At 44.5% G+C, this 70,777-nt stretch overlaps 3 protein-coding genes across 3 annotated transcripts; 1 reads left to right on the top strand and 2 right to left on the bottom strand.

Moving 5' to 3' along the window:
• Nucleotides 1-13,824: 13,824 nt before the first annotated feature.
• On the bottom strand, nt 13,825-28,729 carry LOC127224514 (charged multivesicular body protein 5). The gene is made up of 8 exons (XM_051187544.1): nt 28,565-28,729; nt 27,687-27,791; nt 26,665-26,711; nt 24,154-24,247; nt 23,526-23,597; nt 19,433-19,541; nt 17,690-17,802; nt 13,825-14,527 (listed from the first exon to the last, which is right to left on the bottom strand). Exons 1-8 carry the CDS (start codon nt 28,631-28,633, stop codon nt 14,477-14,479), a joined length of 660 nt encoding a protein of 219 aa, XP_051043501.1. The 5' UTR covers nt 28,634-28,729; the 3' UTR covers nt 13,825-14,476.
• On the top strand, nt 28,720-41,752 carry LOC127224513 (BAG family molecular chaperone regulator 1). Its single transcript, XM_051187543.1, has 8 exons — nt 28,720-28,961; nt 29,019-29,521; nt 30,766-30,894; nt 33,911-33,993; nt 36,062-36,175; nt 39,117-39,224; nt 40,964-41,026; nt 41,494-41,752. The coding sequence occupies exons 1-8, from the start codon at nt 28,720-28,722 to the stop codon at nt 41,581-41,583; spliced, it is 1,332 nt and encodes a 443-aa protein (XP_051043500.1). The 3' UTR covers nt 41,584-41,752.
• Nucleotides 41,753-47,703: 5,951 nt separating this feature from the next.
• Nucleotides 47,704-55,599, bottom strand: Spink4 (serine peptidase inhibitor Kazal type 4). The gene is made up of 4 exons (XM_051187542.1): nt 55,527-55,599; nt 50,666-50,706; nt 48,898-49,010; nt 47,704-47,838 (listed from the first exon to the last, which is right to left on the bottom strand). The coding sequence occupies exons 1-4, from the start codon at nt 55,585-55,587 to the stop codon at nt 47,793-47,795; spliced, it is 261 nt and encodes an 86-aa protein (XP_051043499.1). The 5' UTR covers nt 55,588-55,599; the 3' UTR covers nt 47,704-47,792.
• Nucleotides 55,600-70,777: the final 15,178 nt, after the last annotated feature.

Below are 70,777 nucleotides of genomic sequence, written 5' to 3'. Positions count from 1 at the left end.
AAAACCAGTCAGTGACAGTCAGTTACAGTAGCAATCAACAGTCTGTAAAGCATGAATTTAAAGTCATAAAACACCATTTATTGTTGTTTGAAATCATCTGTCTTCTGTCATTTGAGAAAAGGCCTCACTATGTAGTCCAGGCTACCTTCACATTCACTACACAGCTCAGGCTGGCTTAAAACTTCCAATCCCTCTTGCCTCAACCTTCTAAGTAATGCAATTACAGGCATGCACTATCGTGCCCTGCTTTGTCATGCTTTAATGTGTTTCTTAGCCCCCAGTTTCTTATATGTCAATGGGGAAATCATAATCCCTATATCAGAGTTGCCAGGGATTCTAAGTAAGTTAGTAAAGCAATAACATGCCTACAGTGGTTAAATCAATACTTTATTATTGCTAACTAAACACAGACTCCAATGGCTATAATGGAGAACTTACAAATTTCAAGTTTAATAATATGGCCTGGTACTTATTAGGTGCTTAGTATGTGCTACACATTCTTTTAAGCACTTTTTTTTTTTTTTTTTTTTTTTGGAGACAGGGTTTCTCTGTATTGCTTTGGAGCCTGTCCTGGAACTCACTCTGTAGATCAGGCTGGCCTGGAACTCACAGCAAATTTGCCTGTCTTTGGGACTAAATTTGTGCGTCACCACTGGGCTTCTAAGCCCTTACCATGTGTTAATCCTTTCTTTATTCCATTTTAATTGTGTACGTGTAGGTATCTGTGTGTGTGTGTGTGTACACCATGAACATGTGGGTGTCCTGAGGCAAGATAAGCCATCAGATTCCCTGGAGCTGCAGGTACAGGCAGTTCTGAGTCACCCTGATGTGTAGGAGCTAAGAAACAAACTTGGTCTTCTGGGGAGGAGCATAAAGTGCTCTTACCAGCTGAGACATCTCTCCAGCCCCATTAACTTGTTTAATCTTCACATTCCAGATGAGAGAAAACTAGAGCACAGTAACTTGCCCAAGGCCACAGGCACTCCAAGGCAGCTCAGAATTCTGACTTAGGACACGTAGCATTCATGACTTTGTGCTTATTCTTACACTGCACATTGACAGGGTCAAGGCAGCAGATACCACAGAAACATAGTGAAGAATTGAGCGAGATCATAAAGGCCATAGAGAAACCTCTCATTCAATCCAGGGATCTGTCCCCCAAACACTTCCCACACAGATAGTGTCCTGAGGATGGAGGACCTCACAAAATGGCAGTATCGGAAGGTTTAGACAAACTCAGAGAGTGGCAGAGGGTAATCTGGAAGCGTGATAAATTTAAACCAGGAATGAGTAAACTATACCAAGGTGTTATACATTTCTTTCCTTCTTTGAAGAAGCAAGGATGGAGGGGCTTGAAAAAAAAAAAAAAAAGGTCAGTAAAGCTGTCCAATAGCCTGGTAAAGGTAAAGTGAACAGATCCAGACAATGCTGGACCTAGCCATATATAGTTGTGCTTTCACTAGCCCTAAGCTGAAGCCCTCAGAAAGACAGACACAAGGAAGGGAAAAGGGGCACATGAATCAGGAAATTGTACCAGAGCTCAGGTCAGATACTTGTTTCACTATTTTAAGTGGAAGATCTTCTGTAAGGGAGCTGAGCTGTCTTCTCACCAAGGCATCATTATAACACAAGTAAGGGACACCAGAGATCCAACAACACACAGCAATATGTAGAGTTGTTCACAAAGTTGGTGTTAGAAAGTCTGATCATAGGCTGGTCAGCACTGGGGAAGCAGAGGCAGGTGGATCTCTGAGTTCGAGGCCAGCTTGGTCTACAAAGCAGGTTCCAGGGCTGTTACACAGAGAAGCCTCTATTTCAGGGGAGTGTAGGAGGAGAAAGAAGGAAAATCTGATCATGGGAAGAAAGATTCTTCAGTTCTGTATTAGTCTGTAGCAGTTCTCAACCTGTAGGCCTGACCCCTTTGAAATCAATGACTCTTTCACATGGGCCACCCAGTGCCATCTGGAAAATAAGTGTTTATATCCATTCGTAACAGGAGTGAAATTAGTTACAAAGTAGCAACAAAAATAATTATGGCTGGGGAACTACATGAGGAATATAGTAAATGATCACAGTATCAGGAAGGTTGAGATCCACTGCCTTAGGGAGTGTGTGAACCCCAGAGGATGTGACAGTAAGAAAGGACAAAGGCTAAAGAAATAAGGAAGTAGCTGGGCGTTAGTGGCGCATGCCTTTGATCCCAGCACTCGGGAGGCAGAGGCAGGCAGATCTCTGTGAGTTTGAGACTAGCCTGGTCTACAAGAGCTAGTTCCAGGACAGGCTCCAAAAACAATACAGAGAAAACCCTGTCTCAAAAAACAAAAAGAAAGGAAGAAAGAAAGAAGTAGAATTTCCTGAACAAGGGGCTCGCCAGATGCTTTAGGAGTGGAAGTAGTAACCTAGAGCACAGTCCTAAAGGCTAAAGTCATGAGTCACAACTAGCCCTCACTGAGCTCCTTCCAAATATCTAAGTCAGAAGTGAATGTGAGGCTGAGATGATGAACAGATTCAGTTTAGGAGGGCCAGTGAAGACCTAGAGAGAGAGATAATAACATATCTGCCTAAAGTTTTCCACCCTTTAAGCCGAGACAGGAATGTACATCTTGCCTGTCGCTCAGTACCCAACAAATACATGCACAGCCTTAGTAGTGCCAGTCAATTTGTCAGAAGCACAGCTATAATTGGACACTGCTGTGCTGATTTTCAGGAAGAGCAGCCATGAAGACAAATCTACAGAGTGGGTTGTGACAAGTAGTCTTTTAAATCTGAACATGAGTTGTTGATAGTAAGTAAACTACTGCTTCTCCCCCCTCGACCCTCATCCCACCCTTCCAAGATATATAAGGGCTCACTATATAACCTAGGCTGACCTGGAACTGGCTATGTAGACTAGGGCTGGTTTTGAACTCAAAGGATTCTCCTGCTTCAGCCTCCCCAGTGCTGGGAATAAAGCTGTGTGCCACTATGCCTGATAACAATGAAACATTTGGTTCACTAAAAAACATTTTTTTTTTTTTTTTTTTTTAAGTGTGTGTGTGTCTGTTAGCAGGGAAAGGGAACGGGATATATGCCACGTGTATGCTGATACCCTCGGTGGCCAGCAGAGGGGCGTCAGATCTCCTGAGATGAAGTGACAGGAGGATGTGCAAACCCAACGTGATTCTTGAGGATGGAGTTAAGAGTTCTTAAATATGATATCAACTATCCTGTTTAGTGGTTCACTTTTACGTTTTGGTTAAGTGTTTACTAACATCCTAGTGCAAAAATGTTTCTTTTTGATTGCTGTCCACAATTTGAAACCCCGATCTATAAATACACGTGAAGAAAATGAAATAACTTGCATGAACAGTCAAATGAGGTTGTCTCTACTACAGAGAGCTCCAGGAAGGAAAGTGAGCCAACAATTAGGGACAAAACTGGTAGGGGCCCGGGAATTAGCTACGGGCTCCAAACTGACAGATGAAACTGAGACAGGATCACACACGTCACGGCAAAATGGATTTCACACCACTTGGAGGCTGGACCTGCTCGCAACCGCGCGGGACGCCACCGCCGCTCCGAGAGGTGGCTAACACACCCTAGCACTGCGCGCAAACTAGCCGGACTCAGGCCCACTGCGGAGCCTCGCCTACGCCCGCCCGCCCGCCGGACTCCGTGCCGCGCTGCCTCGGGAGGGCCGAAGGAGCCGCGGGGGGCGCGGGACGCCCATGTCCGCTCGGGGGGGCACCGGCACCCTTCGTTCACCGCTGAAACCCAAGGGCCGAGCTTCACCACCCTGTGGAAGATGGTGGAGGGCTCCGTATGGGCAGCGCGCGTGGCTTGGCCCTCGCGAGCCACTGTCCCCGCGCAGCACGCGCCCCTCGCGGCACCTCAGTGGCCCGAACCCTTCCGATCCCGTTGCTGACGAAACCGCCGCACCCTAGAGGTCCCGCGCGGGGAAACAGACGGTACCTGAGACCGGAGGCGCCTCCGCCATCCCGTGCTGTGCCGCAGCACCTCAAGCGAGCCCCGCCACCGAGAGAGGGCTGTCACCTGGTCACGTGCCCCGGATTTCCGGCGCCGAGTAGTCTCTCTTGCGCGCGTAGATGGTCTCGGGGGTGGTGCCGCTCAATACAGTGGAATGGCGCATTTGGGACGTCAGACAGATGCGTCGGGCCTGGGCGGAAGCGCGGGCACGGGTTGCAGAAGGGGACCCAAATCGTCGGAGATGGGCAGGACTCGCGTAATCGTTGTTTTTCGTTTTCAGACGTGCTATGTTCTCAGGCTGCAGAGCCTTTTGTCATGCCCTGCCGTCCGGCTCAACTTTAAATGGCCTTCGGATACAGTTTGCCTGGAGTGACTAACCCAGGCGGCGAGTAACCCAGGTGGGGTACTGTAGTAACTCAAAAGGCAGTGTGTGTGTGTGTGTGTGTGTGTGTGTGTGTGTGTGTGTGTGTGTGTGTGTGGTACTGTAGTAATCAAAAGGCAGTGTGTGTGTGTGTGTGTGTGTGTGTGTGTGTGTGTGTGTGTGTGTAATGTGAGGGTGTGATGGGGGGCGGGTGTCACGATGGAGCCCCAGGTTGGCCTTGAAGTAGGATCTTTCTTGTCTCAGCCTCCTTTATAGGCTGAGACATCAGCCCTCCTAGCATCAGCACTCCTAGCTAGAAATACAAATTTATAAAGTTTTAGTTTCCTTTGGGTTCTATTTCTCAAGGCAAGGTGTGGTGAGCCAGGTCTCTAATCCTAGTACTCTGGGGGCACATGCCAGCTTGAGTTACAAAGTGAGTTCCAGGCTAGCCAGGGTGACAGTAAGACCCCGTCTCAAACATTTTCCACGATGTCTGTGACCACTCTGGCCACAGGACTTTGCACTTCTGTAGACTAACTCCTATAGACTAAGAAACCCTTTCTACTGGGTAGCTTAGCCTGTCCAGAGCCCTGTAAATCTGGGAATCCTTTAGGTTATGATGTTGTTTATCTGTCTTTAAGTGTTGCAGCTCCAAGGGGAAAGGCTTCCCAGTGCAAGTGTTGCAGCTCTGAAGGGCAAGATATCTATCCCTATAGTGAGAGGTGAAGGAATGTCACAAAGTCACACTGAACAACAAACCTCACACAAGAGATATTAGGAAAGACACAGGAGGGAGGGTGGCTGCCTCTGTTCCTGTGAAAAGCAGCAAAGAACTGAGCAGAAGACAGGCTTTGATAGGGTTTCTTGGGGATGGTGTTCCCAGGTGGCCTGGGATTGAAGGGGTTTTGTTAGTAATCCAGTCCTCACCAATTTTGTAGCCCTATGGTGATCACTGAGTCTATTAGGCCCTGGAAGATGAGGATGGTCTGAAGCACCCATTGGAGATCCTGGATGAACTGAGAGGAAAACCAGTGGAAAATAGCTGGGGAAGTAGTCCAGCCACCCCAGTAGTGATCATGCCCAGACTGTTAGAGAGGTGTGACCTGAACTGCCCCTTTGTCATGCCATGCCACTATAAACCTTGTGATGGGAACTGGCAAGGATTCTTTACCAGGTACCATCCCTAGTTTTGGAAAAAGGAACACCAGGGCACAACTCCCAAACCACCAAGCAGGTAGGCAGCTGTAAACTTGAGTGTTGAAGAGAGTTGAGGCATTGTGAATGGGCATGGGGCTGGGTGGGGAGTACTAAGGATCAAGGTATTAATTACAATTTGTGGGATCCAGGGTGCCCACAAAGTGTATCCCTGAGGAATAAAAGCAGTCTGTGATATTGAAGAGAGAGATGTGGGGAGATAAGGGGTGGTAGTTCTGTGTAGCTTACAGCAAATGAAAGGCTGTAAACCCCTTGAGGTACTAATGGCTAGGCCCTGCCCCCAGACTTCTCTAATAGTCATTTCCAGAAAAAAGCTCAACATGTGGCCACAAATCCAACCGGTCCTTGAGCTTGCCCTGAGGTCAGGCCACCCTGGATAGCTACCAAAAAACTCTAAAACCTGCCTGTTGCTCAGTTCCTTGTGCTTCTTGCCCAAGCAGAGGCAGCCATCCCTGCTCCTGTGTCTTTCTCAATAAATCCCGTGTGAGGCTTGTTGTTGGGCGTGGCTTTGTGATATTCCTTGGCTTCTGACTGCCAGGACACCTTTCCCCCTCAGAGCTGTAACAGTTAAACATAAGGTGAAACAGTCTCAGTCCAGTAGGCAAGGCCACAAATGGTGGTGTGGAGCTTCACCCAGGATGGACACAAAACTCACATTCTCCAAAGATGTCTGGCTGATATGTAGAGGTTGTGGTCTGAAACATGAGATGGTGTGACAAGGAGATGTGATCAGTGTTGTCTAAGAGAGGTCTTTTGGGGGAGCATTGGCACATTTTATCCTGTCTATACCTAGGAATTGAGAGAGAGTGGGGTGTACTCTCTGTATTGTGATCATGCCTGATGGGATGCCATGACTCCTTCATTAGTATATAAAAGATGCCCCATTCTGCACAAAAGGTAGAATGCCATGTCTCCTACAGTACTGTTAAAGGTGTCCTCCATTAGCTTCTGGCCAACTTCAACGGTAATATCTAGTCTGATCATAGAGAAAGCAAGCATGGGAGACAGGTGTTTTTGAAGTCTATTTAGGCATTACAGGGACAAGTGTCTCCTTTTGGCAACCTGCTGGTGAGTCGTCTCCAGCCCTCACCCCTCGAGTGTTCTGGCTGAACTGCTGAGAATAGTTTTGAAATCCTAATGTAACAATAACATGGGGGAGGGGTGGAGAAATCTGGAAACACTTTTCATTACCTTAAATCACTTAGACCCTCAGAACTTTAGCTTTCATATGCTCAGACCTTTATAACACTTCCTTGAACCCTCAGAACTTACTTTTACCAGAGACATAAGTAGTTATTGCTGAGAGCAGTCATTGCAAAGCAAGTTCCCTTTAGATCCTTTCGGTTCCTCTTTCTCTGTCACAGTCAGGTGGTCCACCTGACACAGGACAAAGATTTGGGAGGAAACCTTTACACAAACATGCTTGGGTCTAGAGGAAGAGAGCCAGTTTTCCAATAAAGTAGGACAACTTTAATATTATCCATATTTTAAAAGACATTTGAATCCCTTTGAAACTGAATCCAGTGACTAGAAAGCTCAGAGGTAAATTCTGAGCCCTGACAATCAAAACAGCCATGGCAAGCAGCACTAGCAGTGGTGGCTGGCCAAGCAGAGAAAGCAGAAACATACTCAAAGTAGACCAGTTAGAAACAAAACATGTGGTCACCATACATTCAGCTGAGCCTGGCCCATTTCTATCTCTGTTCCCATGTTTGCCACAAGACTTATGGACACAACAGAAAACACAGATCCATCTGTGCATATAGACAGACAGCTAAACTTTCCAAACCACCAGGACCAGGTGGGCTAGCGACATCTGCTTTTGCCCTGGATGGGAGTGAGAGGGTTTTGTAGTTGGGTGATGAAAGAAGGATTATGTTTGGCTATAGAAGGCTTTTGGGTGTCCCATAGTCAGGGATGTACCTGGGAGGTTGGCAAGGGAAAAGGTGACTGAAAAGACAAGATGTCTCTGTCATTTCTAGAGTTTATTACCCTTCTGTGGTCTTTGATGGAGTTGAAGACAGTTATGGTTATAGTTTTCCTTAGTTAGGATTAAAGATAAGTTCCATATAGGACTTTAGACTCAAAAATGTAGGCTAGATGATAAAATAGTTTCTTTTAACCTTACTAAATGTCAATGAACTAAATATTGCTAACTGTTATTTTTACTTGATAACTGTTGTGATATATATTTTGCTGTTAAGGTTAAAACCCTTCATTTTATTTAGACAGAATAGAGGAGATGATGGGAGATGTCATTATGTATATATGTTTCTCATACTGGTTAATGAATAAAGCACTGTTGGCCAATAGGAAAGCAAGATAGGTGGGACTAGGAGACAAGGAGGAAAGAGGAAGTAGGAAGGAGGAGACAAGATGGAGAGTCTGGAGAGAATAGGAACCGCCAGCCGCCTCTCGCTGGTAAGACCATGTGGAAATACATAGAAATGGGTTAATACTTACGGCCAGAGCTAGCCTATAAGAAACAAGTAACTGGCCAACAACATAATATCAAATACAGAGTCTCTGTACATTATTTGGGGCTGGCGCGGCGGTGGGACGAGGCCAGGCAGTGGGAGGAAAAACCCAACTCCTTACATTGTGTGATTTAGAGGAGAGAGAGGAAGGGTCGGTAAGCCTGGGGTCAAGTGGATTGGGGGGCAGATGAAAATAGAGGGTCCCACTTTGGCTAAGAGATCCCTTCTCAGCAAGAGGGTTGGCACCACTAGAAAGGAATGGCTAAGGTGAATACCCCTAAAGATACAACTAAGTGGTGTGGTTTGGTGAGGATAGTAAGGCTGTCCCCTTACCCCAACAATAGGTGAACAAGGAGAGGTAGGTCCCTAAAACTGTCAAGACCGAGTAGGTGGCTCTGTGTCCAAAAGGAAGGAGATGGGTCACCCTGATACTGTGATGACTATCCCACTTACCTGATATCCTCACCATTATACTTGACCAAAGCATTCACTTATGACTTCTTCCATTCTACATCTATAGCAGTTCCCATAACCTTTCTTCTATAGAATATGTCAGGGTAATCTTAATCCATGTTCTCAGATCATGGTCACTCATAATTGGTCCTGAATATAGAATATAATTTACACCTACAGGCAAAAGCTGTGTTTTGACTCAACAACCTACAGACTAGAAGAAATTCTTTCCTACTTCCCTGAAATGACTGGTAAGGGAGCATCCAATTCCATCCACAATATAGATGATGACTTAAACAAAATAATCAGTAATCTACATGCTATTCCCAAGAGTGGGATATTCAAAATTAGTTCATGAAGTACTATATCAATTTCTGTCCAGTTGATATTTTATAGGTCGCAAATCTCAGATCAGGCTGTATATGCCCTCTTCTGTCATTCAGCATTCTAATCTTTGAGAAAATGCTTATGGCTCAACATATACAAATCTTGGAGAATGAATAACTTTCAGAGATAAGGTAGTTTAGGAAGCAAATACAAGGCAAAAATCCAATTTTTGTAAAACCTAATTTCCCTGAACTATACCACCAGTGATCACAACTGGTTAAAATGTAAAGAATAAGTGGACATGGGGTGCCCAGTCCCAGTGGGTATATCTACATAACACAATCTCTACAACTTCAGCTCAGGAACACTCTGTTGAGGGAGCATAAAGATTTTAAGTCAGAGGACCAGGATGGATGTTTGCTATGAGTTAGTGTCTTTTAGATGTTGTGCTCATGAAATCTTCCTGTGGTTACCTAAACAAGACCTGCATAATGTCAACTCCAGTTGATATACCAATGTGAATGGAGGAAGTTTCTAGACAGTCAGTGGCTACTGAGGAAGGGAGAATCAGTTGTCTCCAAGGATGAGCCCCTGAAAAAATATCCAGTTTCAAGTGTTCAGCCCTAAACACATGTACATGTGAGCAACACCAAGTAGACTCAGTAAGTTCTACATATTTATGCAGGTAATCTTACAGAAGATGTCATGAGTTCAAGAGAGTGGGGAATATGGGAGGAGCTGAAGCAGGGAGCTGGGGGTGTATCATCTATAAAATTCTCAAAAAGTTTAAAAACATGTAGGAAATTCAGGAGGAAGACTAGAGCTAGAAGCATAGGTTTGAAGGTCAGTAGTAGCCACAATGATAGCTGAGGCTTCACTAAATAACAATTGAGGCGAAGGGAGTATGGAGGATGAAAACTGGAACCCTGAGGAACACTAACACGCCAGGGGTACAGAGAGGGGAGTTTCGTGGGGCTGTAGAGGGAACAGGAGAAATGAAGACTATGACACAGCCAACAGTGAAGAGTTAAGTAAAATGCTTGCTGCTTAGTGGACTAACATGGTATATGTGATTAGCCAATTGTGACTCATCAAAGATTAAAATTAAAGACCTTTGAGGTGAGTGCAGTATGGCTACTGTGGGCTGGTAAAGAGAAAGCTGTTTCAGGGAAAGCCAGAAAGTTTGTAGCCCAGCTTTGATAAAAGGCAACTTCCTGTTCACTTAAGAAACTCACCTTTCGTGCTTGCTTCGGCAGCATATACTAAAATTGGAACAATACAGAGAAGAAGAAAAAAAAAACTCACCTTTCTAAAAGAAATGAAATAGTATCACAAAGGTTAAAGAATACATGGAGATCAATACACAGAAAAAGGTTTTTTGTTTGTTTGTTTTTGTTTTTTGAGGTAGGGTTTCTCTTGTAGCTTTGGAGGCTGTCCTAGAACTCACTCAGTAGATTCAGGGCTGGCCTCAAACTCAAAGATCCGCCTGCCTCTGCCTCCTGAGTGCTGGGATTAAAGGTGTGCACCACCATGGCCAGGCTAGCAGAGGCACTTTTTAAAAGTAGCCTTTGTCTTCTGCAGACATAGAGGCTGTAAAGGCTATATGCCTTTAAAGCCCAGGCTTACCCACAGCTACAGCCTGGGGAGCTTTCTCGTGAGACTCCAGCTGGAACAGAAGAACATGTTCCCAAAAGGGGGCAGTTTCTTTTAGGAAGAACACTGCATCTGATTGGTGGCGAAACCAAAATGAAGCAGAAAACAGCATTCAAGATGAAGCATATGCTACTTCAAAATCATCTAAGTCATGCAGGAGCTTTGGGGGACGGGTGCACTTTGTACTGTGTCATTGCTTCCTCAGTGACAATGTCTCCATGAGAATCCACTGAGAAGCCTCAGGTCAGACTACTGCAGGTCAGAAATTTGCTTTTTACTAAAGAACAAAAGTGTTTAAGGCTAAAAATGGAGTGTTTATTAAAGATGTTATTAAATAAAACATTATAACTGGCAATACATAGATACAAATATACCTCCAACTCAATGTTGAAATTTAATTTGCCATTTTAACAGTATTAAAAGGTAGGACCTTTCAAGAAGTGATCAGGTCACAGGGGCTCAACAAGAATAGATTAAGGCCATTATGCTAGGAGTGGGTTGATTATGACTAACAGGGGTGGAGATTTTTGTTTTCAAACTGTCTCTCATGGTGACTCCATGTGATGCTTTCCTTGGTGTTATGATGTAGCCAAAAGGTCTGTCACCAAATACAACCCCTTGGTCTTGGACTTCCCAGCTTCCAGAACTATGAGTCAAATAAACATACTGCTTCTAATCTACCCAGTCTGTGGTATTTTGTTATACCTTCAGAAAACACACCAAGACAACCAGTGATGCCAAAAAATAACAATGAATATCTGTGTGGACTGCATGGTGACCGCTGCTGCTTGCCAAAGTTCAGCATTTCACCACTGCAGACCACAATTCCCCAGCACCTTTTTACTTTCATTCTCAATGCCTTTCCCTTTGGGAAATTTTGTATGGGCTTTGGTATGTATAATGGTAACTTCACTAAACAAAATAATTCTTTGGAGAAAAGTTCCTGTCACTGTGGAACCAGGAATTCCAATGTATACTCCTAATTACACCAAGAACAGGAATATTAGAGATTTAAAAGAATTATTTATTACGTATACTGTTCTGCTTGTATGTATGCTGATAGGCCAGAAGAAGGCACCAGATCTCATTACAGATGATTGTGAGTCACCATGTGGTTGCTGGGAATTGAACTCAGGACCTCTAGAAGAGCAGCCAGTGCTCTCAACTGCTGAGCCATCTCTCCAACCCTGAATACTCTCAAACCCTGAATACCCAGGATGAAATGCCTACAATTCAGATCCATAGCCTGAGGCTATTAAGGTCAAGAGTTCAGTTAATAAATAGAGAACTCAATGGTTCGGTGTAATGGGAAGAGTAAGATATCAGGACCTTTTCTTTCCAGCATTATGAGGCCCATATAGTAAAACTAAGAAACTGAGTCAGGTGTCAGTAGTGCATGCCTTTAATCCCAGCATTCAGGAAGCAGAGGCAGGCAGATCTCTGTGGGTTTGAGGGCACCTGGTCTACAGAGCAAGTTTTAGGACAGCCACAGCTACACAGAGAAACACAGTCTGCCCCCCCCCCCAAAAGGAGTACATATTGTTTCGGGGCCAGCCTTGTCTACATAGAGAGTTCCAGGACAGCCAGAGCTACATAATGAGATACTGTCTAGGAAAAAAAAAAAAAAAAAAAAAAAAAAAAATCAAAACCAAACAAAAAAAGTATGCCTTGTAACTACAATAGAAAAAACATTTCAGGGGCTGAGTGAAGAAGGGTCCATGGAAGAGACCAAGTGACCAGATAAGTAGAAAAATTCAGACAAGGCAGGAAAATCAGGAGAGGCTTCAAGGAAGTTATAGCATTGAAGGTTTGCTCATGGAAGACTTTTTGAGAAAGTGAGGCTTGTGGGCACAGGAGAGGGTTTATTTGGTATGCCTTATCCCACTTGTAACTAGATAGTGAACTTTTGAAGGGAGGGGCTATTGCTCTTAATAGTCCCTGGGCTGTTACAGAGTTAAAACAACTAGGATTCAGTATTGTTACTATTCAGGTATCTGTACTGGCTTGTCCTTGGGGTTCTGACAGGATAGGTCCTCAGCTGCAGCCACTAAGAGCACCGTGTGTACATATTCAATACATTCCCTTTTAAAAGGGCCCTGCCCACCTCCCATCTTTTTCTGCCTGTCCCTTTCTCTCTCTCTGCTCCCCTGCCTTCTCTTCTGCTGCTCCTGTCCCCAGAGACCGGTCTCCCCCATTCTCCTAATATAAAAACCCCTCCACATCAGGTCTGTCACATGTCATCTTTTTCTCTTGTGCTGCTTTTTAAAAAAAATTACAGCAAATATGTTTATTGGTCTCATCTGCAGAAACATGAAAAGCTAGTGTACATGACAACATGAGTTGCCAAGCTAGGTTGGGGAGGAGTAGATTGATTAAAAGTGAATGAGAAAAGAATGAAAATATATTAGCTACTTGCTAGTTGTTGAACAAAATACTTGACAACCTACTAAAAAAAAAAAAAAAGGGTTTATTTTGGCTCACAGTTTGGGGTACAGTCCATCATGGTGGGCAGTCACAGTGGCATTAGCTTGGGGCAGCTGGTCACACTGCATCAGGGTTCAGGAAGCAGAGTGGTGAAGCCTTGTGCTCAGCTGCTTTCTCCTTTTTCTTTAACAGCCCAGCGCTCTATCCCGTAGAATTATGCCACCAACTGGCAGGCCACCTCAACTAGCCTAATCTAGATAATCTCTCACAGGCATACAGAGGCTTGTCTCCTAGGTGAGTCTAAATCCCATCAGGCTGACAAGATTAACCACATAGAGAGATAGTAAAGACCCTGAAATTAGGGGATGGAGAAATGGCTCAGAGTTAAGAGCACTGACTGCTCTTGCAGAGGACCCAGGTTCAATTCCCAGCACCCATATCAGGCAGCTCACAACTGTCTGTAACTCTGTGAGGCACTGCACACACATGATGAACAGACATACATGCAGGCAGAACACCCATAAACAGAAATTTAAAAATAATTAAGTAAAGAGACTGAAATCAGGCAGCAGCTGAACTTACTGTATGTATCAGCAGTTTAGGCAACTCACAAGGAAAGGATGATGTTTTCTTTTTTATTGTTAGTCCTTTTTGGGAGAATAGCACATCAAAGTTAACCGAGTACTTAGGACTAGTTCCTCACTTACTCTAAAGGACAGCCTTGAGGCAAGTACAATTGTACAATTAAGAAATGGTAGTTAGGCCTGGAGAGATGGCTTAGCCATTAAAGGCTAGGCTCACAACCAAAAATATAAGAAATGGTAGTTCATAAAAGATACACCCCAACCCGAGCTGAGACTGCTCTCTGCCCTTTCCTTTCTAAGTCAATGCTAACTGGTGAAGCTTGGTTTCTGTAGTGGAGGATTTTAGGCTAAAGTGATGTTACAATTATATCCTTTTGAAAAATATTTATTGAGTATAAATAAATGTCCTATACATTAAATATCAAGAAATATCCATTATTCATTACAAGTCAGGCTATAATACCGAGGGAACCTGGAATAACAACTCATGATACAGCAGTGACAGTTCATTCCAACATTAGACAGAGTAATGATTTGCTCACATGACACAGCAAAACCTATCAAAGAAACACCACTTAAACCCACCTATTACACCACAATAGACAATGGTTTTGAAGCATACTATCAACAGTCTCAATCTCATTATTAATTTCTATCTTATCACACTGAGACTGCACTTCTACTACATAAAATTTAGAGTCTCATCTGCTTGGTTTTATTTCAAATTATTGTTAACGAGTGAAAACAAGTCATACAAAGTCAAAGAGACTTTTCAGTTAGTCTTTCTGAAGAGGGAAAAAAAAAGTTTAGTAATAGAAAGCTTTCCCCAAGCAATGAATTTCTTAACGGATAAAATTAAAATACAGGAGCAGTGTAATTAGCTTTTCCTTCAAAGAAAGGAAAGAAACCTAAATCTGTTTGGCAAATTGGGAACTATTTTCTAGTCCCAGAATACATATCTTTTTTTTTTTTTTTTTTTTTTTTTTTTACACTGTGTATGCTGGAATGCTGAAAGTCTAGGAAGCTGGAATCTGTGGGAGTCCAAATTCATCCACCAGCACTCCATCCTGTGAGAAGAAAGTGAGGGTCAGTGCTGCTCTTAGTAACCAGAAGTCATGTCCAAGTGTTTAACCAATCAGAATGAAAATCCCACTCAGAAGGTGAAAAGGAGCGTTTTCATGAAAGGCAAAGGGGCTTGATGAGTCAGGCAGAGAAGTAAAAGGGTTAATGGAGGCGGTTCTCTGCAGGGTGGAAACAGAGAGGAGAGAACATAGAAGAGGGCCAAGGGGGAGAGTGAAGGAGCTCTTGCCTCTAAATACATTATTTGCACTCTCATCTTTCAATGGGTCAGTATCTTTACAGACTGGCGAATCCTTGAGGGGAGTATCTCAGGTGGACAGTAGCTCCTATGCCATGCATTGCTACTCATCAGCCCATGTCAGTTAAGGGTTTCCTCTTCACAGTGTCTACAAATGGGAAGAGCTGGAGACAAAGCACAGTGGAAGAATGTGCGCCCCCACTGTGTGAGGGCCTGTGTTCAAATACCACAGATGCTTCAGGGACTTGTTACCAGGAAACGGAAAAGGCAAGCTATACTAGTGCTCACAAAAATAGCTTCAGCATAATTACTAAATAGCAGATACTTAAATAATTATTTAAAGCAACTTGTGCACCTGGGACTTTGAAGAAGCCAGAGAGGCACTCTGAACTCCAGGAAGGAGGCAGGGTACAAGGAGAAGCACATTCACAAGGACCTACAAAATTATCTGCCCCCATCTGTTGCCCCTCACATTTTACAGCCAGGGGAAGGAATGTTCAGAGCTGTGCTGGCTAGTTGGTCAACTTGACATGATGAACCTCAATTAAGAAAAAGAATCCCTCCATAAAATGGGGCTGTAGGCAAGTATGTTGGGCATTTCTTATTAGTGATTGAGCTGGGAGGGGCCAGCCCATTATGGGCAGTGTCATCCCTGGGCTGGGGGTCCTGGGTGCCACAAGAAAGCAGGTTGAGCAAACCATGGGGTGCAAGCCAGTAAGCAGCACTGTGTGTCAGCTCTTCCCTTCAGGTTCCTACCCCGTTAAGAATTCTTGCCCTAACTTCCTTCAGTGAAGTCAAATAACACTTTCTTCCCCACCTTGCTTTTGGTCATGGTGTTTCATTATTGCAATAGTAACCTTAAGACAAGGGAGAATAAATTAATTTCTAATTTGCTCAGAATTACATAATGAATAGAGGCAGATTAGAACTGGACCCCACTCAAACATTCAGTCATCTGTACTGTGAGTACTCAGTATGTTTACGGGGAGATCAGATAAAACCAGGGCTATAAATATCCATGGCAAATAGCACATTACCCTAGAACATCACCTAAGAGGGAGTGAAATTTTACAAACAGTGAAGTACTCTGTTTACAATGACAATTATATGTTAAGATAGGGTTTTATCACGTAAAAGACCAAGATTGCTCTAAACAACAATCATTATCACATAAGATACTCCACATATGCAAAGAATAGAAAAACTCAAAATAGCTAAGTGATCTATCACAGTGTCAGAAATCCTGATTCTCTTCCTTTGTTGGACTAGGATCTTTCTAATATTAAGGTTTTCCTCCCACCCCAAAACACGGTCATCATATATCTCAGGTTGGCTTCCAACTCACTCTGTAGCCAATGGTGGCCTTGAACTTCTAATATTCCTTCTCTATCTCCCCAGTGCTGGGTTACAGGCCTGTGGCTGCATACCTGGGGATCATATCCAGGGCTTTGTACATGCTAGGTAAGCACTCTGTCAATTGAACTACATTCCTAGCCTTATTTATTAATAAAGTTTATACTTAATTTTACTTCATGGTTTAAATAACCCAATAATTAACTAGTGTGTCTGAAGTGGGACTCTTTCCCCCCCCCTCTCAATATTTATTTATTTGATGTGTATGAGTTTTGCCCATATGTATATCTATGCACAATGTCTTGTGTCTGTAAAGGTCAGAAGAGGGCACTGGATGACCTGGAACTGAAGTTATAAATGGTTGTGAGTCACCACGAAGATGCTGGGAATTGAACCCAGCTGGGAAGGGCCAGCCCATTATGGGCTCTCTAATTTAAACAAAACAAAAACACAACAGCGGCCAGGAATATGACTCCGTATAATGTCCTTGCCTAACATGTGTGAGGCCCTAAGACAAATTCACAGAAACACACATACACACACCAATACTTCCACTAAGCAAGGCTCATGCCTTCATCAACAATGCATTCTAAGTAAGTGGTAACCCTGTAAATAGCACCTAATGCTAGTTTTATAGGGTGATTACATTTATTATATAAAATGACACTGTATAAAGACTGTTGGCCTAATGGCAGGGGCCTGACAGTTCAATGCCAGCCTGTACAAGCTAATGAGACCCTGTCTCAAAAGAAGATATAGCTCTAGTAGAAGAGTGTTTATTCAGCAGGTATAAGACCCCCAATTACAGGAAAACCAAACCAAACCAAATCACTGGTCAGCCGCAGTGCCTTTTTGTTTGTTTTTTCAAGACAGGGTTTCTCTGTGTAGCCCCGGCTCTTGTGGAAACTGCCAATAGCCTTTGGGGTACCAGCCCATTAAGGCATGATCTCAGGTGCTACCTATGAACTGATAAGGGAGAGAAGAGACATGCTCTGTTTTTGGGTGGTGGTGGGAGATCTGATTGCAGCTTCCTGCACCCCCAGGGCAGAAGACCTCATCTGCTCTCCTTGTGAGTGTTCCCAATAAATATTTGATATTCTTTTATTTGTGATTTCGTGGACTCCCTTATTCATGCCTACAGGCTGTCCTAGAACTCACTTTGTAGATCAGGCTGGCCTCAAATTCAGAAATCTGCTTGCTTCTACCTGAGTGCTGGTATTAAAGGAGTACATCACTACCACCTAGCTCCTCATTGACATTATTTATGCAGCTTATTAGTTACCGAATGTGGGAAAACCAGACCTTTAAACGTTATTAAAATAATGATCAGGGCTGTTAAACTTAAGACTATATTTTAGATTTCCAGATTGGTGAATATAAAGAATACCTTTAATATGTTGCTTGGAAATACAAAGTATATATTCATACATGCAGGCAAAACTCAGAAAATAAGTAAATCTTAAAAAGAGAGTCCTACTCTGTGGACACAATAGTTATTGGTGGGATTGTTTAAAATATAGGCAGTAACCTAAACATACACCTTAAGGGAAAACAATACCTTGTTTTTTGTGTCAGTGGGAACACCTTCTGGAATTGCAGGTGCAGATGCTGCTTCGTCTAAGTAGGAACTATCTTCATCAGCCAGAAGCTCATCGCCCAGTGCATCCAACTCTGAAATTAAACAGGCTACATTATAGAAAAACGTGAAGAGAAGCCAGACATGGTGGTGCACACCTTTAATTACATTCTCTGGGCGGCAAAGGCAGGCAGATCTCAGTAAATTCGAGGCTAGTCTTGTCTAAGGTACCAGGACATCCAGAGCTGTTACACAGACAAACCATGACTTGAAAAACAACAACAACAACAAAAAACCAAAACAACAAATGTGAAGAGAAAACTGGCCTTTCGTCAAAAAGTTAGCTCAGTGATTTGTAATGAGCAACTACTATGCAAAGGGAAAGGAGGGGAAAAATAAAGATCAAGAACTAGAAATGAACAAGGAGGGAAGGAAGGAGAAAGGCAAAGTGCTCCAGAGTGGCACAGAAAATCCAGCATGGGTTGGTTCGACCATGCTAGGAACTGACAACCATCTTGACAGGCCCCTCTTCTTCCACATCCCATAAATGGTCCATTTCACTCTGGATCTGCTAGCAGCCCTCATCACTTATGTGACTAGAGCAATGGGTTTTATTTTTGTCTCCAAGCCCACTCACTGACCTTTGCATTTTCTCATGGCAGTCCCCTCCTCACCCTACAGGTCTCCTGATTGTCCTCTACCATTATTAGGTTAGTCTCTGCTCTGTCTGTGCTTTCAATGGCATCTCACACTTCTTCCCAATCATGTGTGTGCTTACAATTAAGGATCCTAGCAGTGGTAGCACACACCTTTAATCCCAGCATTCATTAGGGAGGCAGAGGCAGGCGGATCTCTGTGAGTTCAAGGCCAGACTGGTCTACAGAGCGAGTTCCAGGACAGCCAAGGGTATACAGAGAAACCCTTTCTCAAAAACCAAAAAAACAAAACAAAAAGAATCCAAGCAGGCAGTTTATATTTCTCTCACTGGCGGTGGGGTTTTATAAATGCAGGAACCAGGCTGGTGAAAGAGCTGAATGGATAAAGGAACCTGCTGTGTAGTCCAATGACCTGACTTTAATCCCTGGGACCCACATGGTAGAAAACCTGACTCCTACAGGTCATAAGCACAGCCAGGACACCTATGTGTACTCTCTCAATAAATAATGTAATAAAATTAAAAAAAAAAAGATGCAGGACTCACATTTGTTTTCTTAATGCTGAATCTATACACAGACTGAGCACACTGAGCCTTTGCTCAGCCTCTCCTTAGCAGTTACTCCACTGCTGCCTCACAGGCTGACAGAAGACTGTGCCATAAGCCAACTCCCAGGGCATCCTGATAGGAACTGTTTATTTTTTGTTGTTTGTTTGAGGCAAGGGCTCTCTCCATAGCCCAGAGTGTCCTGGAACTCTGTCTCTCTTTTTTTGGTTTTGTGAGACAGGGTTTCTTTTGTGTAACAGCTCTGGCTGTCCTGGAACTCACTCTGTAAACCAGGTTGTCTTCAAACTCACAGGGATCTTCTTGTAAATGCCTCTGTGGTGCTGGGATTAAAGGTGTGTGCCACTATGTGGTCTGCATCCTGATAGAATTTTAACTAGCACTTGGCTAAAGGTCCAGGTAGCTGCTCCTTACAGACTGTGCAGTCATTTGAGCATTACACAGCACTCACCTGCCTCCAGGTCACAGACTGACTGTGCAGTCACTGAGCATCACACAGCACTCACCTGCCTCCAGGTCATCCTCATCTAACTCTGGAGTGCCGTAGCTTCGACTCAGTGCTTCCTGGATTTCATTTGCATCTTCCATCATATCTTCCAGCTGGTCTTGTAAATCCTATAGAAATACATATGACGGGTTTTCTTTCTTCTTTTAGCCTTTTAAATTGGTTGGTTTAATTCAAGGTGACATAGAATTCAGAATACAACAAAGGTGGGACAGCAGGCTCTGGTGGGACTTCAGACTCGGTTCCCTTTAATGGCTGGGTATAGCTGAATGACAGCTAGAGATAATGAGCCACTGTATGATTTTGTTTTCATTTCATTCTAGGTATAGGTGGCAAAGACGTCACAGCAGGGAAACCAGGTGTTTAAACAGGAAGGACTGGAGAAGGGTCACCATCATCTTAGATACAAGGAACAGCCCACTTTTTGCCAGATTTCTGAATTCCTCTTGGCCTTGGCTTCTCTCTCCTGAGTTTCTTCTGCCCTTCTTTTTGTTTCTGCCTGAAAGCCTTCCTTGCCCATCTCCTTGGCCTGGTTCTTGGCTGTTTTAGGGGCTTTTGTTTAACCTTCTCAGCTGACATGACACCTGTGGCCCCATTTCTAGACTCTTCTTTCTGCTAATCCCCATTTTTTTTTTTTTTTTTTTTTTTTTTAAGTTCAAGGAAGCAAGTTTTATTGAGAAGTAAACAATAGATCTCTGCAGCAGATCAGGTAATGCCCCCCAAATGGGTTTCTGTGACAAGGTTTTTACTTAGACGTGAGAACTAAAATTTAATTTTTAACTTATATCTACTTATTCATATACATGTGTGTTTGTGTGTATATGCATGTATATTGGCACATGTATCATTAGTGCGCAAGTAGAAGTCAGGGCAACTTGTGGGAGTTGGTTCTCTCCTTTCATCATGTGGGTCTCAAGGATTGAACTCAGGCCATCTCACCTGCTGAGCCATCTCGCTGGCCCAAAATGAGAAATTTAAAAAATGCTGACTATATAATCAGTTCTCCATAACTAGAAACTGGCTTCAGTCAACCGAGCAGATGCTCCAAAGGACTCCTGAAGGTCTTTTTTATTTCTTTTTTCTTTTGAGACAGAATCTCATGTGGCCCAGTTTGACCTTAAATACACTTTGTAACTAAGGATGACCTTAAATTCCTCATTCTCCGGACCCTATCTACTTCCCCAGTTCTGTGGTTAGGTATATGCTACCCAGCCCAACTTCTGGCTTTCACTTTTCTTTTTTTCCTAGTACTTAGAAATGGATTTTATTTGATGATGGTGGTACTGGAGTGAACGGGACCTGTGTACCCTGAGCAAACACTCTAACACAAATCTTGTACTGCTTGGTGAGAATATCTAAGCCTTTCTGGGGCTGGAGACAGCTCAGTGGTTAACAGCACTAGTGGGTTGCTTTCCTAAATGACCAGCATTTGATTCCCAGTACACACATCATGGCTCATAACAGTTTGTAATTCCAGTACCAAGGGATCTGAAGTCCTCTTCTGGCCCCTGTGGGCAGATGGTAAACAGAGATACATGCAGGCAAACATTAGTGCACATAAAATAAAATTTTTAAAAATCTTAAAAAAAAAAAAAATTAAGTTTTCCTTCACCCTCCCAATACTGGGGGATGGAACCCAGAGTCTTGATCATGATTGGCAAGTGCTTTCTACTACTTAGCTCTACCCTCAGCCCTGTTTTCCTCATTTAAAAATGGGTTATTGGGCTACAGAGATGACTCACGGTTAAGACTACATACTGTTCTTCCAAGGACCTGAGCTTGGTTCCCAGCACCCAAGTGGGAGGCAATAACTCTTAACTCCAGGGATCATGATGTCTTCTTCTGGCCTCTAAGGACAACTGCACTTACTTGCATAAACCCCTCCTCAGACACATATGCATACACATAATTTAAGTCTTTATAAAAAGAAGGAAAGCTGGAGAAATGTTTCAGCAGTTAAGAGCACTTGCTACTCTTCCAGAGGACCTGGGTCCCACTCCCACAACCCGCCTGACAGCTCACAACCATCTGTAACTCTAGTTCCAGATCTGATGCCTCTTCTGGCCTGCAAAGGTACCAGGCATGCACACAGGGAACATACAAACATGCAGACAAAACATTCATAACACAGTAAATAAAAGTAAATCTTTTTTTAAAAAAAAAATGGGATCAGTAAGAACCATATTTTTATGGCCACTGTAAGATTTATTGCAATGATGTATGTAAAACACTTAGTACTTAGATAAGGCCAGCCTGGGCAACTAGTGACACTCCGTCTAAAAACTAAATAAATTTTAGGAAGTGGAAAAAAAGAGGTAAAGTATGCACATGGCTCCATGTTTAATCTGCAATAACACCACCACCAAAAAAGGGGAAAAAAGGAGGCCAAATATCAGTATATCTTCATATGCAGAGGGGACAGAGGCCACTGTTTAGCAGGTATCACTCAGCACCAGAATTTCCTGTAGGAGGCACTTAGGTCCTTGTACTCTCAGATAGGCACTAGGGAAACCAGGAGTGTTAAACGTGCAGGGTTGTCTCTTCATAAGGAGAGCTGTATAACATGTTTTCAGCCCAGAAGGCTGGGGGCAGAGGTGGGTAATAGCCTGTTGACCTCTGCACTACCACAGGCCGGACCACAAGGCTCTCCTAGACTCCTATCTTGAGCTTGTTTATCTCAGTCAACACACAGAACTATCCTCCTTGACCCTTATCACGGGCTTGTTTACCTTGAGGTGGCTTCCTTAGTTAATCTAGAGAACCTATCTATATGGAAGATGCCACTTGTATTTTCACAAGTGTTTTGATGTAGTCGTCAAACTACAGGCCTGCAACCACTATAGAGTCTATGAACAGGGTTTCTATTTATACAGTCTAGGATAGACACAGAAAGAAAAAAGAAAAGTCACCACAAATAGATTAATCTACCTTTAAATTCAATACTGCATAAACAAAAGTAACATAAACAGAAGCACTAATCTAAAAAGCAAAGGTGCCCAATGTTCTGGGAAACAAAAAGACAAAAAGACTTAAGGGAGCTGGGGTAGGTAGGAGAGACACAGATGGCAGCTATACCTCCAGCTCCTGGGATCTGTTGCCCTCTTCTGGCCTCCATAGGAATTGCACCCATGTGCACAAAAACTACCCATCCACCCACACACCCTTAAAAATACAGCCAGCTGGTGATGGCCTCCTCCTTGGATCCCCCCAGCACTGGGGAGGCAGAGGTAGGAAGATCTCTGTGAGTTGAGACCAGTCTGGTCTTCAAGAGCTAGTCCCAGGACAGCCTCCAAAGCCACAGAGAAACAGTCTCAGAAAACCAAAATAAATAAATAAATAAATAAATAAATAAATAGAACAAAAATACGTTTTTTGTTTTGAGACAGAGCCTCTCTATGTAGCCCCAGCTGTCCTGGAACTCCCTGTGTAGACCAGGCTGGCCTCAAACTCATAGAGATTCTTCTTACATATAGGAAGGGGTCTTTTTCCACTGGTAGGCCACTCCTCACTTCCACTACCTCTGCCTGCCATGCGGGATGCTCACCTGACAGCAGACTGAGCAGTCAGGCCCACAGGCCTTGCCTTCCTGACCAAATCCTAGACCCTAATGGAAATGCTAAATTCAAAAAGACAGCAATTTATTACCAAAATGTAAAGAAAACTACTAGAAATACTAGAAGAGGACTAAGTCAGCCAGAAACTGTATAAACCAATTACCTATATGTCCTCATTTAAGACCTGTTGTATGTGCTCTATTTTTAGCATTCAAGGCTAAAGCAAGAGGCCACAGGTTCAAAGTCAGCCTGGGCTTTGTCCCAAGATCTTTTGTGCATATGTGTATGCTTTCATGTGTGTGTGTACAATACTTGAAGACAGCTCACGTATTCCACCTGCATAATAACTAGGTATGATACTGGGATCTCTGTATTAGGAACGAGGAAAATGAGGCCTTTGACATCCTTCCCTTTCCTGAAGTCACTACATTAGCACACAACAGTACCAGGATTTCATCACTTTTCTGTGCATTTCTCAACACGCATTTATTCTCAACCTTGCAGTAACAAGTCATGTCTTGTAGCAGAGAGACAGCTCACCTCAATCTGGTCAATTTTTACTTGCTTGTACGCCCTCTTCATTTCCTTCACTCCCAATTTCATGGCATCAACCTAAAAGGAGGTAGAAGAATACCATACTTGTTTTATTTTGAAGTGCTGAGGATTTGAACTCAGACCCTCACATATGCTAAGCCACCATTCTACATTAGAAGTCATGTTTGTGCTAGACAGGTGGCTCAGTGATGACCGAGCATTGGTTGCTCTTGCAGAGGACCTGGGTTTGATTCCCAGCAGCCACGCTCACAACCATCTGTAACTACAGATTCAGGGGATCTGAAGCTCCCCTTCTGATTTCCTCTGATACTAGGCACACAAGGTACTCTGACAAACATGCAGGCAAAACATACAAACACATAAAGTTATATTTGCTAACCATCTTTTAAAAAACCATAGGAAAGCATATCAAATTTGAAAATTAAAATGGAGATCAGAGATGTGGTAGCATAGGTCTTTAATCCTAGCACTTGGGAAGCAGAAACAGGCAAATCTTTTGAGTTTGAGGCCAGCCCGATACAAAGAATGAGTTCAGGACAGCAAGGACTACACAAGAAACCCTATCTCAAAAAACAAAACAAACAACAAACAAATCAGGATGCTGTGGGCATACCGTGGTCTTGGTGTCCTTCAGTGACTGAATGGTGTAATTAGCCTGCTCCATGTTAAAGGACTGCTGGGCAAGGTTGTCTCGTTGCTGCTCATACCTTTTTGGAGTCAAGTGAGAATTAGAAATGTGAGACAGAAAGAAGGAAGGATGTAGCATTAACATTAAATAAGATTTTCTCCAAACAAAGAAACCAAACCAAACCATTTAAAAACTACCCACTCTTAGCTGAGCCGTGGTGGCTCATGCCTTTAATCCCAGCACTCGGGAGGCAGAGGCAGGTGAATCTCTGAGTTTGAGGCCAGCCTAGTCTGCAGAGTGAGTTCCAGGACAGCCAAGGCTACACAGAGAAACAGTCTCTAACAAAACAAAACACAAAAAAAATACCCACTCTTACAAAATCCCTCCAAATCATTTTCCCTTGCATGTATTTGAGTTTTAACTATTTCCACTTAAAAACATAGTGTATCTGCTTCTTTTTTCTATTTCTTGAAAAAGGTCTTGTAGTCTAGGCTAGCCTCAAACTTGTAGTGACCTTCTTGTTTCAGCTTCCCAAATGTTAGTAATGTAAATGTGTGCCACCACTCCTGGCCTATGCTGTATCTTATTATATCTTATTTATATTTTTCTAACTATTTCCCAAGAAGTGGAACTCTTGGGTTAAAAGCTAAAACTATTTTTTTTAAAGGTTCTTCATACATATATTCATTTTTTAGGTAGACTCAAAAGTGTACTTAAGGACATTTTAGTAACCCAGTATTCATAATTAAGTTATATATCTGACTTAAAGTCAGATGTCTGATACTAGAAATACTGATACTTGAAATGTCTGATACTCTTTTTAAAGTTTTCTATCAAATTATAATATTATGTTAAAAACTTTTATGTCACCACATTTTCACATAACAGTTGGAAACCATCTAACTAGCAGAAGAAAAATATGTAGTTCATGATCCAGGCAGTGGCAGATGAGTCTATTAAGTTAGGCACAGTGGCACATGGTTATAATCTCAGTACTTGGGAGGCTGAGTCAGGGGATTGGAACTGGAGGCCAATCTTGATATATAGCAAGACCCTGTCTCTAAAAACAGAAACAGGAAAGAAAAGGTATAGTTTTAAGTAGAAAAGAATAGCTTATATGAAAGATACATTATAATTTCAGTTTCCTAAGAATCTAGATAAATTTTCTTCTGTTTGCTTATTTTCCAAGTTTATGCAATAAATTTATAGTTTTTAAAAAAAATATTTATTTTTCATTTTTGAAGCAGGGACTCATACAGCCCACAAGGGCCTAGAATTTACTAGCCAAGGGTAGCTTTGAACCCCTGCTATTCTTGACTTCATACACCAAGTACAAGGTTTATAGGTGTGTGCCACTATGCTTAGCTATTTATTGACTTAATTTGAAATTGGGTTGTATGTAGCCAAGGCTAGCCTTGATTTCTCTATGTAGCCAAGGTGTGTAGGCTCCTGGTCCTTCTTCCCCTACCTCCCAAGTGATAGGAATATAGGCCTAGGCCATTGAAGCCAAAATTGTTTTTCTTCTATAAGAAAAACATAATACTTTATAACCAATTGCTGATCCAGAGAGATGGCTCAGTGGTTAAGAGCACTGACTGCTCTTTCAGAGGACCTGGGGTTCAATTCCCAGCATCCACAAGACAGTTAACAACTGTCTGTAACTACCAGTCTGACACCCTCACACAGACATACATACCTGAAAAATACCAATGCAAGTAAAAATAAATAATTTTTAAAAATAAATAAAACCAATTGCCACTGAGAAAGCAATAGTTGTAATACATCTTGGTTGTTGTAGGTATTGTTAATTTTTCCAATGTGATTTAATAAAATAAAATAAAAAAAAAGGAAAGACAGCATCTGATATATTACAAAGTAATTTTAAAATTGGAACAAAGCAAGCTGGGCATTGGTGGTGCACTTGGAAGGCAGAGGCAGGTGGATCTTTGTGAGTTGGAGGCCAGCCTGGTCTACAGAGCTAGAAATACAGAGAAACCCTGTCTTGAAAAACAAAAAACAAAAAAACAAAACAAAACAAAAAAAAGAACAAAGCTGTCAACAATTTTCCTACAAGCTGATTATACCTAGCTTCTACAACTCCATGGATGATCTCACAGGCTCAGCAGTCCACAGGGGTGAGCACCAGATAGTAACTGGGTTTTTGCACAACACTGGGACACAGAAACTGAAAACAAACTATTGTGGTGAGAGAGAACAAATACTCAGCACCCCTAACTTTATAAACAAAACCAAACAAGATCATACTAAACAATGGGAAAAAAACCAAACCATACAGATCTGGCCAGCCACAATAATAGTCACTAACACCACATGGCTACCTAAACTTAAGTTGGTAACATTAAGTAACAGAAGTTTATGGAAATTTGCAATAATATCAAGAGTACTTAGAAAATGATATGAAACCCAGAAAGAATGAGGATGTTTTTGCTTTTGGCTTAAACTGTTCTTAGAAAGGAGATGACCCACATGACTTACATTCGCTTTTGCTTTAAAACCCTCAGGGCTTTCTGTTTGACCATGTTCTGAGGAGAAAAACAGACTTAATAAAAAAGGGGGAACACATATGGCAAAAAGAAGTCTTCCATATGCTAAAACTCATATACCTATGTGCTTCTTTTAAAAGGTAGACACAGAGGCTTCTTGAGTCTATGCTTCACCTCCAAGCACAGGTAACTCTGTCAGTTGGTAAGCCTCGGCACCCTTTGCAACCCACATCTCAGGATCCTGAACCACTCCCCCTTTTCCTGATGTATTTTATTTCCACTTTCCAGCCCCAATGATGCCCACAGTGTTACACCCAGTTGCCTTCAATATAAACACAACATGTTCAACCTCTATCATGTCCTCATGTTAGAAACAGTTTACAACAACCCCACCAATCTCTCCATTTTAGAAGCTGAGAAGCTCTACATGAACCCTTGTTTCCCCTCTCTGTTGGTTCTTCATGTAAATTTATCAAACACCACTATATTGTAGACATAGTGCCATTTAGGTGACTTGTTATTTAATCCTCACACTACAATGTACACATTATTTTCACTTAACACATGAGAAAAATTGAGGCTGAGTAATGCACTAGTTCCCACTGTTAATATGTTATGGAGTTGGGGGGAAAAGATAGCTATATATCCATAGTCTACTCAGTGATAGTATTAGAACACTGGTCTTACATGCGAATTCTGTACTTTTCCCCAGCCTACCATTGTATTCTATCTATCCCAGCCTGACCACAACCAGATTCTGAGCACAACAAAAACCTCCTCTCCAGAATGGGGGCTTTTCAGTAGAGCATACTAATTAATTCCCATTTTGCTTCAGGACATGGGGTCAGCACCTTCCATCTACCACATTAACCCCAGCTTCCCTCTTGTATCTGGCTGCATGCACTCTCTCTTCCCCCGAAGAATACATCCTCACACGTATTTTATCCTTACCAGATTGTGTATTTTTTTCCATTCCTACACAGTTCATCCTACAACAGTTGACACCAATCTTACCTTGGCAGGGCCCTCTCTCATCTTCTTGATTTGATCCTTATATTTCACTAGCTCAGCATCCAACCGGGAAATTTTTTTGTCAATGGATTCTGCCCTGCTATCCACCTTGGAGGAAAAAGTCAAATGTAGTGGTAATTATCAAAATATATTTATACAGAAAGGGACAGGAGAAGCAAGGAATGCAGATGAAGAAAACAAAAGGATATAGCAAAGAGTGGAAAACAGTGGTTTACTCAAGGGTGGGGATACCAGCCAGAATCATTGAAAGGCTTTCCTAAACTCTCTCCCATGTCCCAGATTCTCATTAGCAGCTCTGCCTTGAGAAAAACAATTTGGGAATCACTGGGTTGGTTGAGATTTCCCAAGTGGGAGACTAGTCAGTTTGGGAACTCAACATAAAAGTATATGGAATGAGCCAGTGGACACAGACTACGATGAGATCTAATGCCATTTCCGAAATCTGGCTTAATTTGGAGGGATCAAGATTCAGATTTTTGTGCTACTCAGATCCAGGACTAAGGTACAAACATGATAAACCTGACGTGGGCGAGGGAAAAGGAATGAAAAATTAATTGGTAAAAGACCAGGTTAGACGGAGTGGGGTGTATGAACCAAGGTAGGGAAGGGTGTGGAATGTGAGGACCAAAGCAAGAAAGAGAGGATGGGGCGCAGTGGGCGTCAGGAAGGGTTTTAAGTGCAGTAAGGGTTAGAGTGTCTCTGGCTTGTGGGTGGGGTCAGGAATGGCATGGAAAACAGGGATGAAAGGGGTGGGGATGGACAAGACTGAGGTTTGATGGGCCCGAACCAGGAACGGGGTGGAGTAGGATTCGGGATGTCCAGTCGGAGTTGAGTCTAGGTATACAAAGTCAAATGCCCACCGTCCCAATGCAGTCAGTCAAGCTAGGCGGCGGAGCCTTGGGTTTCGCTTTTCCGAAGAATCGGTTCATCTTGACCGGCGGCGAAGAAACCCAAACACTGGAGGAAAACCAGAAACGGAAGCGTAGTCGCTCCGGTTTCAGTTTCCGGCCCCCCCATGCGCAAGCGCAAAGTGCTCGTTGGAGTTTCCCGATCCTTTTTCCGGGTTTTCAGCTCCTCCTTCCGGAGAAGGAGCGCGGAGCTCTGGGAGAGGCAGAAAGACTTCTGGAGGCGGGGCTTAGGGAGGGAAGGGGCGGTGCCTCCGCGGAGTGGGTGGGGTCTAGACGCGTCTGGGCGGATAGGGCGGGGCCTGGAGCGGGGTCAGTTCCGAGGGCGTGGCGAGCAGATGGGGCGGAGACGGTGAGTAGTAGGGCGGGGTTGCAAGTCTGCGAGCTCGTCAGCCACCGCTGGGCGGTGAACAAACGCGGGCCTGGCGGATCACAGCGGCCCTCGGAGACCGCGAGGGAACCAGGAGCCGCTGGGACCCCGGCTGCGCGCCTCTCGGCCAGGCTGGGAGCCGCGCCAGTCGGAGTCCCGGGCCGAGCGCGGCTCGCCTCCCTCTCAGCGTTCATCTGTCCGCAGTGCAGCCAGCGGGTATGACCGATCCACCAGGGGCGCCGCCGCCGGCGCTTGCAGGCCGCGGGTGAAGAAGAAAGTCCGTCCCCGCTCTACTCAGAGCGAGAAGGTGGCTCACAGCAGAGAGTTGACCAGGGGTAAGAAAGTGACCCGCAGCAAGAAAGTGGCCGGAACCAAGGAGGTGACCCAGTTGGAGGAGGTGACCAAGATCGAGGAGGCGACCCAGACCGAGGAGGTGACCGTGGCCGAAGAGGTGACCCAGACCGAAAGCATGGCCCAGACTGAGGAGATGGTTCAGACGGAGGATATGGAAACCCCCGGGCTCACTGTGACCGTCACCCACAGTGAGCACCAGAGTGGGCTCCAGGGGTCGGGTTGGCATCTGTAGGTTAGGCATGGGTTCTTGGTCATGTCCATGGGGATGGTTTTTGGCCTGGTGTCAGGACATCTTTCCGTGTGGCCAGTGTGTTTTGTCCCTAGGTATTTGTTAGATCCTCTATTTTGGAAGCGTAGTTGAGTGTGTGCCGCCAATAAATATAGGACTTTGTGTCAGTCTTGTATTTGGACATTTTGTGTGTAGAACTTGTATAGCGAGTTTGAACTTGGTATATGGTTTGGGCTGATCATCACTTTCTGAGTTCTTTCTGTATTGGATGTCACAGAATCGCATGTTCAGTGGGTGGGGGTGTCCAAGAGTTGCTTTCTGGATATTTGGTGAAATTAACACAGACCCAAACACTGGAAAGTACAGAAGAAAGTTGAATCCGTGAGATTTCCTTAGTACCAATTAATTAGAAAAGACCCATATACTTTGCTATCTGGAAACCATGATTTAAGTGACCTTGTGATGGCTGTCTCTTTTTTAAGGCCTCTGATTTCTGATCTGTAAAGCACAGATGGCTGGGTCAATTGGGAGAGCGGTCTAATAAGCTGGACCTACACTCCACCTACTTAGAAAGAATTGGCCACCTGTCTTTTGAAAAACGGGTTAATTCATTTGTCTTTACTAAGCACACTTAGGTGTGCCAAGTAAGAAAGATGAGGAAAACAGTCCCTTGCTGGTGAATCAGGGGAGAGACCGATGCCATAAAGACAATAGGGCAGTCAGACCACAGAATACAGGCAGCTTGTGATGGAAAGTGCACTTTGAAGTCAGCTGGATTTAAGGGCAGATTCTGACTGCCAGTTGAAGGTTTCCCGAAGCATGTCTTAATTGAATTGATACCTGCTTTATGGAGTTGTCCTGGGGTTTTAAGATGCTGTGTGGAACAAGTCTTGCACAACTCATCACATATGCTTGCATGAAATGTCAGCTATCATTAAAATAGTTTTTTTTTTTTTTAATGTTAGAGGAAATAGGTCTTTGAGAAGGTCACCAGAGGAAAGCTTTGTAATAGGTAGAATAAGAGCTGTGTCTTGAATGCAAGTGTGACTCTAGGTGGGGACATAACACAGCTCAGTAGTAAAAAATGCTTCCCAGCAAGACCAAGGCACTAAATTCAATCCTCAGCTCCATATGAAAACATCAGCTTATTTATAGGTTTATGTGAAAGAGTTGTCTTCATTAAATACTGTTCTTTCTCTCCAGGCAATGAGCGGTATGAACTTCTTGTTACCCCACAGCAGGGTCATAGCGAACCAATTGTCCAAGACCTAGCTCAGCTTGTCGAAGAGGCCACAGGGGTTCCACTACCTTTTCAGAAGCTCATATTTAAGGGTTGGTATTTCTCATTCATTTTTTGAGTAGTTATGGCCAAAGGACAGATTTTATTTCATTTATTGGTTCGTTTATTTTGGATTTCTTAGACAGGGTTTCTTTATGTAGTCCTGGCTGGCCTGGAACTCTCTCTGTAGTCCTGGCTGGCCTCCTGAGTGCTGGGATTAAAGGCATGCGCCACAACCACCGGTAAGGTCAGATTTTAAATTGCTTAGTCCTACCTAATGGTGACTTTCAGCTTTCTGTGTGTGTATGTGTGCATGGGTATTTTGCCTGCACACATGTCTACCATGTTTGTGCAGTGCTTATGAAGGGCAACAGAGGATGTCAGCTTCTTTGGAGCTGGAGTTACAGATGGTTGTGAGCCACCATGTGGGTGCTGGGACCTGACCAGAGCTCTGTAAGAGTAACAAATACTCCTGACCACTGAGCAATCTCTCCAACCCCCATCTTTCAGTTTTCAAACCAGAACTGTTTTCTTTCATTCATTCAACAGATGTTGATTAAGGTCTTGCTCTATACTAGACTTCACAAACATCTGGATGAGTGTCAGGTTTGGAGTAACATGACAGAAATGTCAACTTTTTTTTTTTTTTTTTTTTTTTTTTTGAGGAAATATATGGACAGTCTTCTGTGGCTATGCTAGATCCTTTCCCCAATACATGTTCTACATGATGGTATTGAAGTTACTATTAAGTAAATGTTACCTTAGTTGCCTAATGTCCAGTTTCTGTTAGTATGACAGCAGAGGTACTGCTATTGCCAGTACTTGACATCACGCTGGGCAGAGTGTGTCGGATGATGCTGATTTCTGAGGCACAAGCTCTTCTCCACCCCTCCCTATCCTCTGCCTTCCCACTCTCATAGGAACCCGTTATTTTGGAACATGATAGGGCTAGATTTATCTCATTAGGTTTCAGTCATTGTAAAGAATTTAATAATGAACATTATGGCAGGAGTATAATTTTTGGCTATAGTAAAAGGAAGCATTTTTATTTATATTTCATAGTATAAAACTTTGCCTTTTTCTTCATAGGAGAGTGATAGTTTCTTCTAACCCAAGCCATCTTGGAACTGGCCATATGATATGTACAACCATGCCCCATATCTTTTTCTCCTTAAATAACTTAATTTCTGAATTATAAAGACAGTAGAAACTTACCACTAAGCCCTATCCATGTAGTTTACATTTTCTTTTATATGTTTTATTTATTTAAAAGGTTTTTTTTTTTTATTTTACACACTAACTACAGTTCCCCCCTTCTCCCCTTTCCCCCGCTCTCTCCACATTTACTTTGTTATAACATTGAGTTTACCAGCATCCATTGAAGTATCCTGAGAAGAAGAGAGCTTTCATGACTACAAAACCTTTTATTACACAGAAATTATCTGTTAGGGCTAAAGAAATGCCATCTGCAGTCACATGCACATACCTGCACACTCACACAAATCCACATAATCAAAATAAAATTAAAATTAAATCTCCAGGCCATGGTGGTGCATGGCTTTAATCCTAGCACTCGGAAGACAGAGACAGTTAGATCTCTATGAGTTCCAGAACAGCCAGAGCTGTTATATAGAGAAACTGTATCTAAAACAAACAAACAAACAAGGGGGCTGGAGAGATGGCTCCTTGGTTAAGAGTACTGGCTGCTCTTCCAGAGGTCCTGAGTTCAATTTCCAGAAACCACATGGTTGCTCACAACCACCTTTAATGAGATTTGGTGCCCTCTGCTGGCCTGCAAGAGCACATGCAGACAGAAGACTGTATACATAATAAATAAGTAAATCAATCCTTAAAAAAAATAAACAAATAAATTAAGAATAAATAAATCTTAAAACAAAACCTTTAGGGGCTGGAGAGATGGCTTTGCAGTTAAGAGCATTGTCTCTTCTTCCAAAGGACCTAGGTTCAATTCCCAGCATCCACATAGAGGCTCTAAACTAGTCAATAACTCCAGTTCCAGGGGATCTCACCTCCACTGGCACCAGTCACACATATGATGCACAAGCATACATTCAGGCAGAATAGCTATACATATAAAACTAATAAAATTTAAAGCAGTATATCTACTATATGAATTATATTAATCCTTTGTTCCTGAATGTTAATTTTAATAAGTATTATATAGGCATATTTCCAGTTATTTGTTTAGGATAAATATCTAGAAATGACACTATCAGATGAAGACATTTTCAAAAAATTTTCCAATTCATCCTTTTGTTAGCAAATATAAAACTTTTTGTTTGATTGGTTTTAGTTATTCTTGAGACAAAGTTTCATTATATAGTTTGTGCTGGCCTGGATCTTGGTCTACAGCCCATTCTAGACTTGAACTCACAGAAATCTGCTTGCCTTTGCCCCCTGATTGCTCAGCGTAGGTGTGCACCTCAAAGCCCAGTTTTCTGGGTTCTCTAGAAGAGTAGCCACTGCTCTTAATCATTGAACCATCTCTCAGGACCCCCTTTTAGATTAGATTTGTGCTTCTGCTTTTAAATAATATCTTACTCGTTTTATATGAAATTTTCTTCTATTTTTTTTTTTTCCCTTTTCTTTTTTTCTTTTTTTGGGTTTTTCGAGACAGGGTTTCTCTTTGTAACCTTGGCTGTCTTGGAACTCACTCTGTAGACTAGGCTGGCCTCAAACTCACAGAGTTCCACTTGCCTCTGCCTCCCAAGTGCTGGGATTAAAGGCGTGCACCACCACTGCCCAACTAGTTTCATGAAATTTTCAGACAATGTGTTTGATCACATTCATTTCCTTGCTTGCATCCCTTGCCCCCTTTTGAGTCCAGTTTGTGTTGCCCAAATACTCTTGGATAGGGGCCTGCCCTAGAGGAAGGTGGACCTATCAGGGGTCACACACTTAAAGAAAATTGTCTCTTTCCCACAGCCATTAAATGCCAGTGGCTTCACAGCTAGTGGTGGGGCTTTACTCCCACCTCTTTTTCATGTGCATTTGCCAAAGCCTATTTTCAGATGTTACAATCTGCATGCCTTTTTTTTTTCTCTCCAGGAAAATCTCTGAAGGAAATGGAGACACCATTGTCAGCACTTGGAATACAAAATGGTTGCCGAGTCATGTTAATTGGGGAAAAGGTAAATTGCTTTTTCCATCAAAATTCTTCAGAATTGAATGACAAAGTCTTTCATACATGGTTCTGTATAGAAGACCAAATTGGCTGGTCGGTACTGGTGCACACCTTTAATTCCAGCACTTGGGAGGCAGAGGCAGGTGGATCTCAGCATTTGAGGCCAGCCTGGTCTACATACTGAGTTTCAGGACAGCCAGGGTTACACAGAAAAACCCTGTCTTGAGGGGGAAAAAAAAGACCAAATTGTTTACGCAGATTCAGCATTGGTGACATGCTTCCTTAAACTTAGTCTGATAAGATTACCAGTTTGGTTGTAGCTTTATTTGTGCATTCCTATCCTGTTGATCAGCCTTTTCACTCTAGGCGTTAGGAACCATGGTGCTGCCTCAGTGGCAGGGCTTTTTGTCTTTGGTGAATCTTCAGTGTAGTTAAAATGTGCCAGCAACAGGCTTTAAGTAGTTTTTCAGGAGAGCTTTTGTTAGAGCTATAGACACTACATGCAAGAACTCCTGTTCAGGTTTTAGGAATCTACCTTCCTTTAACTGCCCTCCTTACTGAATTCTATAAGAAAACCCTTATTCTATAAGAAAACTACTGAGGGGCCAAAAAAAAAAAAAAAAAAAAGAGTTGGTGATAGGTGAGGACTGTCTGTGGCTCCTGCTGTGATGGATACTGTGCCCAACCCTGCATTGTGACACAGTAGCATTACAGCACTTCAGAAGGTTTCTTTCTTAGAGTGAGAGGGCTGAGTAGACTGAAGGCAGGGATGAGCTAAGTGGAAGCAATGAGAGTCGAATCTCAATCCGGAGCCTCCAGAGGACTGGGTTTGAGATGTGGCCACAGAGAAGAATGAACAGTTTAGGGGAATGTACCAAAGCAGGCAGCTGCTGGCCCCGGCTGCCAGCTGTGGGTGAGAGAAAGAATGTTCTAAAAGTCTTGCTGAAGGTTTGGGGAGAATAGTGTGGGCACCAGGCAGCACTCGTAGTTTCTGTTGGAGCTGGTTAAGAGCGGGGAGCCGCATCTGGATCCTAGTACGTTGCCCTTTGGGCATTGGGATCTTAGGTCGCTTTTCCTACATTAAGTCCCAGTTTCGGTTATCTGTAGTTACAGTTCCTTAAGATTGTGGTAGGGCTTCAAAAAAAATAAAACCCAAAAACCAAAAACCATAATAGCACTGGTAACATGCTAAGCATAGAAGCTGACATATAAGTAATGTTTAATAAAAGTATTATCATTGTTGCCATCATATTTAATAGTAGAGTTAAGTAGGCATAAACCAAACATGGTGGTACATGCCTGTAGTTCTAGCATGGGGAAGATAGAGACAGCTGGATCGGGAGTTCAAGATCATCCTCTCATTACCTAGTAAGTTTGAGGCCACCCTAGGCTAAAGTGAGACACTGCCTAGGGTATGGGGAGGGGGCATGCTAGTATATCATCTAATCCCAACATTTAGGAAACTGAGGTGGGAGGAAGGAATTCAAGACTAGATAGGGAGATCTTGTCTCAAAACAAAACCAAGGACTAGTTGAATTCTGCCTGTCTTTACATTCTGGACTCCTTAGTGGCATCCACTTGAATTTTCTTACACTTTATTTCTTTTCTAAAGATTTGTTTAACCTATTTAATGTATATGAGTGTTTTTGCATGCATTTGTATGTGTGTGTACTATGTGCATGCCTGGCTTCTCTGGAACTAGAGTTAGAAAAGATTGTAAATCACCCTGTGGATGCTGAGGACTGAACCCAGACCCTCTGAAATAGTGAGTGCTCTCTAGTCCTTGATTACACTCTAGTCTAGCTGTTGGGATCAGCCCAAGGCAGAGGCTGAACCTGACACTTGGACTGACTCTGTTCTCTGAATACAGGCCATCAGGGTGCACACACCTTCCTGTTCTCTGGACTCAGCTTTACAGACAGGAAATGTGTTGTCTAACCCTTTGACATGCTTTCCAAGAAGCATCAGTAGTTGGGTGAGTCCTCCTCAGTGAGTGGCTTAGCCCAGTGCTGTCAGGGTTTCTTCTGACATAGGCAGCTGGCATTTGTGGTTACTGACCTCTCTTTGATTCTTAGAGCAATCCAGAGGAAGAGGTAGAGTTAAAGAAGCTGAAAGATTTGGAAGTATCTGTAGAGAAGACAGCTAACTGCCTGCAAGAGTTGAATAAAGAGCTTTCTGGAATTCAGCAGGTGACTTATCTATAAGAATTCCATGAATTTACTGGTATGGTATTGTTACCTGGTTGGATTTTTAAAAAAAGATTTATTTCATTTTAAAATTATGTATTATGTGTATGTGTCTGTGTGGGAGTACATGCATGTGAGTGCTGGTGGCCAGAGAGGCCAGAGGTTTCTAATTCTCCCAGAGCTGGAGTTACATGAAGTTGTGAGCCTCTATGTAGATGCTGGGAACACAACTCAGGGTTCTAGAAGACCAATATATGCTCTTAATCATTAAGCCATCTCTCTAGTCCTGTTTTGTGCTTTATGTATAAAATTGATTTATGCTGGGCAGTGGTGGCCACATCTTTTATCCCAGCACTTGAGAGGCAGAGGCAGGCAGATTTCTGAATTGGAGGCTAGCCTGGTCTACAGAGTGAGTTCCAGGACAGCCAGAGCTATACAGAGAAACCCTGTCTCCAAACACAAACAAAATAAAAGAAAGAATGTAGTGAGGTAGTCCTTCTGTAGCACTGACCACGCCCATTGGGGGGTGGAGCTATGGGCGGAGGTGACCTGAGGAAGGAGGTCGGAGGGGGCCAGGAAGGCGCTCTCTTTCTGGCGTGACTCGGACAGGAGAGGATCGGGTTGAATTTCCTGGTGTTCATCTGTCTAGGTTGTAAGTTATTTCTCCCTGAATAAACATCTATTCGGCTTATTTGTTTATCCTGATCCTTATTTACCGCAATAATTAACAACTCAACAGAAGAAGAAAAGAAATGACAATAACTTGTAGTGTTTATACAAGAGTTTTAAATGTACATTCAGATAAAGATTCAGTTCAGAGCAAGAACTGACACATCCTAAACTCCGCTCTTACTGCTGCTTTTGATGTGCAAGTGTGTACTTGTGATCCAGAGATACTATTACTCTGAAAAATATGTTAATCTTATTATCAAAAATTTTAATATGATGTACATTTGGTAAATTGTTCTTCTATTGATGAAAAAATTTAACATTTTCTTGTATCATTGAAAATGGTTGTGTTTATTGCATATCATGGTTTACCTAATCTAGTTTCTATTCTCTGTTTTACCTAATAATTTTTTTGTTACATATTATGTTCTTTGAATGCCCTTAGACATGAATCATTTTGGAACAGTTGTGATTGGTTTTGATAGGACTGAGTTTGAATTTCTGAATAACTTTTGAACTTCTTGCTATGTGTTGTAAAATGTGCATTTGTCACTCTGTTTTGATAGTCATCCTCAGAAATGCCTGCTTTTCAAATCAGCCACCAGATAATTGATCATTAGGCTTAGAGGTGGTTTAATAAAAACAAGTGCTGCTTGAGCCAGGTGTTGTTTTGCACACCTGTAATCCCAGCTCCTCTGAGGTGGAGGGAGGTGGGAGATCAGGAGTTCAAGGACAGCATTGACTAAGCAGTGAGTTAGAGAGCAGCTTATACTTCATAAAACCCTGTCTCAAAAGAAAACTAGAATGAACACAGTCACCCTCTGTTACGATATGGATCTACTTGTGCTGTGAATTATGTCAGCATCTATATATTTTCCCATCAGCATCCCATAATCTCAGAGCAGTGAGACATGGAAAGTTTAAGTACTTGTTTTAGATCTTAAGCCAGAGTTGGGGATATAGCTCAGTAATGCATGCCAACAGCACCAGGACCGGGGTCCAGCATCCAGGTAGACATGATGGCACATTCAGTAACTCCTGTGCTCGGAGGCAGGGAGCCTCCTGTCTTTGCCAAGCAGTCTAACCAAATTGGGTGACTCTAGATTCAGTAAGACATTCTGTCTCAAAAAATAAAAATAACACAGAATATCTATCTATTTATTTATTTATCATTTTTGGAGACAGGATTTTTCTGTGTAACAGCCCAAGCTATCCTGGAACTAGCTCTGTAGAACAGGCTGACCTTGAACTCACAGAGATCTGCCTGTCTCTGCATCCCAAATGCTGGGATCAAAGGCATGCACCACCACCGCCCAGCTAAGGCAGAGTACCTTAGTCACTGTTCTATTGTTGTGAAGAGACACCATGACCATGGCAACTCATAAAAAGAAAAGCATTTAATTGGGGCTGGTTTGCAGTTAAGAGGGTTAGTCCATTGTTATCATGGCAGGAAGCATGGCAGCATGCAGACAGATGTAGTGCTGGAGAAATAGCTGAGAGTTCTACTTCTGGATCTGTAGGCAGCAGGAAGAGAGAGAGAAATTGGGCCTGGCTTGAGCATTTGAAAACCCAAAGCTAAGTAATACACTTCTTCCCACAAGGCCACACCTCCTAACCCCTGTCAAGTAGTGCCACTCCCTAACAACTGTGTATCCAAGTATAAGAGCTGATGGGGGCTATTCCTATTCAAACCACCAAACAGGAAGTGTTTGACAAATGCAACTCATGTCAACCTTTGATATCCAAATATTAAGACATGATGCCCAGCATTTAAGTCTATGCTCTTAATGTCTGTCTGTCTTTTATGTGCATGTGTACACTTGTAACTGAAGGTTACATTATAGTTAGGTTTGAGAGGTATTCAGAGCCCCAGTGGACCATAAGACAAAGAGCAGTCTGCAGCCTGGATTCTTAGACTGGCAAAGGCCAGCATTTCTAATTTTCCCAAGGTATGAAGGTCTGAGATTCAGCCTGGCTTATTACAGCAATGGTAAACTCTGGGTCACTTCCATCAGTATAGTGGCATGGTTTTCCACGAGTCTCAAGAAACACTTGCATGGCTGGAGAGATGTCTCAGAGGTTAAGAGCACTGGCTGCTCTTTCAGAGGTCCTGAATTGAATTCCCAGCAACCACATGGTGGCTCACAGCCATCTGTAATGAAATCTGGTGCCCTCTTCTGGCCTGCAGGCATACATTCAGGCAGTACACTATATACATGATAAATAAATAAATCTTTAAAAAGAAACACTTGTAACAGTGCCTATTCCTTTACAGGGTTTTCTGGCTAAGGAATTTCAAGCAGAAGCTCTTTGCAAACTTGATAGGAAAGTAAAGGCCACAATTGAACAGTTCATGAAGATCTTGGAGGAGATCGACACAATGGTAAGTAAATATTCAGCTTAGAGATACTAGTTTTTAATGACAGCATTTCAGTCTATCAGTATTATGCTTCTATTGCCTGGGAAAATCTGTTACTTGGGGATGTTAAGTATCTACTATTGTTATTGTGTGCCAGGTACTATATGTTCTAGTTAGCTTTAACTGTCAACACAGCCTGGAGAAACCTAAGAAGTGCCTCTCAGCTGAGGGATTACCAAGATTAGGGTGGTCTATGGCACATATTGGGGGTGAGGCTGTTTTGGTAATTGATATAGCCCATTATGGGTTGCATCATCTCTCGACAGGTGGTTCTGTGCTGTGTAAGAAAGCTAGCTAGCTTTGAGCTGGAGAGATGGTTCATTGGTTAAAAGTACTGGTTGCTCTTCTAGACAGTCTGGATTTGATTCCCAGAACCTACATAGTGGCTCACAACCATTTTTATTTATTGATTGATTTATTTATTTTTGAGGCAGGGTTTCTCTGTATTGTTTTGGAGCCTGTCCTTGAACTAGCTCTGTAGACCAGGCTGGCCTCGAACTCACAGAGATCCACCTGCCTCTGCCTCTCAAGTGCTGGGATTAAAGGTGTGTGCCACCAACACCCGGCTCACGACCATCTTTAACTCTAGTTCCAGGGGATCTAGTGTCCTCTTCTGGCCTCTTCAGGTATCAGGCATGCATATGATATAGATATACCTGTAGGCAAAACACCCATAAAATTTAAATAAATAAACCTTAAAAAGAAAGCTAAGTGTAAGCCAGCAAGTAGCATTCATCCCTGTGTTTTGCTTCAAGTTTCTACCCCAACTGATCAGGGTGTTTTCTCATAGTAATAGAGAGGAAACTAGGATAGTATGCAAGTTATGGGTACATATGTGGAGTTTCTGACCTGTAGGCATTCACAGCCTACCAACACAGGGGCTTTTGTAATATATATGGTGGGTGAGTGTGTGTGTGTGTGTGTGTGTGTGTGTGTGTGTGTGTGTGTGCGCGCGTGCGTGCATGCGTGCGCACGCACACTAATGGACCTGGAACCCAAGAAGTTTATGATCTCGTGGTTAAGGAAGCTCATTTCCTCTACACCACATTTCTTCAACCACAGCCAGATCTTGGAAGGCTGTTGAATTGCTGGCCCAGGTTTTTTTTTTTTTTTTTTTTTTTTTTTAACAGATTAATGTAAGGGTACTTGATGCTTCATTCTTGAGAGTGAATTTCTCTGGCTTGGAATTCTGTTGTGACTGAGGGGTTAAAAAAAAAGAACAAAACAGCCAGGTGATAGTGGCACAGGCCTTTAATCCCAGCACTTGGGAGTCAGGCAGGTGCATCTTTGAGTTCGAGGCCAGCCTAGTCTACAGCGTGAGTTCCAGGATAACCAGGGATATACAGAGAAACCTGTCTCAAAACCAATTAAACAAACACCCCCCCCCCAAAAAAAAAAAAAAAACAAACAACAGAAGGTACTTTTCCTGGCATATTAGTATCCATATGTAGGACACAGCGAAAAAGCAAAATCTGTGTTTCTGATCAGGTTACAATTCAGACATTGCAGCCAAGGGAGGCAGCATTCATAGAAATAGGAGCCATGAAAGGAGCCACATAGGATGCAGACAAGGAGAAATGATGCCTGAAAGTGCACATCTTACTTATACTGGTGACCTGTGGATGTATTGTGTAGACTTTTAATGTCTCTTGTCATTGTCACTACAGATGTCAATTGTTTGGTGTAAACTGTTTCTTCCATAGGTCCTACCAGAAAATTTTAAAGACAGCAGGCTAAAAAGGAAGAATTTGGTAAAAAAGGTTCAGGTGAGTGAGGTATATGGTAGTACATGATAGGCTGTAATGTATTTAGTGTGTTGGTGTGTGTGTGTATCTGCTCAAAACAGATACTGTGCTAAAAGGCATGGTCTGTTGTTATTGTTTATTTATTAGCATGGACCCAAGAAGGGGATTCTTGTCCCTGATTATTGATATATTCAGTTTGGGCAAGTTCACCAGAGAGGAGATAGGGCTGGCAAAGTTCCAGTAAGGACCAATGGTGTGTTCAGTGCTCCCTTTCAGAGGTCATTGGCTTAGGGCATAGTCAGAAACCATGGCTTAATGTTTCACTATCCCTGCCCTCCTCAAGCTGGGAGTCCATGTCCATCCTTCACAACCTGTTCAGAGTCTAATCTACAGGTTCCCCAGAATGGCTGAATAAAGAACCTTGTATGGGCAGTGGTTGGCTTGTCCTAGGAGGGCCTTGCATTTCACTGCCTGTGTCTGTCTTGTAGGTGTTCCTAGCTGAATGTGACACGGTGGAGCAATACATCTGCCAAGAGACAGAGCGGTTGCAGTCTACAAACTTTGCCCTTGCTGAATGAAGTGCCGAAGAGAGTGGCTGGGCTGTTCTGAAGAGCAGCTTCACAACTCTGCCCTCTCTGGAACAGAAGCGGCTTGTTTTCCAGGGCTGCCAGAGGCAGCTGGCCAAATGTCAATTTCCCTACTCCTCCATCGGTTCTCAATGAAAAAGTACTGTCTTTGCAACCTGAAGTAGAGTTCCTGCTTTCTCATTCTGGATCTGTATGGTCGTGCTGTGCAGCAGCTGCCTTTTTAGGAGAAAGGCCTTCCTGCCCAATGGTTACTAGCTCTTGACATTCAGGTATTCTCTGGGCTGGGAAAAAGGCATTCATTTCATTAGTTCCTGGTTTGTAGAACACCCTGATCTTCAGATTCATGATCTTGTGATCTCAGTTTGTAAATGTAAAACCAGAATCATCCAGGTAGGAATGTTGGATAGAAGTTTGGCACATGGACAATCCACAGAGTGCCTTGCTGTGACTTAATTTCAGAACATCTGACTGGATTGTTGGTTTAAAGACCTTGTCCTCATCCCCCACTGCTCCCCAGCCACAGGCCTTGGTTTCGAGGTGACATTCCTTTTTTTGGGCCTCACTGTGTAGTTCTGGCTGTCCTGAAATTCACTATGTACACCTGAGATGTGCCTGCCTCTGCCTCCCATTGCTGGGGTTAAGGGCAAGTGCCACCATGCCTGACTTCAAGGTGCTATTCTTTTGTTTGTTTTTTGAGACTGGGTTTCTCTGTGTAGTCCTAATTGTCTTGGAACTAGCTCTGTAGACCAGGCTGGCTTTGAACTCCCAGAGATCTGCCTGCCTCTGCCTCCCGAGTGCTGGGATTAAAAGTGTGTGCCACCACTACCTGGCATCAAGGTGCTATTCTGAGATGGGCCCTCTGATTAGTATGTGGATGATCTTGCCTCCAAACAAGTCTCCAAACTGTTAAGAACCCAGTGGCAACTGAGTCTCTGCCTGAAACCAGTTCAAAACCATACCCTCTGAGCTCTAGGTTTCCTTTGAGCTGTTCCTATTGATTCTGTGGACTTCTACTTCCATTGTTTTTTTGTTGTTGCTTTTTAATAGCTTTATGTTATTTATTTTTATCTTGTGTGTGTATATGAGTGTTTTGCCTGCATGTATGTCTGTGTGCTGTGTGCATGCTCTGCCCATGGAGGCCCAAGGAGGACTTGCATACCCTTGGAACTGGAATGAGATATAGTGATCAGCTGTCATGTGGGTGCTGGCTTCTCTAGAAGGGCAATCAATGCTTTTACATGTTAAGCCATCTCTCTGGCTCCTCCATTGCTTTCAAAACCAGTTTGTATGTTGTCATCAAGCCCAAGAATATTTGGAATGTTCTTTCTCTCTCCTTTGTGTCTGTCCGCCTGTGTGTGTCCCTTCTTTAGACACAGTCTTGTTATATAGCCTAGGCTGGTCTTGAACTTGTCATCCTTTGCCTCCTGGGTTCTTGAATTATAGGTATATATGACTATATAAAATACATGTGACTTGTCAGCATTTATGTTTGATGAAGCTAAGAGTGATTCTATGTGTTAGAATCCCTTTAAGCTAGTCAGTTGCTGTCAGCTCACTTTTTTTTTTTTTTTTTTTTTTTTTTTTTTTTTAAGCATTGTACTCAGGAGACAGGCTTTCAACAGGCCCCCTGAGGCTTATCTATCAAGAGGGCTTCACTCAAGTCCCAGGGACTTAGGACTCAGTAGGTAAGACATCTGACCTGGTGGTAGTAGAGGTAAACAGATAGATAGGACTCAGGGCCCAACCCAGCCCATTCCCAGTGTTACTGGAACAGTCCACTGTCCATTTTCTGTGGCAGCTGTTTGGCCCTGGGTCACAGTTAACAAGAGTTCAGTTGGGGAAGTGTTTGTCACACAAGCAGGAGGCCTGAGTTCGATGCTCAAAACCCATGTTTGCTTGTTTTTGTTGCCGTTTGTTTGTTTTTAAAGCTGAGAGTAGTGGCACATATTTATAATCCTAGCACTAGGAGATAAAGGCAGGCTCACTGGCCAGCCAGTCTAGCTACTGGGAGGCGCTGTTTAAAAAAAAAATAATAATAATCAAGGTGGATGGCTCTTGAGGAACAAAGCCTGAGGTTGTCTTCTAGCCCCTGTACACATCTGAACACACAAAGTTACTTAGCACTAGGCACTGTTCTTTATATATATTAGTGATCTAATCCTCACATAGTAAAGAGGTGGAGGAAATGGGAAAGGATGGGAGAGCTGTGACACAAAGCTGGACACTTTCTGTTAAAGCTGTGTGCTTTTTTAAAAAATGTCATTTATAGTATATGGTGGATGTTTTGACTGCATGCATGTCTGTGCACCATGCGTGTGCCTGATGGCTGCAGAGTCCAGAACAGAAAGAGGGTGTCAGATCCCCTGGGACTGGAGTTACGGACAGTTGTGAGCTGCCATGTAGTTGCTGGGAATTGAACCCAGGTCCAACCCCTTGCAGGTTAGTTTGTCAGCCTGACCCAATCTGGAAATACCGGGGAAGGGAGTTTTAATTGAAGGATTAGGTTGGCCTGTAAACATGTATTTGAGGGGATATTTTGAATATATTAACTGAGGTGGGAAGACATGTCCACTGTGGGTGACACAGTACCCTAGGGAGGGTTCTGAACTGTATAAGTAGAAGCAGCGAGCCGAGCACTAGCATGCATGCGTTCATCCTTCCTTCTGTTTCTTTCCTGTGGATTCAGTGTGACCAATTTCCTCAAGTTCCTGTAACTTTCTGCCATGATGGACTAACCTGGAATTATGAGCCAAATAACCCCTTCCCCTTAAGTTGCATTTGTCAGGATATTTATTATAGCAACAGGATACAAAATCATGTATCCTGTTTTTCTCAGAGTGGCCTAAGTGATGCTAAAATCTGTGAGAATTCTATTTAGAAGACTCCAGTGCCTCTAGGGATAAAGACCCTACAGTCCTCGCCAGGCATGGTAACTTGCACTTAACACTCCTAGCACCGGAGAAGCTGATGCAGGAGGATTGCCAGCCTGTGAGACCCTGTCCGAACAAGAGTCCTTTCCTGTATGTCTTCTCTCAGCTCATCTCAGCCCACTCTCCTCCAACTTGTCAGCCACCCATAGTGTTGTTTACTGCTCTGGGGACTTTGCACCTGCTGCTCTCTCTGCATGGACAGCCTCTCACCAGCCTCCTCTACTACCACCCCTTTGTTAGGTGACTCCTGCTCATCTTCCAGGACATCATTAAGTGTCTCTTCAATGGGGAAATCCCCCTACCTACTTGAGACTATTCAGGCCCAGCTGGTATTCTTCTGTGTTCCCAGTAGCTTTTCCCTCACAGCACTTACCACAGGCTGTGACTTATTTGTGGGGTCATTTGATTACCTTTTGCTTCTAACCCCGCACTGCAGTTGACAGCAGGTCAAGCATGTTACATAGTGTTAGTAGGTTTTCAAACGAATGCTGAGTGTATACATCCATAGCGGGTGTGTATTGGCCACAGAAGTGCTCTTGTCAGCATTGGGATTTATAGCATTGGCAGATGTCTCATTTAAAGGTTGAGAAACAAGGCCCTAAGACTTGAGTGCAGAAAGAAATATAGCACATGGGCACAGGCCCTACCCTCATAGACCTGTTCACTCACAAGGTGGCTCTGCCTCAGCACAAGGGAGAGGACAGCCCTGTCATTTGTCCACTTGCCTAGGACTTAATTAGTCCTACATAGGGAGGGTGAACAAGGAATGTAATTCTACAAACCAGTCCTTCCGACTCAGAGCTGGAGGACTTCCTGGCATGTTTTCTCCTTGCCCATCACAGCAGCTTCAATGTTACTTCATTCTCCTCCTTTCCCCTCTCTGGGTTTATCTTTGAAGGTAAGGTTTTGCAGTGTGGCCCAGACTAGTTTCAAATAGTAACTCTTCTGTGTTGGCTTCCCTGTGCTAGAGTCACAGCCAGCACCATCACTGCCCACCCCCCTCTTCTGAGAAGGCTTTCTCCATGTGGTGATCAGGACTTTTTATTTGACAATACCAGGAACTTAATTCCAAAGAGATAAAGTGAAAGAGAAAAATGAGCAGAGCCCACAATCTTTTTATAGGCAAATATCTACTTGTAGACTCAGCTCTCCAGAGACAGGAGGATCCTGAGTTCAAAGCCAGCCTGCCTCAAAAAAATAAAAGTATTAAGCCAGGCAGTGTGGTATACTTCTTTAATGCCAGCACCCCGGAGGTAGAGGCAGGTGAATCTGTGAGTTCCAACCCAGTCTGGTCTACAGAGTTAAGTTCCAGGACAAGCCAGGCCTATACAGGGAAACTCTGCTTGAAAAACCAAAATCTAATTAAATAAAAGTAATTTTTAAAAACTGGACAAGAGGGAGAAGGGAGAAGGATGGGAGAAGGGGAGGGAGGGGGAACTGGTGTTGGTAAAATGAAAAAAAAAATTTAAATAAACAACTGAACAAGATACCAGCCAAGTTATGGCATGCAACTTTGGGAAGGTCAAAGGCAGCTAGGCTTCAGGAACTCACAATGCACACACTCAGTCCTTACTCCTTGAGTTTGTGTCCTCTTCATTCCCCTGCATCGTTCTTCCCCCAAGATAGGAAAGCTGGCTGTTAGCCTTCGTGCCCCACATAGCCTTGGAGGAACTTGCTTCTATCTATTTCTAAGGCCTGAAGAAGAATCTTTTGACTGGTTGGCAATGGCCAACATGGTCATGTGCCATAGGCAGAGTCTTTAGGAAGGGTGGAGGTGTAGCTCAGTGGTAGTTCCTGCCTTCAGTAACACCCCCACACCAACACCTTTTCCCTAAAAACAAAACCCCACTGTATTGCCTTCAGAGGCTCACACTTAACATTTCAGACCACAAGTGTAAGTGGGGAATTATGCATTTCTTCCAGTGGGGTATCAGGTAGATTGTTCAAGTTTTAATATTGGTGATTCCCTGGGGTAAATAGAATCCTGAGATGGAAGTGTCATTGAGGAAATGCGAGGCTTGTCTGGTTTATGTGAGTTATGTAAGAGAGACTTGCCACTTGAAATGCAAACTTCCAGATGCCACCAGTACCCACTTTCCCCTCCCACTCTAACTCCTAAATTTTAGTTTAACAGAGACTAGGATTAGATTTCTCAGTCTGCTTGCCCTTACCTGATCAAGAGATGCTATTTTAGACATTGGGATAAGCCTGTGTTGCATGAGGTGTCTTTGGAGGTAAGTGGTACACTTTGTACCACTTTCCTTGTCTGTGACCTAGAATGTAGATGATTTGCAGTCAGAGCAGCTGCCTTATACTTTGAGACAGGCTGAAGTGAAGGTGATAGAGCAACAATACAAAAGGAGCACGGGACTGTCAGTCTGTGTAGATTTGTGTGAGGAAGATTAATTTGTATGTATTTAAGCCTGCTACTATTTTGGGTTTGTGTTTTACAACCAATATTTAATCCTATGCTGTTTACCTGCAGGTGGGAAACCAGTAGATCAATAGCAGTGGGAAGGCCTGTTGGTAAAGGACCTAAGCCCCCTGCTATTTGTAAATCAGCATTCACTGTTGGGTTTTTCTCATTGCACTAGTCCAGGGGATGTTATTGTTTGCCTTTCTTGACCAGCTTTCCCCAGATGTATCATTTCAGAGCATTTCTGTCCGTTTTACACCCTGTATAGCAGGAGTCTGAATCTGAGTAAATTGTTATTGCCTGACCAGGCCCCCTACACTCCACTACCCTGATATCATATCAAGAGGCTTCTAGCTGAAGAGTGTATCAGTGGTTAAAAGCATTGACTGCTTTCCAGAGGTCACATCTGGAACTCCAGTTGTCAGGTAGGGGAATCTGCTGCCCTCTGCTGGCCTCCTGGTACACAGACATATATATGGGCAAGCAAAACATCCATACATATATTATAATCAAATTTCACTGAGCTTCATAATGCACGCCTTTAATTCTAGCACTCAGGAAGCAGAGGCAGACAGTACCCTGAGCTCATAGTCTGACCTCAAGCAGACAGAAGGTAACTGGGACCTCTAACTGGGACATGTAACAAGGTTGAGGACCACAAGGGTAGCAGGATAACAGATTCAGCTGGGAGGCTGTCAAGGCTGATCCCACCCCTCGCTGCTACCCACTCCCTAGAGTTCCCAAAGACTGGTCCACTTCAATGGCTTGGGCTGCATCTTTTATTTCACATCATAGCTTCTGGAGTATCACTGCTCTCCAGCTTGAAGCTTCATGGCTTGAGTGCACCTTTGAGCTCAGCACTTGCCATCCTTCATGATCTGGATGTCCTTTTTGGTTTTTCTAGAATTAAAGAAGATAAGAATGAAGGTGCTAACTGTAGCGCTAATTCCTAATGTTGAAACAACAAAACCATGGATTCCTTGAACTCATGAGTTCAAGAGCAAGCAGGGCAACATAGCAAGACCCTGTTTCAGAAAGAGGAAAGGAAGGAAAGGCAGTTGCTCTTACCGGCCTTCTTTCCCTCACCCTTTAAATCCAATTGTAGACTAAGCCTGTCAGTTTTACCCCAGTGTATCTCCTACCCATGAATCTTGATTAAGACCTTTTTCAAAGCCAGGACTGTGTTGTACATTTCTTCCAATACAGAGTTTTACATCTGCCTAGACAGCTTTGCATTGCCGAAAGTTTCTCCTCCATGATCTCACTGGGCCGTCAGTCTAATTGATAATTTTACTGGTGAGAAAACTGAGTCCAAGTACATGATGTAATGTAGCCCCCATTCATCTCATGTATCCCTACTCCCCCATTTCACATTCTAGAATGTCCCATTTCTTTTATTTCCTTAAGCATAAACTAATTTTCCTTTATAGGTCTTTCTAAATTCCCCTTCTACTTGGAATTATCTTTCCTTTTTTCTAGCTGATTTCTTCTTACGTTGCAGGATGGGCTTGGGTTTTCCCCCTCTAGTCTTCCCTGGCCCTGCTCCTTTTCATTTCCTGTGTGCTCCATCTCAGTCTGAGCTATGCTGCTGTTGACTGACTGTGGCTTCTCTCACTTACTTGGCTTGACTCCAAGAGACTAGAGAGGCTCTCAGGAACTAGCCGTAGTAAGTGCTCAAAAACAGTTGGCTAGTTGGATGACAGATCAGATGAAATTGTCTAGTCACTCAGGCAATCTCAGGGTTTCTGCCGCTCCCTCTGCATCTGTCAGTTTCTGGCTTTTGACCTGGGCCCTGTGCCTCCTGTGAGTTACATTTAACTCGTTCTGTTAGACAAATGTTTGAGGATTCTTCTGGCCAAGTCCATGTGTTTGACAGAAGGTGAGCTCAAGCCCTGTTCCTTTCAGACATGCATGTTCCAGAGAGGGGCCACTCAAGCAAGATGGGGAGGGGGGACTTACATCCGGGTCACGCAGAGATAGCATTCATTTTTGTATGTCACCCCATCTGTGCCACAGATCAGTTTAGGTGTTTGGGGACACTTTGGAGATGCTGCCATGTGCTCACAGATGGGCTATGGGAAACAGAAGTAGTAGGGAAATTTAGAGGCAGTGGCCCAGGGCCCAGGGGTTCTGCTTGGAACCTGAAATCAACTATGGGATGTTTGCTTGTGTGTGTGCATGTTTCTGGTTATGCATGTAAGTTGGAGCCTGTTTTGATGCCTGGTGTGTGTGACATCCTACCTACTTTCTCTCTCTCCCACCCCCCCCCCCCCCGTGTGTGTGTGTGTGTGTGTGTGTGTGTGTGTGTGTGTGTGTGTGTGTGTAGCAAGTTTGTGCCCTCAAGCTCCTGGGGATTGGTTCACACACTCTTCAGTAAAAATATAACTAGGAATTCTGCTGCTGCTCTAATTGTGAGTCCAGTAAACAGCCATCTGTCATTCCTAGGGAATGTCTCACACTCTAGGGTCTCCAGTACTTACCAAGGCCAATATGGTCTTTGTGTGTGTGTGGGGGGGGGCTACATGTATGCAGAGGCCATTGAATATTGGATATTGTTCCTTAGGAACCATTCACCTTATTTTATTTGGGACAGGTTCTCTCATGGCCTGAAACTCACCAGGGAGACTAGGCTATCAAGCCCTAGGGACATCTCTATCTCCACAAGCCCTAGGATTATATCGATGCTGGATATCAAAAATTTGCAAGGCAAGCAGTTAGTGAATGGGCCCCCCCCCCCCCCCCCCTGCATGGTCTTCTAGGCCCTTGTGGGAAGGCTGAAGAAATGGTTCAGGCCTGAAAGATTAATTAGTGTCAGACTTAAAGGTTCCCAGGTTGAGAGAGAACATAGTCAAGATCTGGGTTGGAGCCTGGAAGAAGGAGGTGAGGGAGGCAGGGCAGGGTAGCAATAGAAAGGCCATGCTCTACAGCTGGGCATGGTGGCACACACCTATAATCCCAGCTGTTGGAAGATGGAGGCAGGAGGATCAGAAGTTTGAGCTTATCAGCGCAACCAGGTGAAAATCAGCCTGTGCTACCCAAGGCCCTGTTTCAAAGAACGGAACAAGACAACTGAAGTCTACACCCTGGAGACCCCAGTTCAGCCACTGACTGGCTTTGTAAACTTAGGTGGGCTAGTTCCATTCTCAGGGCCCCAGTTTCCTCCTCAGCGAAAATGGGAGAAAATCTCAACATGGGATTAGCTGAAGTCATGTATATAAAGGATTTGGCTCTTTGGAGCCAAATAAGTGGAGCTCGATTCTAGGGACTAAGGACCAGGGAAGAGGATGCTTGGGCAGGTGGCTCTGAGAACCCTACAGATGCCCTGTCACTGAGGGTCTGAGACTAAGGTGGAGTCAGGAAGGGAGACTTGGTGTTTCCCCACTTAGAGGGAAGGGGTGAGTGAAGAGATATGCTTCGGAAAGGCCGCCATGCTCCACAGAGCCGTTTAATGTGATGGGGTCACCTCTTTGCCCTGGAACCTGTGGCCTGTCTTGTGCTACACAAAGCACAGCAGCTGGGTGTCGTACTGTGCTGGGTGGGGAGTGCCCACCGAGGAAGGGACCTTGGAGACAGGTTTGGGGCCAATCCTGAGAGCTGAGGTCAGGCTAGGAGCTTGGACCTGCTCAGTCCAGAGGCCACTTTGGCTGCCTTGGGACCTTTGAGAGTGTCAGGGGAAGGGTGGCTGTGTAGAGTGGATGAGCAGAATCCTGCAGAGGGATGGTCTTACCATTCTCGAGAAAACAAGTTTTCCTGCTGACACCTGCCCCCCTGAAAGACAAAAAGAGCAGAACAAGATGCTGTCAGCTCCGGCTGCCAGGCCAGGGTCTGAGGACTTCTCCTGGCCTGGGGCACCTGGCCCTGGCACCATCGGCCTGGATTTCTTGAGGAAAGGTAGTGAGACGAAGATGGTGGGGCTGCCAGGAAGCTGGCATGTTCTAGACATGGAAGTCTAGAATTAGGGGCCCAACCTGCTTCTAATTATTCAGATCCCACTGGAATTTTTGGGTCCTTTCAAATAATAATAAAAAATCAGCAGTTAGCTGTGCTGGACATTGAGAATACATGTGTTTTGGTAATCTTCATAGCTCTCATCACTCTGTAACAGAAGAAAGAGTGGAGGTAGTAAATGCTGTATCTGCTGCCCAGAGTCCAGTACAGGACTGAGGTACCAGCCCCAGCTGCCAGGAGTGCTAGCTGTTCACAACCAGTCCCTTGGGAATTAGCCTCATGGGATGAAGCTGCTTCACCCAACCTTGCCTCCTATGTCATGGGCATCCCTCAACAATAGTGTGACTGCTCCAAAGTCACCCTGCTCCAAAGCTTCCTGCAGGGCCACCTGACACATAGGTTACACTCAGCCAACTTTCTTGTTCCCACACTTCCCAGCAAATGCATGAAGTCTGCTGGAACACTTGACTGACCTATGAAAGGCTCAGAGAACGCAAATGACATGGTTGGATAAGACAGATTCCCTACACAAACAGTCATAGCCCTCAAGGTTTGACTGAGGTCATGAGCAAAGTGGTGTGACCATGGGCATGGCCAATGGGCAAGAGAACTTGAGCCACGTTTAAGGCCCAGGTAGGAGGAAGAGTGGCTCTGAGAGTTGGAGAAGGGATGGATGGTTCCAGATGCCTCTGAAGGGCTGTCTAGGGTCCAATGGAGAGATGGGCTCTTCTCACCCTTACACAAGGGAATCCATCAGTGCAGGAAGCTTCAGGGAGGTGGACTATGATTCGGTATGGCACAGAAAAACTGTGTTATCATAAAGGAAGCTGTCTCCAGCACCAGAGTTCCACATCTACTGCACGGTTAGCCGATTTGACCTTTTCTTGATGAATTCCCAGGCACAGAGAAAAAGGAACTAAAGCTAAGTCATCTCTAGTGTCCTTTGTCAGTCTGGCAATGGAGGATCGAATTGTAAATCTAACCTTGCCACCACACTGCTCAGAGTCTTCTCTGTCATGCCTGCCATAACTAAGGATGACCTAAATGTCCTCCTACAGGAGAACAGTGAAAGTGTGAAACTTGTATACAGTGGAAGTACTACTTGGCAAGGAAACAATCACAGCCAAGAAGCAGGTCATGAGGAGTTAGACAAGTCTGAGGCCAGCCAGGACTACAGAGTGAGTTCCGGGCATCCTGGCTGCAGAGTTAAGCCTGTCTTAACACACAAATAAACAGCAAAAAAAAGCAACTAATGGCCGTGGCGTGTGTATTAATTACTTTATGTTGCTGTGATAAAACATCATGACCAAAAGCAACTTCTGAAAGGAGAAATTTATTTTTATCTTGTGGTTCTAGTGGGCTAAGAGTCCATCATGGCAAGGAAGCATGGCAGCCATCTGTAGGCATGGCGGCTGGAGCTCCCATCCTCAACCACAGGTGCAAAGACTGTAAGCTTGCAGAACTGACCCCCAGTAGTTTCTTCACCAAGGTTTAGTCTCACAAAGGCTCCACACCTTCCCAAACAGCACCCCACTGGGTACAAGTGTTCAGATGCCTGAGCCTGTGGAAGACATTCCCTTCCAAACCTCTAGTGAGAATGCCTGCAATCCCATTCATTACTCAAAGGGGCCGAGGCATGGGGATCAGGGATTTGAGAGCAGCCTAGACTACAAAAAGAGACCCTGTCTGAAAACAAACAAACAAACAAACAAAAAAAAAAAATCAGAAAACGGCTGGAGAGATGGCTCAAAGCACATACTACTCTAGCAAAGAATGGAGTTCTGATCCCAGCACCCATACTGAACATCTCACAGCTGCCCTTAACTCCAGCTCCAGGGTGCCCAATGCCCTTTCCTGGCCTCCCCGGCTACCCACACTCATTTACATATCCCACGAGGAACACACACATATGCATAATTTTAAAAAGTAAATCTTTTAAAAGCTAAAACACAATAACAGCAACAATGAAGGTACCTGATATACACACTTGAGACTAAACTGCAAAAATATTTAGCTGAGCAAAGGAAACAGGCACAAAAGTCTCTATCGTGGGATGCCATTCGTGTCACATCTAGAGCAGATCTGCTAGTGTGTGATACAATGGAGGCGGCAGATCAGGGTGACCTGGAGGTATGTGTGTGCGGTTGCCTCTGAGCACTGAGCAGTATTGCCCCCTCTGAGTCAAGGAAGGACCAGGATGGACTAGCAGGAGAGAAATTTCTGTGTCTTTGTTTGCTTGTGGAGACAAAGTCTTGCTGTGTGGCCTTGGCTGGCCTGGAACTTGCTATGTAGATCAGGCTGGCCTCAAACTCATTCATGTGCTTCTGCCTCAAATCCTGGGATTACAGAAGTGCAATCCCAGCTGAGACAGGTTTTCCTCATGTAACAGCCCTAGATGTCCTGGAAGTTGCTCTGATCAGGCTGGTCTCAGATTCACAGAGATCCTCTTGCCTCTGCCTCCCAAGCACTGGGATTAAAAGTACATGTCACTACTGCCAATCAAATTCTGTCTTGATTGATAGAGGTCTGGGACACATAGGTGTGTGCATTGTTACAGCTCATGCATAAGCTTTACTGAGTAAAAATGGTGTGTTTCAGCCTTGTAACTATTAAGAGAAAGGCGTTTACAAAGGCTGAGTGAATGTGATGGGAGAGGCCTATAATCCCAGCATTTTGGAAGTTGAAGCAAAAAGATTAAAAAAAAAATCAAGCTCAGAGTGAACTATAAAACAAAACAAAAACTTCAAACATTTCAAAGGCACAAGGACCTTCCCTGGCTCCCATCCCTGAGTGTCTGGACCAGCACTCCACAGTCACATGTTTGAACTGACCCCAGCCTTGCTCCTTGGGCTTTCTATCGTCCATGTCCCATGACCCAGAGATTGCTCACTGCTCTTGGTCCTGGAACAGGGGCTTCTTTGACTCATGCGGATCTGCTGCCTGAGATGTCCCCACCCCCACTCTCCTCCACTGAAGTCACATCATCCTTCCAAGGCTCAGGCGCTATCCTCCCCACCCCACAGTTCACTAAGCAGACCTGGATTTGAGCTGTGTCACAAAGCCAAGTGCTGTCCCACTGGGTCACCCTGCCTCCCTGTGAGCCCAAGCCTCTTGGGGTTCCTGTGACACCCCATCAGTGCCCCGCCCAGGGATTATTCAGGAATTGAGCACTGAAGTGTGTTGCGGGAGAGTACAGAACCCTTTTGGGGTCAGAATTTCTTCCTGGGGTTGTGAAAAAGTTGCATTTAATCCCAGACATCCTTTGTGCTTTCCCGGGGTGAGCCCTTCTTCATTCAATCAAGGCTGGAATCTAATGTATTGGTGGACCTTCAAGCAGGCTGCTTAATGTTCCCAATGGAGGAGCTGCTTGGAGAACAGAGGTGGGAAAGCAAGTCGCCTCTGTCTGACCAGAGCCTGCAGGCCTCTTCCTCACCAACTCAGCTGCCAGGTCTGTGACTAACATGAGGTAATGGGCATGGAGTCAATGGCCCTGAGGTTTTGCCAGGTTTCTGCTTTATAATGTTATGGCTCTTGTCCAGTGAATCCCAGTGGGTCTGTCTGTTTCTCTGTTCTTTTTATTCTCAACATACAAACTAGAGCATTCTTTCAAGGTCTGACCACTCCAAATATGGCACTGGCTCCCACTCCACTCAGAGGAAAAGGTTCTCACATTAACTAAGACTGCCTAAACCAGCTGTCCCTCCCCCTCTCCTCCCCTCCCTTCCTCCCCTCTCCCCTCCTCCACTCCCTTCTCCTTCCTTCCTCTTCCCTTCTCCCCCCCTCCTTCCCCCTCTTTCCCTCCCCTCCCCACACTCGCTCAGTCTGTACCATGCTCTTCGCTCCCTCCATCCACATAGTACCTCAAACATTCCAGACATGCTTCTACATCAGGGCCCTTGCATTGGCTGTTCCCTCCACCAGAACATTCTTGCCAAAAATATCTTTGCTCCCTCACCTTCTTCAAACTTTCCTCACACCCAAACCTGCAGCTCCCTCCCAACCCCCAACAACCAGCCTATATTTTTCTTAGCCTTTTTTGTGTTCTTGCATACTCTTTATTGTCTGTTCTTCTCCTCGATCCCACTAGGTTTAAGCTCTGTTGGGATGACACTTTTTCTTGTTTTGGTCCCTTATATGTTAAGGGGCCAGAAAAGTAGCTGTGAGTCTGCTTAGGTGCTCCAGGCCTGAGGAAGTTCACCTCTGGCCACCCAAGGGCCCCCGCCATCTGCTTAACTGGTTGTCCTAGCTTGCATACTACACCCTGTGAAAGCAGAACACGAACCTGAGGCCCAGGCCAAGTCTCTCTTAGCACCTGCCACCCCACAGCCAACCTGAGGCCTGACTGCTCCTTTTGTTTCCCCAGCCTCCAGTCCATAACGCTCAGGGAAGCTTCGAACTGGAAGTCCACCCCACTTCACAGTGCCAAGGGGCAAGGGCTTGGCAGTTTTGGTCCGGAGTCAGGACTGAACCCGTTTATTTTCTCTTAGTCCCTGTCTTGCCTACTATACCAATGAATGAAGAAGGTAGAACTATACAGCAAGCCCAGCCCTCACAGGAAGCTCCAGACCTTGCCTAAGCCCTCACTCCCAAGCTCACCTCCCAAGATCAAGCTTCAAAGAAACTAGGTTCTGCTCACTCACCACTGTCCATGGCAAGGAGGGCAGCCAAGGTCAGGGTGACCATCCACAGGTGCATAGCCATGCTGCTTGTGAGGTGGCCTGGGCCAAGAGTGAGGTTGGGGTCTATTTATTGCATTGATATCCACCCTTATCTTATCTGGAGCCAGTTGGCAGCCAGAGTGTCACCCCAAGTTAATCTCTTTATCCTGGCACCTGGAAAAGGATTGCTCCAGGCATGATGCCCACTTTCTGGTAGTATGGTGCTGGGGCCATCCGGGGCCAGGACTGGGGCTAGGGCTAGGGCTGGGCAGATTTCCAGAGTGAACAAGGTTTGGACAGTTTGCGAAGCTGACTCAATTATCGATTAAACAAGTGGGGAGGAATGGAAGCAGAGAGAAACGTCGAACAGAGCAGAAGGCAACAGGAGGCAAGGGATAGGGAAGAGAGTCACGGTGGCTTTGCCAATGCCACCTCTGGCGAATCTGTGACTTCAGAAAGACCACTTTCCTTATTTGACCTCTGTTGTGTGTTTGTGTGGTCTTGTGTCTCGAGAGTGCTGGGCAAATGCTTTCTGCCCATGCATCCCCAGCCCTCTTTTCCCTCTTTGAGACAGGGTCCCACTTAGTTGCTTAGTCTGGCCTTGAGCCTGCTCTGTAGACCAGGCAAGTCTTGAACTTGAGTTTTCTGCCTCATCCTTCCAAGTAGTAACACCAGGCCTGCCCAACAGGGTCTCAGTTTACCCATACACGAGACAAAGATGATAGTTCTGGCTCTACCTACATCCTAGTGCTGCACGGAGGACAGTGGTGGGGACAGCACACAGGAATGTGAGGAATGGAGTAAGCAAGTGTAGATAGAACTGATTTTCAAAACTTTTAAAAGAGATTTTTTAAAAAGATTTATTTATATTTTACACATATGAGTGTTTTGCCTGTGTGTGTATATGTGCACCATGTGTATGTTTGTTGCCCTGGGAGATCAGAAGTGAGTGTTGAAGCCGGGCGGTGGTGGTGCACCCTTTAGTCCCAGCACTGGGGAGGCAGAGGCAGGAGAATCGGGAGTTCAGCATCATCCTGAGCCTCACAGGGAGTCTGCACCAGCCAGGTGAAACTCTGTCACAAGAATTATTACTATTGTCATTATTTCATTTTTTGAGACAGGCCTTCTTTGTGTTATAATCCTGGCTGTCCTGGAACTCACTCTGTAGACCAGGCCTAGAACTCACAGAGATCTGCCTCCCTCTGCCTCCTGAGTGCTGGGATCAAAACTGTGTGCCACCACTACCTAGTGAATTTTTTTTTTTTTTTTAAGGCTGGGTTTTTGGTAGAGTACCTGTCTAGCATGAATGATTGATTCCCTGGGTTTGATCCCCTCACCACTAAAATACACACACACACACACACACACACACACACACACACACACACACACACACACACAAATAAAAACAAAGCACTGCCTTTTCTGAGCTTATTGTGAAAGAGTTATTTCATTGTGAAAGATTCCAGGCCTCAGAGAAGTTGCAGGGAGATTCATTGGATGTCAGCAGGCAGCGAACAGGCATTTCTACAGACCAGACTATGGTAGAGCCCTGCCTGTAGTCCCCCCTGGTCTTTGATTCTTGTTCAAAATCCTGCCCCTCTGAAGGGACCTGCATAGTCTGTGAATGCCCGAGGCAGGTGGCAGAGCCCTTCCCCTGCTAAGCTAAGCAAATACTTAATGATGATTTCCTGTCATCAAGCAAGGTCCTCAAAGTCTGGTTACCCATCTTCCACTCAGGCTTCCCCCAGCAGCTCCAACCAGGAAGACGCTGATCCTGCAGTGATGGGGAGGGAGCTCACTACCTACCACTTTCATCATTGGAAGACTTTGAACACAGCCCTTGACCCAAGGGGCAGATCTGCTGCCCTGAAGCTCTTTGGGGGGGGGGGTGTCTCAGGTTTGATTCTGGCCTCCTGAGCCTGCAGAAATACCAGTGAACAGACCTCCCCCTTGCCTGCTCCCCACCCCTCCTGCACACAGTGAGGTTTCTGGAAATCTCTTCGTTGCCTAGCTGATCTCCTGGCCTGTCCCACCTCAGAGTAAGAAAGGGACAGATGGGACATAGGAATTTGTCTCCTCCCTCATTTTGAACTCCAGATCTTATCAATATGGCAAGATACTGCCATTTTTGTATTATGATATGGTCACAAGCCTTTGGGGGCCAGGAGTGGAATGTGGTGGCTTGAAAGAAACTGGCTCTCAAAGGGAGTGGCACTATTAGGAGGTGTGGCCTTGTGGAGTATGAGTGGTCTTGTTGGAAGAAGTGTGTTACTGTGGAGGTGGGCTTTAAGGTTTTGTATATGCTCAAGATACTGCCCAGTCCCTGGTGCACAAAAGGACTTTGGGAACACATTCCCCATGGAGGGATACTCCCTTAGCCTAGAGGCAGGAGGGAGGGCCTAGGCCTTACTCAAAATGATTTGACAGATGTTGTTGACCCCTCCTAGAAGGCATCACCCTCCCTGTGGAGTGGGGGTGGGGTGGGATGGGAGGGTGGTTGAGGGACATGGGAGGGTAGGAGAGAGGGAAGGAGGGAAGGATCGATATGTAAAATAAGAAAAAGAAAATTAAAAGATACTGCCCAGTTGTCACAGTCCACTTCTGGTTGCCTTCTGGTCAAGATATAGGACTTCTCCAGCATCAAGTCTGCCTGCACACAACCATGCTGTCTGCCATGATGATAATGGACTGACCCTATGAACTATAATCTGCCACTTCAATTAAATGCTTTCTTCTATAAAAGTTTCTGTGGTGATAGTGTTTCTTTATAATAATAGAAACCCTAACTAAGACACTACCAATGGCTCTACTTGCTGTAAGGAAGCAGGAATCTGGAACTGTGCATCCTTCAGAGTACAAGGGGTAGTCAAGTCATGCCTAGTCCTCCACCATCCAACCCTGACAAAGGTCATTCTCTGGACACTTTCTAGATTCATTCATAGTAATTTCCTAACCTGTCATCCCATCCAAGTATGGGCTTCACTCCTGTATCTGCTTGCCATTGCATGATACCCTATGATAGTAAATCCATTTACATGAGCCCCATTCATAAATGCACAACCCATTCATTAATATGTGTTTAAGGAGCAGCTAAATGCCAAGCTCAATGCTGAAAGCATCAGTGCATTAGGGAACAACTCGATGGTCTCCCTCCCCTCCTAGGAAGCTTGTGGTACAGTGGGGTGACAGGTTCTAACTACAATGGTACTTTCTCATTGGGACTGCCAGCTCACAAATAACGACAGGGAGACATACATTAATTATGTATGTAATTATAATCAGTCTTCAGCTTAGGCTTGTCTCAACTAGTTCTTATAGCTTAAACCAACCCATTTCTATTAATCTGTGTTTTGTGGTGTGGCATTACCTCTCTTCATCTTGTACCTTCTGTTTCCTCTCCATCTGGGTGGTGATTCCACCCTTCTTCTTCCCAGAGTCCTCTTTGTCCCTCGAAGTCCTGCCTAACATCTTCCTGCCTAGTTATTGGCCACTCAGCTCTTTATTAAACCAGTCAAAGGCACCTTGGCAAAGACATGTCTTTACAGTGTAAACACATATTCTACAACATCTAACCAAGCAGTTGAACTGTATGGTCACCATCACAGTAAATCCTATAAATGAGACATATGAGAGAAATTAAAATAGATCTGTCTGTGGGGATGGTCCAAGAAAGCCTGGGAGTAAGGCAGACTGTACCTTTCTGGAATGGTGCTGTAGACAGAGGGAATGATGTGAGAGACCTGAAGCAGGCTTGTTATAAACAAAGAATAGAAAAGCCCTGCAGGGAGGTAAGGTCAGTTAGCTGGGGAGGAGAGTGTGATGACTCTCTGATAGTCCCTGGAGTCAAATACTCCTTGATCTCTGCTGCCTACCCCATGCTCCAGTAGCATCCAAGAATGGGATCTCAGAAACTAACCTCTAGCCTTGTTTGCCTTACCATTGAGTGTGTATGTCTGCCTCCTAGACATTTCTTTTCTTTTTTTTTTTTTTTTTTTTTTTTTTTTTTTTTTTTGGTTTTAGACAGGGTCTCCTATAGCACAGGCTAGCCTCAAACTCACTATGTAGGCAAAGCTGTCCTTTGGCTGCTCTGGGATGCACAAAAGGCCAAGAAGACAGCTCTGGATCAGGAATGAGGCAGACTGGGTTTGTTTACTTATTCAACAAACATTTGCTAAATGTCTCTCATGTTCTATGTGTTTTCTAATCACAGGGACTCAGCTGTAAGGGGGATAAAGTCCCTGTTGTAAGGCACTTGTGTCTATTGGGTAAACAGACATCAAAGAGGTGGAGGAGGAAAACCGTGTGGTGCAAGGCCGAGTGAAGGGGTGGTGGTGGTGAAGGCTGCTCTTTTAGATAGAACACATGAGCAGAGAATGAACAAGCTTTTCAGATTTGAGGGAAGAACTTTCCAAGCAGAGGGATGGTGGGAACAAGTTCAGCGGTCTCAAAAAGCAAATACCAGGAAGTACATTATAGCCAGGGTGAGACAAATAAGAAAATAACCTGCAAGTCCCAGCCAGCCACTAGCTCCTTGGTGAACCTGAGTGCATGCCTGCTCCTCTTTGGGGCTGCACGTGGTCCCTCATCTAAGAAATGGGTTTGGGCTAGGGAGATGCTCTATGGGGAAGGGTGGGTCCTGCTCTTGCAGAACTGCCTGTAACCCTAGCTACAGGGTACATGTCACCCTCTTCTGGCCTCCAAAAGCTCTACACTCACATGCAAATACTGCCCTAACACATACGCACAACTAAAAATAAAACAACCTTTTTAAAAATAGCCCTGAAAATGCACATGGCCAGTAGATTAACTCCCAGAAGGCTGTGAGGCCCCTGGAGGGGAGAGTATGAGACTGGTGCAGCCATCAGACACCAGGAAAGGGAACTGAGCAGGGACTCCTGGAAGAAGAGGGGCAAGGCCTATGCAGGTGCTGGGATTGATGCAATTAGAGCAGAGATGCCTAAACCCGGGCACCAGCAGGGGTGCTGGACAGTTCTTCATCTGCCCTACTGGGGTAAAGGCCAGGACGGTGTTTTGGCTAGGCCAGCGCTCCTAGCCTCCCAGGAGCCTTCATGTTATCTGCTCAGCCTGGGACAGAGCTAGCTCTCCTGGGAACACTGCTACTCATCAATGCCAGCAGCATCTCATCCATGAGGTCTGAGTCATAAGTCCAGTTCATGGGTGGAGGGAGCAGGATCTTGTTTAGCTTGGGATGGATTAACTGAACTCAAGCCAGCTTCGGGCCTGCCAGATGGCATGGGCAACGTGGCCAGCAAGTCTCTGGACCACTTTCCCTGGCCCATATCCTGCTCCACCCTTCAAGAAATCTAAAGTGCCTTGACTTGCCCATGTCCTGCTGTGAGAAGCCTAGGTGTCAGCACCCACTCTAACTAAAGAGGTTGGGTCTGAACCCAAGCAGCTCCAAGTCTGTGCTGTCCTAGACTCCTCAGACTTCCAACTCTGAAACTCATTGTTCCTATTCTGCCTCGTCCACTAGCAGGCCCCTTACCTGGGGCCTCTATTAGGGAAGGTGGATGCTACCCACTTGTTTGAGTCCAAGGAGGATTTTCTTATGTTGTTAGCAGGGATTGCAAGCCCGTGCACCACACCTTATTTATGTGTAGTTTGGAATAGAACACAGGACCTGGAGCAAACTCAGTGAGTACTCCACTAACTGACCACATTCCCAGCTGAAGGAGTTTTTTTTTTTTTTTTTTTTTTTTTAATTCATTTGCTTTTAAATTTTTATGTGCACTGGTGTTTTGCCATGGGTGTTGGGTCCTCTGGAACTGGAGTTTCAGACAGTTGTGAGCATTCATGTGGGTGCTGGGAATTGAACCTGGATCCTCTGGCAGAGCAGTCAGTACTCTCAACCACTGAGCCATCTCTCTAGCCATCTCCTCCAGTAGAGGAATTTTTAAAAAACGAGATTCCATCAAGTCTAGCTTGGCAAATTTGTGAGTCAGAGTTATTTACAGAAGTACCACCAAGTCCCATCCCCTGTTAGTGTTTGGACCTCTGATGTACGTCAGCATTTCTAACGGGGCAGAGTGGAGAGGTGGCTAGAATCTTAGTGGGGAGTCTTGTGGCCCTCCATCCCTTCTCCATTAGGGAACATTAGCAGTCTCATTCCCACAGACCTAGCTGCTGTTTATCTTTTTGTCATCCAAAGAGGATTTGGCCCTGAACATGGTTGAAGTCACCTCTCTATAGGTATGTCCCATCCTGCCACACAGCAGACAGGACTGAGCACCTACTATGTGGCACACTGATCACATGCCAGTTTCTCGAACTACAGAGACAAGTAAGGCTCAGAGCCCAGTCTTAAGGGGCTGGCACTCTCAGTGGTGGGCAATTGGGATGGGGACAGTTAAGCTGTAGCCAGAACAGTGACAGAATGACAGGTTTTGCAAACCACAGCTCTCCCCCACAAAGACAATAAGTGTTTATTTTTGAGTCAAATGCACATGACTATAACCCTGGAACATGAACTCACGTTGGCCTAAATCATATGTTGTCATGAGTTGTTATGGTTACAGAACAAAAGAAAGTAAAAAAAAAAAATCAAGGTACTTTCAAAATAGATTGGCGGGAACATCAGGTAGGTGGTTACAGCAAAGGGTAGGAAGGAGTCTCTGCCATGGTCTCCGATACTATCTGATGACATTCTTAGCTTTTGGGTTGATGAAAACTAATGGTCTGTTAAGTAATATTCCTGAAGTTTTCACCAGATAGATACAAGAAAGTTAGGCCAGGAACAGGGAGGAGATAAATACCTACTTAGGCAACTAACGATAATTTAGCTCTGGATCCCAAACATTCCAATTCTACACAGTCACAGTTCTAATCAGTCAGCCAGCCTTGGAGAATCTTCAAACAGTAAACCATTTCCCTCCAAAACAACAGTTCACATAGGGAACATGTCTTCCTCCTTGGTATCCGTCAACTCCTTTACTCAATATGTCCAAAACCACCCACCCAGACTGCTCAAACTTACAGGGAGACAGTGCCACCATGATCCTGGTACTCAAGGCAGAGCTGGACTTTACCCTGAGTGTCTTTCTCAACTCAAGGAATTGGGCCTCTCTCTCTCTCTCTCTCTCTCTCTCTCTCTCTCTCTCTCTCTCTCTTATTTTGAGACAGGGTTTCTCTGTGTAGCTTTGGAGCCTGTCTTGGAACTTGCCTTGTAGCCTCAAACCCACAGAGATCCGCCTGCCTCTGCCTCCTGAGTGCTGGGACTAACAGGTGCGCCACCACCACCCAACAGGAACTGGGCCTCTCTTATACTTATCACCTCCTTTACATTTCTTGTAGTTCCGCCTCTGGGACCTATCATCTCTGTCATTTAGCTTATTTCTCTCCTCCAGGTCCAATTCATCTATTTACAACTCTGGCTTCTAGAACAGCGGTCTCCTCCTTTCCCTCCTCCTCTCCCTCCTCCTCAGGCAGTGGGTTGAATCTTGGCCTCACACATGCTGAGTATGTGTTTTACCACTTATCTATACCCTTAGGTCCAGAGCGGTCTCTCTAAACTCTAAAACTCAAAAGTGGCCATGTCATATCTGTGTTTAATATTGTCCCATTATAATTAACCAATCCAAAGGGAATTACTTAATCACCATTGACTCAAAAATAAGAACCAAAGTTTTCAATATGACCTAAAAGTTCTTCCCTTGCTGACAACCAGGTCCTCAAAATCTGGGACTGAGAAAGCTGCTTTGAAGAGACCCTGTCATTGTGCCTCAAGCTTGACTATAGCAAGAATTTGCAGCTCTTGGAAAAGTTAAGAGGAAGGCTGCTGGTCGGTCAGGGTTCCTGGACCCCTTCTGGCAATCAGAAAGGACAAGGAGGGCCAGAGACCACACCCGCAGACAGTGGCAGCAGGATCTTTGGCTAGCTTTCAAGCTGGGCAGGAGGGCAGGAAGCAATCACCAGGGATGGGCCAACCAGCTCTGACACCTCACCTGTCAACTCTCCAGAATAGCAAATATTTATCGAGTGACAATGGAACAGAAGAAACCTCTTCCTCACCTGTCTGTGGACAAATGTTCATGAGATGTGAAAGGCCGGCTTGGAAGGGAGTGGCTGGGCACCTTGGCCAAGAGATGGATTTCTCAGGCTCCCAAGACCCTTGGATCAGGACTTCTGCTAGCCCACACAATAGTTAATTATTTCACTCTGCTCCTTTGGCAACAATGTGGCACATGTCACCTTGGCTGACATAGAAGGCTAGTTCCCTGGCCACACTGATTAGTGGGGGAGATGGACATGTGCTTTACAGAACCCTAGCTCAGTCTTTGGGTTTGGAGTTTTTGTTGTTGCTTGCTTGCTTGTTTTGATACTTCCTGTTTGGGTTTGGTTTAGCTTGTGACTTTTTGAAACAGGGTCTCTCTGTGTGCCTAGGCTGTCCTGGAACTCTCTATGCTGACCTGGCTGTCCTAGCACTCACTGGTGAAACACTCTACACCAAGTCATCTCCCTGAGGTTGCAGTTTGCAGCCATGTCTGTCCCCCAGTGGTGTAGATTAAACCTGTCTACAGCAGGTGAGCATGATTATAGCCCCTGAGAGATGCCCTCTTTTGGTCTCCTTTCCTGTACAGGTATGAACACACATGCACTTCCCCCATGCACATGCAATCACACATATACTCTCTGTGAATGTGTCTGACATTGGGTGAAACCTCGGTGCAGCAAGGGACCTAGTTCCTGAGTCTTGTTCTGCTGGTTCTGGGCTTCAGGGGGCTCTAAGGGCCCAACACTGGCCATGCTGCATTGGCACACAGGTAACAGGGAGGTTGTACTATATTTCCAAGAACCACATACTTTCTATTATCTGGGCATCATGCATGGACCAGCATCTCTCCCAAGACCTACATGTGATTCTCTGAAAGCTACCCCAAGACCATCTTCGGGGTCACAGACAGCAATTTCAGGGACCTCTGTTCTCTGCTGGTACATGGAGAAATTCTGCTTTGATGCTACAAAGGTGGAAGGACTATCATCCAGTCCTTGCCTTGGGAATGGACCTGTATGAGGTGCCTGGTTCTCTGGACCATGCACCACGTGAACAACTCCATTCAGGCTGGCTAGAGAAACAGACCCTCTGAGCACACACACAGAGGCATTTAGACTAGAGTGTCACAGGTTTGCATCCCCTTCCTTCCACAGTGTTGAAAATCTTTGTATATATTTTAAAAGATTTACTTGGTGGCTGAGAGATAGCTCAGAAGTTAAGTGCATATGGCTCTTGCATAGGACCCAAGTTCAATTCCCAGCACCCACATTTGTGGCTTACAATTACCTGTAACCCCAGCTCCAGGACCCAGTTCCTCTCTTGGGCTTCTCAAGCACTTCACTCACCTGCACAAACACACACATATACACAGAATTAAAAATAAAAATAGACTGAGCAGGGCTGGAGAGATGGCTTCGTGGTTAAGAGCATGAGCTGTTCTTGAAGAGGACCATGCTGGCCCACAACTACCTGTAACTCCAGTTTCAGGAGATCTGACACCTCCTTCTGGCTTCCATGGGCACCAAGCACATATGTGGTATGTAGACATACATGTAGGCAAAACATTCATACACATAAAAGATAATACATCTAAGAAATTTTAAAAGATGAGTTGGACATGGTGGTTTACACCTTTAATCCCAGTGCTCCAGAGTCAAAAGCAGGAAGATCACTGTGACTCTGAGGCTAGCCTGGTCTACATAGTTAGTGATAGGTCAGCCAGGGCTGCACAGTAAGAATCTGTCTTAATAAATACATAATAGTTAAAAAATATATATTATTTGTGTGTGTATGTGTGATTGCATGTGCATGGGGGAAGTGCATGTGTGTTCATACCTGTACAGGAAAGGAGACCAAAAGAGGGCATCTCTCAGGCGCTATAATCATGCTCACCTGCTGTAGACAGGTTTAATCTACACCACTGGGGGACAGACATGGCTGCAAACTGCAACCTCAGGGAGATGACTTGGTGTAGAGTGTTTCACCAGTGAGTGCTAGGACAGCCAGGTCAGCATAGAGAGTTCCAGGACAGCCTAGGCACACAGAGAGACCCTGTTTCAAAAAGTCACAAGCTAAACCAAACCCAAACAGGAAGTATCAAAACAAGCAAGCAAGCAACAACAAAAACTCCAAACCCAAAGACTGAGCTAGGGTTCTGTAAAGCACATGTCCATCTCCCCACTAATCAGTGTGGCCAGGGAACTAGCCTTCTATGTCAGCCAAGGTGACATGTGCCACATTGTTGCCAAAGGAGCAGAGTGAAATAATTAACTATTGTGTGGGCTAGCAGAAGTCCTGATCCAAGGGTCTTGGGAGCCTGAGAAATCCATCTCTTGGCCAAGGTGCCCAGCCACTCCCTTCCAAGCCGGCCTTTCACATCTCATGAACATTTGTCCACAGACAGGTGAGGAAGAGGTTTCTTCTGTTCCATTGTCACTCGATAAATATTTGCTATTCTGGAGAGTTGACAGGTGAGGTGTCAGAGCTGGTTGGCCCATCCCTGGTGATTGCTTCCTGCCCTCCTGCCCAGCTTGAAAGCTAGCCAAAGATCCTGCTGCCACTGTCTGCGGGTGTGGTCTCTGGCCCTCCTTGTCCTTTCTGATTGCCAGAAGGGGTCCAGGAACCCTGACCGACCAGCAGCCTTCCTCTTAACTTTTCCAAGAGCTGCAAATTCTTCCTGCTGGGATTCCCACGATGTCGGGCTAGGAGCTGGAAAGAGCAGGAACCTGGTTTTCATCGTGTCGCTGTGGCTTACTTGCCGTGTGACCTTGCATGCTGGTTTCCCCTTTTGCAAAATCCTGCTAGACTGAGTTAATGGGGGGAATCTAAGTGCTGTAGTCAAGCTTGAGGCACAATGACAGGGTCTCTTCACAGCAGCTTTCTCAGTCTCAGATTTTGAGGACCTGGTTGTCGAGGAAGAACCCAGCAGCACAACCTCATGTCAGGATTTCCTTCTCTCAGCAGCCATCACATGCCTGCCCAAAGCTCTTCAGCTAGGTGTGGAACTTCATGCTCACCTCCCCTCTTCTGTGCTGGGATTTTGTCTGGCCTGAGCTTGCACAGGTCTTGCACACTCTGTCAGTTTCTGGAGAGTCATATGTGCATCTGCACTGTGTCTGGAAAATGCCTGGAGTCCTCCACTACTTCTGCCTCTTACAATCTTTCTGGCCCTTGAGTCTTGAGGGGAGACGTGTGATACAGACATCTCATCTCAGTTAGGGCAGAATATCCCAAAGTCTGTTATTCTCTGTACGTTGACCATTTGGGGAGGGAGGAGATCTTGCATGGAAGGGGTATAGTGTTATAAAGGGATAAAGTGGGAGAAATGGAACACGAAGGGTTAAATGTGGGGCGGGATGGGGGAGGCAGGGTAGAGGCAGGACACACAGAGAGAAAACTAACACTAATGGGTTTTTGAAAACTCATATGAGAACTGTAGAAGCTTCTTAAATATATACATATATAAAATTGTAAATGGAGTGTTATCTATAATGGAATAAAGTCTCCATGCCATAGCAGGAATGGATTTTAAGATATATACCCACCATATAGCTATTTATGCATATCATTTTCAAGACATCCTTACAGTGTAGTCCTGGAAGACCTGGAATTCATTGTGTAGACATGGCTGGCTTCAGACTCACAGAGATCAGCCTCCCAAGTGCTGGGATTAAAGGCGTGTGCTACCACACCGGGCTCCATGGTATACTTTTTGTTAGCTTAAAGTATACTGCTTCTAATCATGGAAAACTGCAATGTAGTCACCTTGTTCATCTTTACTGCCTCTCTTGGTTGCTTTGGATACTACAGCGTGTGCTTGACCTGTAAATAAAATCTATGACATTCACACAATGCAGTCTCAAAATGTACAACTGATCTAACTATTGGCTGTGTATAAGTTTTATTTGTTTTGTTTGATTTCTTGTTTGTTTTTAAAGGGAACCAGGCAAAAGTGATATATGTCCTTAGTCAAGTAAGAGACAAAGGTAGTTGGGCAAGCCTTTAATCCTAGCACCTGGGAGGCAGAGGCAGGCCGATCTCTGAGGCCAGCCTGGTCTACAGTGTGAGTTCCAGGACAGACAGAGCTATGCAAGAAACTCTGCCTCAAAAAGACCTCTGTGTGTGTGTGTGTCTGGGGAGAGGAAGGTATGTGGATCTTTGTGGATCTTTGTGGGTTTGAAGCCAGCCTGACCTACATGCAAGTTCCAAGTCAGTGAGCTCTGGCACATAAAATAAAGGGTATGTGGCTGGCGAGATGGCTCAGCAAGTAAAGGGACATGATGCTAACTAAGCCTGAGGACCTGCGTTTGATCTCTGGAACACATAGAATGGAAAAAGAGTATTGACTCATGCAAATTATCCTATGATCTCCACACAACACTGTGCACATCCACACCCCACTCACCTTCCCCAACCAAACAGGCAAACAAGGTTTCTCTGTGTATCCCTGGCTGTCCTGAAACTTACTCTAGACCAGGCTGGCCTCAAACTCAGAGATCCTCCTGCCTCCTGCCTCCCAAGTGCTGGGGTTAAAGGCATTTGCCACCACCAAGCAGGTACAAATTATTTTTAGTTGGAGTTCTGGCTCAATTTGGAGTTACTACCACAAGGTGGCAGTGATAACTAATTCACAAAAGTTTAACTGTTGAATGATGATTTGTAAGTCATTCTATTGTTAAAGATTTGTTGTTGTTGTTGTTGTTGTTGTTATATTTTATTTCTGAGATATGTAGCTCAATTGCCTTGAGTTCAGTATGTAGTTGAACTGACCTGGAACTCCTGATCCTTCTGCCTCTACTTTCAAAGTGCTGGAATTACAGGCGTATAGTTCTGACTGGCTAGTAAGTGCTTTTCCCTTCCCTCCCCCTCCCCTCCTCTCCCCTTCCCTCCTTTTCCCTCCTTTCCTTTCTTTTCCTTTCTTTTCCTTTTCTTTTCTGTATAGCCCTGTCTGACTTTGTAAACCTGGTTGGCTTCAAACTCAGATATATCCTCCTGCCTCTGCCTCCTCAGGGCTGGGATTAAAATATGAATGGTTTCCTTGAAGGCAGGAGGTCTTGTTTTGTATTTATGTATTTTTTACTCTAATCATTAATATTGTGCTGGAGGCCTCTTTCTATTTCTTGTCTTTTTCTCCTCCATTTGGCATCAAGCTTTAAGAATCTATTTTTGCTGTAGGTTTATCTAGTTCATTGATTCTTACTGTGGTAGGAGAGGGGGAGGTTGGTAGAGATGGTGCTCATACTTATAATAGCAGTATCCTGGAGGCTGTGGTAGGAGGATTATGAATTAGAGCCAACATGTGCTAGCTTGTTTAGAAAAAAAAAATCATGAGATAAAAAGACACACATCTCATGCTATTCCCATCCCCTTCCTTACAGATACATCATTGCATCCAGATCTCTAAAGTTTTGCAAATACCTTAATGATGAAATGCTCCCTGTATGTTTATTGGACCTGTGCACCAATTTCTCCAATTATATAGCTGTAGAAGGCACCAGTTCTCATTAAAATACGGTTGGGGACCACCATATGATGGCTGGGAATTGAACTCAGGACTTCTGGAAGAGCAGTCAGTGCTCTTAACCTCTGAGCCATTTCTCCAGCCCCAAGTGGAAGGCTTCTTATCTTATTTTTTTCACACGCACACATTATCCATTTTTTTCTTAATAAATTTCTTTTGATGCTAATTACAGCTGAATTCAAACAATGTTCTGAAGTTTTGTTTTGTTCTCATGTATTTATGTATGTGTGTTGGGGGGTATGCCTGTGCGTGTGTGTGTGTTGGGGGGTATGCCTGTGTGTGTGTGTGTGTTGGGGGGTATGCCTGTGTGTGTGTGTATGTTGGGGGGTACATGTATAGGTGTGTGTGTGGGGGGGTGCGTGGGGGTGCATATGGAGGCCAGAAGTCTTCTATTGTTTGCTACTGCATTTTTTAATTTAAATTGTAATTAATTAATTTTTAAAGATTTTAATATTTTATATGTATTTCTTTGCCTGCACATGCATATGTGCAGCCTGTGCCTGCTTGGTGTCTATGGAGGTCAGAAGAGGGCACTGGGTCTCTTGGAACTGGAGTTACTGATGGTTGTGAGCGAAATGTGGGTGTTAGGAATCCAACCAAGTCCTCTGAAAGAGCAACGATGCTCTTGACTGTGGAACCATCTCTCCAGCACTGATACCTCCTTTTTGACAGGGACTCTTCATTGAACCTGAAGCTTGTCAGTTTGGCTAGACCACAATCCTTTGGTGAATGCCAGCTAGCGATTGTACCTGCATCTCCCTCAGCACTCTCATCCACCAGACGTTTCTCCGTAGATGCACAGATGCGCCCTGAGGTCAAGAAGCAGGCTGACTGTGCACTGGAGCTCTCTCTTAGACACTGGCCAGAACCAGTAGCTAATTAGGAGTTCTTTAGGTATTTATTTCTTGTCTAGTAGTTCCCAGTTTAAGTGATTGCAAAACCTTCTCCAAAACAAATATCTATTAACAACCCTCAGAATTAATGTCCTAATTAGCAGTTTAGGAAATGTTGCCTTAGACTTCAGTCATCTATATCTCTTGTGAATTGCCTTCAAGAGTCACCCGTCTATTTATTCAACAAGCTGTTGAGCATCCACCGTGCAAGGGCTTAAGGCTATTATAATGAGTCCTTCTCCCAGGGGCTCAAATACTAGCAGGGGAACACAAGCAGACCAAGGCTATGATAAAATACAATAAATGTGGAGGCAGGTGCTTGAGAATAGTGAGATGGAGTGACCAATTCCTACACCAGGCTCTGATAATCTTAGTGAAACAGACTTCACATCTGGGTCCCTGGTGCCATTGCAATATTAGGCACTTGCTAGAAACACAGAATCTCAGGCTCCACTAGAGCTGCCGAGTGAACACCCGCGCATCAAGGGGACCCCATGTAGCTTCCTGGCCAAAGCTGACTTAGAGGTTTCTATGGCAAGCCAGGCAGGTAGAGCAGCAAGGAAATGCAAAAGTAGAAAATTAGAGGCCATGAGCATCTTTTTCTCCGGGCCCTACCCTAGAAATGACTGATAAAGCAGGCTAGGGAACAGAGAGCTACGCAGCTATGCAAGAAGCAAGGGCAGGAAACAGGGCTGAGCCTGAGGTTCTTCTTGCCATGATACCCTCAATGGCTTCAGGGGCAAGGGGAGGATAAGGATGGCTTGGATGGAAAGGGTTGTTCCATTACTCTTTTATATTCATTGCT

This window comes from Phodopus roborovskii, unplaced genomic scaffold, assembly GCF_943737965.1.
Source record: "Phodopus roborovskii unplaced genomic scaffold, PHOROB, whole genome shotgun sequence".
Lineage (NCBI taxonomy): Eukaryota > Metazoa > Chordata > Mammalia > Rodentia > Cricetidae > Phodopus > Phodopus roborovskii.
Note: the sequence above shows the minus strand (reverse complement) of the source record. Positions and strands in the feature narration are given on the sequence as shown.

Bases quoted from the DNA above. Each gene is read 5' to 3' on its own strand.
- Spink4 (XM_051187542.1), bottom strand. From the start codon at position 55,587: ATGGCTATGCACCTGTGGATGGTCACCCTGACCTTGGCTGCCCTCCTT. The intron at 49,011-50,665 runs GTAAGACCATCC...TGTTTCCCATAG, and splicing joins AACTTGTTTTCTCGAGAATG to CCCATCTGTGAGCACATGGC. The intron at 47,839-48,897 runs GTAAGTCCCCCC...CTTTAATTCTAG, and splicing joins TATCTCTGCGTGACCCGGAT to AAAAACCAAAAAGGACATCC.
- LOC127224514 (XM_051187544.1), bottom strand. From the start codon at position 28,633: ATGAACCGATTCTTCGGAAAAGCGAAACCCAAGGCTCCGCCGCCTAGC. The intron at 23,598-24,153 runs GTATGCCCACAG...ACCTCCTTTTAG, and splicing joins TGAAGGACACCAAGACCACG to GTTGATGCCATGAAATTGGG. The intron at 17,803-19,432 runs GTGAGTGCTGTG...GTTTAATTTCAG, and splicing joins TGAGGATGACCTGGAGGCAG to AGTTGGATGCACTGGGCGAT.
- LOC127224513 (XM_051187543.1), top strand. From the start codon at position 28,720: ATGCGCAAGCGCAAAGTGCTCGTTGGAGTTTCCCGATCCTTTTTCCGG. The intron at 29,522-30,765 runs GTGAGCACCAGA...CTTTCTCTCCAG, and splicing joins CACTGTGACCGTCACCCACA to GCAATGAGCGGTATGAACTT. The intron at 41,027-41,493 runs GTGAGTGAGGTA...TCTGTCTTGTAG, and splicing joins ATTTGGTAAAAAAGGTTCAG to GTGTTCCTAGCTGAATGTGA.